Below are 72,089 nucleotides of genomic sequence, written 5' to 3'. Positions count from 1 at the left end.
TGTTAGTGTCACGTTAGTGGTTATGGTTTGTGTTAGTGGTTAAGGTCAGATTTCAGCATCCTCCTGGCTCTGAACCTACAGCAGTGCAGTTGTCTCCCTGATAGATTGAGTTGAGTGTAGAAGGGAGCGTGACTTTCAGGGTTAATCTTTGAATTTCAAACCTAGAAACTCTTTGGGCCAGTGTTTGGGTAGACTTCAGGTATCCCCTTGGCAATTGCATCCTGGCCATGGAATTTTCATGGTGATGTATCAGGTTTTAGCCTCAGTTCTCCTGCACCGCTTTTGGACCCCAGGCACGTGGTGCTCTCATACTTTGGAAATGGTCCCCTCAGGGAGAGTGCTTTAGCTAGGGTTTGTGTTCGGTTCAGGGGCGGAAGCAGCTCTAGTCTCTTGATCTTAATGAAGGCCCATTTGACCGTGCGGGTAAAGTGTAGCATTAGGGTTCGAGATAGGCTTAAAATTCGATTAATTTTTCTGGTTAGGGTTAACGTTAGGGTTAGGGTTAGTTCCCCTTTGTCTCCAGGCACTGACCCCACAGTAGAGGAGTTGTCTCCCCCTAGGTCTCCGTGGAGTAGAGTTATTTTGAAAGTTTGCCTTAGGTTAGGTTAGGGTTAGGGTTACAGTTCTGTTTAGGGTTAAGATTAGTTCCCCGGAGTTTCTATTTCTTGAACATATAGCAGTGCAGTTGTCTCCCCAGCGGTCTGACTGGCGTGTAGAAGGAGGTTACTGCTCAGCATTAGTCTTTGCATTCCAAAGCCAGACATCTATATCCGCACTCTTCAGTGGCCTCAGGATTCCTCCTGTTAATCGGAGCTGTGATTTGGAAATGACTTGGTGATGTTCCACGTTTCACACAGAATTATCTTGCATCGCCTCTCAACCCATTGTGCGTGCTGTTGTCAGACTATGGTATTCGGTCCCCATGTGCAGAAAGCCTTAGCTACTTTTCTGGTTTGGGCCAGGGAAATCTCCAGGGCTGAAGTGACTCCAGTCCTGTGATCTCCCTGTATCAATGATGTGAGGGCACATGCCTGGTGTGAGTCAGGTTTAGGGTGAGTGTTAAAGATGAGGTGAGGTTTAGGTTACGTGTTATACTTGGGTCACCGTTAAGATTAGAGCTTAGTCACAGGAGGCTCTTGACATTATACCCCCAGTAGGGCCGTTGTCTCCTCGCAGGGCTATGTAGAGGGGTCTAAGGAGGGTCCCAGTCAGGCGGAGTTTTGGGTGCCAGTGCCACTCCTCGGTTAGACCTCAAGAAGTCCCCTGTGGTGCTCCTTGTGGTCTTTGGAAATGACATGGTGATGTTCCAGGGTCCATGCCACGTAATCCTCCTCTGCTTCTGGGCCCCATGTCCATCATGTCCTCAGACTTAGGAATTGGGCCCCCATTAGGAGAAAGCTTTTGGCAAGGTTAAGGTTCGTTCCATGGATGTTGCCAAGGCCGAAGGGACACCAGTGCCATGATCACCCTGGAGGGCTGAATGAGAGTCCATGCGCAGGTGCAGGTCATGTGTAGGGTTAGGTTTGAGTTGGGGTGAGGTTTAGTTTGAGCGGTATGTGAGTGTCACAGTTAAGGTTAGGGTTAGGTCCCAGGAAGCTCCAAGCGCTGAAACTCTTGCAGGGTGGTGGTCTCCCCAGAGGATTGAGTGTAGACCTCATCGGAACAAGCTGTTCAGGCTTAGTCTTTGTGTGCCAGGGCCAGCCTTGTGTGTGTGTCATCTTCAGTTGGGCCTCATCAACCCCCTTGTGCAGCTCCATGCGGGCATTGGAAATGTCATGATGATGTTCCATGTTCCATGCTGAGTAATCCTGCACCACTTTGGGCCCTTTGTTTGTGGTGTTCTCAGAGATAGGAATTGGGTCCCTATCCAGAGAGATCCTTAACTAGGGTTAATGTTCTGTCCAGGGACTTCACCAGTGCCGATGTGACCCCATTCCTGTGTGTCGTGTGCATTGGGTTAGGGTTTGGGATTGGGTTTGGTGTTAGGGGTTAGGGCTACTGTAAGGGTTGCTGTTAGGGGTTAGTGTTAGGTTTATGCATTAAGGTTGGGTTTAGGGTTATGGTTAGTGTTTAGGGTTATGGTTAGGTGGTAGGGTTTGGAGTTACAGTTAGGTTTAGGCGTTAGGTTTGGGCTTGGGTTAGGCTTAGGTTTAGGGTTATGGTTTGGGTTTTAGAGTTAGGGTTTTCGGTAGCTGGTAGGGTTAGGGTTAGGTGTTAGTGGTAGTGTTAGGGTTTGCGTTAGGTTTAGGGATAAGGTGAGGTCTAGGTCTAGCACTTTGGTTAGGGTTATGAGTTAAGGGGATTGGATTAGGGGTTACCTTTAGGGTTAGTGTTAGAGTTTTATGGTTAGGGTTAGTGTTAGTTTTAGGTTTTATAATTTTAGGGTTAGCAGGTAGAGTTAGTACCTTAGGGTTAGGGTTTTAGGCTTAGAGTTAAGAGTGTTAGAGGGTTAAGTTCAAGGTTTGGGTTAGTTCGGGTTATGTTTACTTTTACGGTTCTGTAGGGTTAAGGTTGGGTTTGGGCATAGGGATGGGGCAGTGTTTAGTATTACGGTTATGTTCAGGGTTGGCTGTCAGGTTTAGGTGTTGGGATTTGGGTTACTGTTAGGGTCAGGGCTAGGGCAAGAAGGAAGACATGTTTGCATTGCCCCTTGGTGAAGGACGATGTTCATGCGTTGACACTGTCCTCCATCTCGGAGGGTTTTTATTCATTTTATCACCCTTGTCTCTATGCACTGTAGGTTGTTCTCACCTTGCCCCATTCCAGCATAACTCTGGAGTGTTTCATAGCGTCACCCTGCCCTTTCTTGGTATGGTAGGATTCACGTACTGCCTCATTCATCTTCGGTCCGTGTGGTGCATAGTTTTAATCTCTATATCATTTATTTCTCCTCTACCTTGTGGTCGTGGGATTCCCTCTCTCCCTCTATTCCTGCCCCTCTCTTGCATGTGCCCTCTTTCTATCCCTCTCAAAATAAATAAACTTCAAACAAATTTAGTGGCATGGAATACCTTATTTAGACAAGATTTCCTCCCTGAGGGAAATGGCCGGGGTCTATTAGTTAAATTTCCATCACTGACTAGCAAATTCTTTGCTGACTGGTTAAAGGTTACATTCCTGCAGGAATGAAATTAGGTTTAGTGACATGGGTGGGGCCTTAACGTAACTCCATGATGGTCGTTTCAGTTTTCTTAACATTCCAAACCCATATTTTTACACATAGATTTTTTTATTAAAAATATAGCCCTAAATAATATTTTAGCCATCTACTGCCGGCCCGATGATCATATCCTGTAAAACTGTGACCATCTCCTAATCATAGATGAAGATCAACTCTGTGGCTCTAAGATTTTTGTGACTCTACGTTATATTGACGTATGTTCCTAAGGTCTTTGTGAGTCTAGGTTACTGCTGGCCTTCTGAAATCTTTGACCCAGGGTCCCCTAGCCAGGTTGCTGAGCCATCACTTAGGCACAAGAGCACCGTTTCCAAGTGACCTCTTCCTAAAGCGTTGTCTTTCCCTCTGGTACTTCTGGGTCTTACCCTTTTACAGATCACATGCTGTGATGGACATCCCCTCATAAAAACCTGTCAAAGTGGACCAGAGAAAGCTGCTTGCCTGTGACTGACACTTCATGGTCACATCGTATCCCTCTGAAACCCCTTGAACACCCTATTATTCTTCCAGCCTTTGAATATCTCTTTGATTTGGAAATATTTCATTCTCTTGTATTCCTGATAAAAATATGCATGAAAATATTAAAGCAAGGATTCTTTACAATAAGTGAGCCAGTCACAAAGATCCATCTGTCCATGTGTACATGCTTTTTTTTTTTTTGACAATGTTCAAGCATGATGTGAAGTACATCCTGTGAAATCTGAGTATCATTCCTTATCTAGGATAACCACCTTTATGGAAAGCCATTCAATGACATGCTCGTTCAAGATCAGAAAAACACTTAATTTACATACCACATAATACAGTGGTATATACATATGCTATTATCTTAAAGTATGTAAAGTAGATGTTTCTATGAAGTGTATATCATGCATTCAGTTTTCTGTACCATGAGTGCTATTATTTAAATTAAACAATAGTAAGAACAACAAGAATAGGTACATGACCATCACTAGTAACTAATACTAGAACTAGTCATATAATATTACGTGTTGAAAACCTAAAACCATGATTACTAATAATCTTTTCATTTGCGATGGGTTTCTAGTTACCAGAAAAATTGGGAAGGTATTACTGAGTCTCCACATACATCAGACTGTTTTCTGACTATTGATGTCCTATGAGTTGATACGTGATCACAATCAATATCCCAAAGAGATATGGTAATATTAAGTAAAGTTTGTATTTGTATTCAGATTCTTTCGGTTTTAACCTCTTCAGTCCCAGACTCATTCCAGCCGGCACATTACAGTCATCCTGTCTCCTTAGGCTCCACTTGGCCATGACGATTTTTAGATTTTTCCATATTTTTCATAATCTGCAAAGTTTTGAGGGTACGTTTGTAGAATGTATTTTGTAGAATGATCCTTGGTTGGGATATGTCTAACGTTTGTTTTGGAGCAGAAGATCCAGAGGCATAATGCCATCCATAATTATCACTTCACATAAAGGCTGTTTACTCTGAAGATTGGGGTCTTTTGTGGTTCTGTACAAATTTTAGGACTGTTCTAGTTCTATGAAAAATGTTGCTGGTATTGTGATGGCGATTGCATTAATTGTGTCAATTGTTTTGGGAAGTATAGACATTTTCATGAACTTTGTACTTCTGATCCATGAGTATGGACTATCCTTTCATTTCTTTGTGTCATCTTGTAGTTTTTTCATCACTTTTATAGTTTTCGGAGTGTAGGTCGCTCACCACTTTGGTTAGATTTATTCATAGATACCTTATTATTTGGTGTACAGCTGTAAATGGGACTGTTTTCTTAATTTCTCTTTCTACTGCTGCATTATTGTTGTCTAGAATTGCAACAGATTTCTGTACAATGATTTTGTATCCTGTGACATTGCTGAATTCATTTATCAGTTGTAGCAGTTATTGGGTGGACTCTTTAGGTTTTTCTATATATAGTGACATGTAATCTGCAGAGTGTGAAGGTTTCACTTCTCCCAGATTTGGATTTGTTTTTATTTTATTTTATTTTATTTTACTTTGTTTTATTTTATTTTACTTTATTTTAATTAATTTTATTTTACTTTACATTTGTTTTGTTTTGTTTTGTTTTGTTTTGTTTCGTTTCCTTTCCTTTCGTTTATCTGCTGGCTGTGACTTGGACTTCCAGTGCTATGTTTATTGGAAGTGGTGAGAGTAAATATCCTTGTCTTCCTGACCTTACGGGAAAATCTCTCAGATTTTCTCCATTAAGGTTGATTACAGATGCGGGGTTTTCATAGAAAACATTTATTTTATTTTTTTATTTTATTTTTTTTTTTAACATTTTTTATTTATTTTGGGACAGAGAGAGACAGAGCATGAACGGGGGAGGGGCAGAGAGAGAGGGAGACACAGAATCGGAAACAGGCTCCAGGCTCCGAGCCATCAGCCCAGAGCCTGACGCGGGGCTCGAACTCACGGACCGCGAGATCGTGACCTGGCTGAAGTCGGACGCTTAACCGACAGCGCCACCCAGGCGCCCCTTCATAGAAAACATTTATGACATTGATGTATGTTCCCTGTAAACCTACTTTAGGGGGTTATAATCATGAATGGATGTTGAACTATGTCGAATGCTTTTTCTTCATGTATTGAAATGACCGTATGGTTCTTTTCTTTTAAATTTTATTAATTTTGAGAGAGACAGAACGTGAGCATGGGGAGGGGCAGAAAGAGAGTGGGAGACACAGAATTTGATGGAGGCTCTTGGCTCTGAGCTTTCAGCACAGAGTCCGATGTGGGACTTGAAGTCACGAATCATGGGGTCATGAGCTGAACTGATGTCAGACTGTTAAAGGATTGAGCCACCCAGGTGCCCCGATTATATGGTTCTTATCCTTTCTCCTGTTGATATATTGTATCACATTGATTTGCGAATATTGAACCACCCTTGCAGCTTGGGAATAAATCCCACTTAATTATGGGATAAATTTACAGTTGTTATATCTTCTTTTTGGATTGTACCCTTTTCTGGTATATAGTGTCCTCTTCTGTCTCTTGTTATGTACTTTTTTTTAAGTGTATTTTTTCTGATACATGTATTGCTACTCCAGCTTTTGTTTTTTCATCCGTTCTTACACCCTACCCTCCAATGCTAGATTGGAGCATTAATTGCATTTACCTTCAAAGAAATGATTGATATGTATGTATGTATTGCCATTTTATTACCTGTTTTCTTGTGGTTTCTAATGATTGTCTCCAATCCTTTCTTGTCTGTCTTTCATGTTTTGCTTATTTTCTTTAGTGATATGTTTAAATTTCTTTATCTTTATTCTCAGCATATTTGTGACTGGCTTTTGATATATGGTTACTGCTGGTTATATATAACCTCTTCTGCATTTAGCAGTTTGTATTAAGCTGATGGTCATTTACCTTGGAACCCATTATATTCTCCTCCCTAGGTTTTTGGTAGATGTTATTACATTTCAAATCCATTTCTCTGAGTTCCTTAACTGATTTTTTACAGAAATAATCATGTTTTACTTGATTTGTGTCTTTTACCTCTATACTGTCACTTTTGGTCTCTCCTTTCCACTCAAAGAGTCCCTCTTAATATTTCTTGCAGGACTGGTTTAGTGGTACAAACACCTTTAGTTTTTGTTTGGGAAAGTCTGTGTCTCCTTCCATTCTGAATGATAGCCTTGCTGGATAGAATATTCTTGGCTGCTGATTTTTCCATTCAGTATTTGAATATGTGATGTCACTCGCTTATGGCTTGCCAAGTTTCTGTTCAGAAATGTGGTAGCTAGTCTTATGGGTCTTCCCTTCTAAGTGAAGTTCTCCTTGTCTTGCTGCTTTTAAGAGTTTTTCTTTATTGTTACTGTAATTTGCAAGTTTCCTTACAATATGTCTGGGTGTTGGCCTGATTTTGTTGATTTTGATGTGAATTCTCTAGTCTCCCGGATGTGGATGTTTGTTTGCCTCCCCCAATTGGGGAAGTTTTCAGCTATTGTTTCCACAAATAAATTTTCTGCCTCCTTTTCTCTTTCTTCTGGGACTCCTACAATATGAATATTATTATCTTTCCTGTAGTCACTGAGTTTCCTTAGTCTCGTCTCACGTTGCAGAAATCTGTTCTCTCTCTTTGGTTCAGTGGGAGTAATTTCCATTACTCAGTCTTCGAAGTCACTGGTTTGTTCCTCTTCTTCTTCCATCCCTCTGTTCGTTCCAGGAAGCGTGTTCCTCCTTTATTGTGTCCTCAATGTCTACTGCATTATTTCTTATCTTTAGTCAGGGGTCTCACTCTTCTAGTCATTTCGTAACTCTAATGAGTATCCTTTTGATCATTGCTTTAAATTCTCTATCAGGTATGTTATTTATATCTCTTTGGCTTAGATCTCTGGCTGTGGCTTTGACTAGGTGTTTCATTATGGATAAAATTCTCTGTGTGTCCATTTTGTCTGTCTCTCTGGCTCTATTTCTCTGTGTTAAGAAAGTCAGCTGTGCCTTCTGCTCTTGAAACTAATAACATTATTAAGAAGAGGTCCTGGAGACCTCAGTAGTGCACATGTCCATTTATAGGACCTGGACCTTCAGGAGGATATCATATGGGTATTGCTCATGGCCTGCTGTTGTGTCTGGGTTACTTTTCCTTTTAGTGCAGGTGTTTGCACTGATTGCGTGCCTGTTGTGGGCTGTGCTTGCTCTCAGTTGTGTTAGTGGGACCCGGGCAGGTCAGCAGTGGGGTGGTATGCCCGCTGGGTACCTTGGAAGCAGGGCAGGAGTGTTAGCAAAATTGCACAGGGCTACTAGTCCTATGCCAGGTTTCCCAATATCCTTTGGTGGCTGGGGGCTGTGGACCAGCGGTGGAAGCTAGGGGCTTGAGGATATGCACAGAGCATGTCTGTGCCTGGGGACATGTGGCTGGGTGAGACAGATGAGGGTGCCTGGATATGCACATCTGGGTGAGGTTCAGATGTGCACAGCGTGCTGTCGCAGCTATGCATGCAGTTTGTTGGACAGGGTGCCCTTTTAGTTTGAAAAATGTTTGCCCTGAGAGCAGGAGGTTTCGTTTGATGAGTCCCCTAGTGAACCCTTGGGACTGGCACACTGCTAACGGGTTAGGTAACAAGTGTCTGTGCAGCCTCATCCTCTGGTGGGTGCTTCTATGCTTATTCTAGGAAGCTAGGGGAGAAGAATGGTGCCTGTGATCTCCCTCACTGTTGAAGAAGTCCTCCAACACGCGCAGGAATCAGCATGAATACGTCTGTCTCCTGTTGCCTCGGCATTGTGTAAAATGCCAATTTTACATTGCCTCACTACACAGGCAGGGATCTGGCTATCACTCATCCTCCTGGATCACCCAGTGCTGGGTCAGTTGACCTCCAAAGCTCCAGGATCTGAACACAAGGGAATTCAGCCCCTCTGGGTTTTAATATCCAATGTTATGGAGATTAGTCTTCCCTGTGTCAGCTCCCTGGTGTGAGGGATCACTCTTTTCTGCCCCTCCTGCAGGCAGCCAGCCTCCACCTTTCTGGCCTTCCTAACCTTTCTGATGCAGCTTCTCTCTAGGTGTGGAGTTTGTTCTGCCAATCTTTGGATCGCTCTCTGGTTCTTGGACTTGGATGTGGATGCTATGTTGTTGAACACATGGGGTAGGGTGAGCTCAGGGTCCTCTTACTCTGCTCTTATACATTTTTTAAATGTCTTATTATTTTGGATTTTTGAGACATGGGCAGACAGACTCATATCACACATGCACTTCAGGATTAGAAAGGAACTTTCCCACATTTGCTTCTATTATTTTATGTTTTGAAACTCTCTTTAATGAGGTAAAATTACACATAACAACTAGCCTCAAATTAAAGGGTATAATTTGATGAGACATGAGGGTACCGGACCACGGGTACAGCACCATGAAATGATATGGTTTCTCCCTAAACCTCCCATCACGATCCCTTTGTGTCTAACGCTAATGATGCTTTTGAAGTAAGGACTACTTTTTTTCCCGCATGTTTTCAGATATTGCCCGGGTGTCTGAAAGCCTGCACTGGGGTATCTCCTTTGCTGATAGTCTATATTCTCAGAAGTATTGCAGTCGGTCTACCTTTGGACTTTTGCTTCCATTGCGTCTCTTTATGTTCACATACTTCTGTTGCACTACTTTAATGATGAGGTCTTCGTCATTGCTTTAATTTTCACTAATGGTATGAGCTGCAGTTCCACTTATGACAGAATGCACAGGCTTCCTGTGATAGGTATTCAAGAGCAAGGCAGGTATCCTGAGCCCTTGAGCTGAGAATGTCACTCCGTCTTTTTGCCATCCATCTTCCCTTCCCTGCGAGACAAGAATCTCCTTTTGTTCACACAGAAATGCAGGTGAAGTCAGTAGAAAACATTCCCTTCTCTCCTCTCCACTTTATCTCTCAACATCCTTGTCGCTACCTTCTGCCTTTGCCTTTCTCTGACTCAATCCCCCAGGCCCACTGTTCCACTCCAGCCATGATCAGGGTGTCCTCCAGCTGCTGGCCTCTGCCCTGTCCATCCCTCAGTGAGAAATCGGAGTAGGATTATGCAGTTCACAGGACTGATCAAGAAATATGTGATCCTCAGAGCCCTCCTGCACAAGGTTGCTGTCCGTGGAGACATGGCATCCTGTGGGAGGATCTGACTCCATGTGTAGCCTCCTCACTCATCTCCCACAGTCTCTGCTGGTCCCTGATCTTTACCCACCATTAGAAATCAGCCATATGCTAGGGTCAGGTAGCTGTCTATCTGACCCCAAGCACCAGGAGTCAGTGAATATTTCTAAAATAAATGAGCACAAGCACCCATGCATGTAGATATACGAAGTTACCATCACCCCAGAAATCTCCCTCGGGCTCCTCTGCAAAAAGGGCCATCTTGCTACTATCCTTCATTACCGCCATTTCTGCTAGTTTGTTACCTGTGTGTATAGAATCTGCAGTGTGTCTCTTATGTGGATCCTGAGAAACTTAACAGAAACCCATGGGGGAGGGGAAGGAAAAAAAAAAGAGGTTAGAGTGGAAGAGAGCCAAAGCATAAGAGACTCTTAAAAACTGAGAAAAAACTGAGGGTTGATGGGGGGTGGGAGGGAGGGGAGGATGGGTGATGGGTATTGAGGAGGGCACCTTTTGGGATGAGCACTGGGTGTTGTATGGAAACCAATTTGACAATAAACTTCATATATTGAAAAATAAAAAAAGAACCTGCAGTGTGTGCATTCGATGGGGGGTGAGACTAGGTCTTCCTAGAAGCAAACACTGAAAGAGAGACAGAGCAGTGAAAGCAGGTTTAAGGGATACTAAGAAAAACAAAGTGGAGAGCGCAGGGTGGGCAGAGAATGCATAAAGGCAGATCTGACACATTTTAAAGATATATAGTCACCATACACTGTCACCTCACACGGTCCTCTTCAAATTTCAAAATAGTCATATAAGGCAGTGAGATGTATGAGATTTGGGGTTATTTCCCTATAGTCTTATGTTTTCCTACATGCATTCCCTCTTCGGTAGTTAATCTGTGGCCTCAGATGAACACTTAAGTGTGTGGATGCATCTGCGAGTCTATATGTAATGGAAAATGATTGTCTTCAGATATCAGATGTAGAACTCTGATATACACATTCTCGTAATTATCTTTTTCTTTCTTTGTCTGGTAGGGCCTGAATCTTAATAGAATAAGTGTATCTTTGTCTTATTGTTTAAAGTGGCGATCCCCAATCCCTGGGCTGAGTTGTTAACAGTCTTTAATGAACTGCTGTGACCATCTTTTTTTGATGATCATTTGTGTGGAAGTATCTTAATTGAAACTGTGAGAAGCGTGACTGGACATTTCCCATTTTGCAGATGCATTCTGTATTCAACGTATTCTTTTCGTTATGTCCTTAGAAACAAATATAACCCCTGTTTCACAGATAACACAGCTCAGGCTCTGTGTAGGTCCCACTGAGAATTGGTATTCTGGCCGAGACAGCAGGAACACAGGCAAATCCTCAGCATATTGTGAGAGAAGTTTAAGGAGATAGATGCAAAGCTGTAGTCCGGGTCATGTCAAGGGTCCAGCAGGTGTGGCATCTAGTGAGCTCTGAATTGTAGGTTGACTGAGGCTGAAGGCCAATGCAGGCAGTCAGCTGATCTAGATCCTGTCTTCACTTTTAGTGTCACTGAGAGGTATGAACTTAGGCAGACAAGCATTTCCTTAAGACCAAGTTAAATTTCCTGTATATCCAGGGCATTTTTTCACCCATCAATATCCAGAACCTTCAAACAATGCAGGGAGACAAGAACATTTTTAGATGATCACCTAGGTGCACTTTGACAAATATGACATTTCGCAGAGGAACCCTGCATTGTGCACTGAGAGTGATCCCACATAGCAGCTCCGTATGGAACTCATGCTCCCTGCTCAGGCTGTGGTCAGGAATAGCCTGCAACTGCATCTCACTGAACCCAGGACTCTCCCCTCTGCACCTCCTCAAACTCTGCTTACTGTCCTCAAATTCCTTTCTATTCCTGTGTGATTCAAGTTCCCCCACTCCTTCACTGGTGCTTCCATTATGGTGACCACAAGGTCTGTGTCATATAATGCATGTGCTCCATTTCACACAGGACATCTGAAGCACCTACACTTACTGGTGCATCTCGTCCTTCACATAACTCAAAACATTGTGTTTGTAAAATATGCATCAGTACTCTCGATACCTTGGCCTTTGTGTAAAAATCCTCTTTCTTTTTGACCAGAGAAACCTAAAGCTGACTTCATTAAAGGGAAATGACACAGTCCATTGTACATATGTCCTGAGAAACTTGAGATATGTTACAAAGTCCTCAGGCAGTTTTGCAGTTGAATTGCCAAGCCCTAACAATGATCTCTACATTTTTCCCACAAAGTGTTTCATGAAGAAGATGGATATGCTTTACAAATCCCTCATCCAGTTCAGGTTATCTTATCAAATGGAGGAGGTGGAGGAGGAAGGTTGGCTCACAGCCCATGACTGGTGATGAAGGACTGTCCTTGGGGTTAGGGTTAGGGTTAGCGGTTAGGGGTTAGGGTTAAGGTTACGTTTAGATGGTTAGAGTTAGAGGGTTAGGATCATGGTGAAGTTTAAGGTTAGGGTTTAGGGGTTAGGGTTGGGGGGACGGTTAGGGTTAGAGTAGGGCTTAGGGGTTAGGGTTAGGGTCAGGGTTAGCATCAGGGTTAGGATCACGGTCAATTTCAGTCATGTTCAGGGGATAAGGGTTAGCATTTAGGGTTTAGGGTTTTGAGTTTAGGATTTAGTGCTTGGGTTTAGGGGTTAGGTTTCGGGTTACGATTTAGGATGTAATGTAGGGTGATGGTCAGTGTTTGGTTTAGGTTCAGAGTGTAGAGGTTTTGGTTTAGGGGTTAGGTTTATGGTTTATTTTCAGGGTTTATCGTTATAGTTATGATTAGGGTTTGGGTTAGGATTTGCGGATTAGTGTTCAGGGTTACAGTGTAGGAATTAGGGTTCAAAATATTGTTGGATTTGTGGTTTGTTTTATGGTAGGGTAGTGCTATGGTTGGGGTTAGGGATAGTATCAGGGCTATGGTTAGTGTTAGGATTAGGCTTTGGCTTAGTAGTTAGGATTTGGTCCCATGTCATTGCAGGGTCTGAACACACAGCATTGCAGTTGTCTCCCCGAAGGGTTGAGTCGAGGGCCCATGGTCGGATACTGGTCAGGATTAGTATTTGGTTTCCAAAGCCAGACAACTGTATGGGATCTTGATCTAATAAGCCTCAGGAATCAACTCAGGCAGCTGCAGCCGGGCCTGGGGAACGACATGGTGATGTTCCAGGTTCCATGCCAAGTGATCCTCCACCGCCTCTGGACCCCAGGCACGTGGTGCTGTCAGACTTTGGTATTGGGTATCCATGGGGAGAGAGCCTTATTAGGGTTATGGTTTGATGTAGTGATATCTCCAGGGCCGAACCGTCTCCAGTCTCGTGATCTCCCTCGAGGGCTGAAGTGAGATCCCATGAGACGGTGCGGGTCAAGTGTAGGGTTAGGGGCGATATAGTGTTTGGATTCGGTTAAGGGTTTTGCTTCAGGTTAGGGTTAGGATTAGGGTTAAGGTTATGTTCCAGGACACACCATGCGCTGAACCCAGAGCAGTGCAGTTGTCTCCCCGATGAGCTGAGTTGAGGCCACAAAGGAAAGTGCCGGTTAGTGTTTGTCTTTGTGTTCCAAAGCCAGACAAGTGTATGGTCCACTGGTCAGTTAGACCTCCAAAATCCTCTCTGGAGCTTCAGCCTGACTTTCTAAAGGACATAGTGATGTTCCAGGTTCTTTGCCAAGTGACGATGCACCGCTTCTTTTCCCCAGGCACGTGGTGTTGTCATACGTTGGTTTGGGTCCAATGGGGAGGGAGCCTTATCTAGGGTTAGGATTCATTCGGTCTAGGGACGTCGCCAGCTCCAAGAGAATCCAGTCTCATTATCTACCTCGAGGTCCTAATTGAGCTTCAAAACGACTGTGCAGAGCAAGTGTAGGTTTAGAGTTCGAGTTAGGTTTAGGTTTCAGTTGAGGTTTCTGATTAGGCTTCGGGGGAGGGTTCGGAGTTTCTTCCCAGGAGGCTCTAGTCGCTGAATCCACAGCAGTGCAGTTTTCTTCCCGAACGGCTGAGTTGAGGGCACAAAGGAGGGTGCTGTTCAGGATTAGTCTTTGGTTTCCAAGGCCATACAACTGTATTTGTATGGCTTCTCAGGAAGCTGCAGCCCAGCCTTGGAAACCATATGATGTTCCACCTTCTATGCCGAGTGATTCTGCACTGCTTAAGGACCCCAGGCATGTGGTGTTGTCAGACTTTGGTATTGGGTCCCCATGAGGAGAGAGCCTTAGCTAGCATTAGGGTTCGGTCCAAGGACGTTGCCCGGCCAGAAGCAACTCCAGTCTCGTAATCTCCCTTGAGGGATGAAGTGAGGTACCATGCGAAGGTGTGGTTCGAGTGCAGGGTTAGGGTTGGTCATTGGGTGACGTTTCTGTTGAGGGTTCTTGTTAAATTTAGGGTTAGGGTTAGTATTTGCTCCCAGGACGTTCCAGAGGTGAACACACAGCAGTGCAGTTGTCTCCCCAAAGGACTGAGTGTAGATCACAAGGGAGGGTTCCGGTCAGGATTATTCTTTGGGTTCCAAGGCCTGACAAATGTATGGGTCACCTTTCGAGTAGGCCTCAGGAATCCTTTCGTGCAGCTGCATTCATGCTTTGGAAATGACATTGTGATGTTCTAGGTACCATACCCAGTATTTCTGTACCGATTCTCAAATCCGTGTGTCTGCTGTTGTCACACTTTGAAATTGGGTCTCCATGGGGAGAGAGACTTAACTAGGATTAGGGTTCGGTCCATAGACGTCACCAGGGCTGAAGCGACACCACTCTTGTGAATTCCATGGAGGGATTAAGAGAGGGCACATGCGTGACTCGGTTTCTGGTATAGACTTAGTGAGATGGATAGGATTAGGTGAAGGTTGAGGGTAATGGTTAAGGTTACAGGTAGGGTTAGGGTTAAGTCCCAGGATGCTCCATGCACTGACCCCACAGCAGAGCAATTTTTTCCCCAAAGGGCTTAGTGGAGTATACAAGGGAGGGTGCAGAACAGGATTAGTCTTTGGTTCCAAGGCCAAGCATATGTATGGGCCACCCTTGGGGTAGACCTCAGGAATCCTCTCGTGCACCTGCAGTCGCACTTTGGAAATGACATGGCGATGTTCCAGGTTCCATGCCGAGTATTTCTGCACTGATTCTCCAACCCCTGTGCGTGCTGTTGTCTGACTTTGGAATTGGGTCCCCATGGGGAGGAACCTTAGCTACTGTGACAGATCGGACTGGGGATGTCGCCAGGGCTGATGCGACTCCAGTTTCTTATTTTCCCTCAATGGCTGAATTGAGGGCCCATTCGAGGGTACAGGTCAAGTGTAGGGTTAGGGTTAGAGATAGGATTAGGTGTGGGTTACGGGATATGGTTAGGGTTACGGTTAGGGCTAGGGTGAGGTCCCAGGAGGCTGCACACACTAAACCCACAGCAGAGCAGATGTCTCCACGAAAGGCTGAGTGGAGTACACAAGGGAGGGTCCCAATCAGGAGCAGTCTTTGGGTTCCACGTCCAGATAAATGTGTGGGCCACCCTTCGGGTAGACCTCAGGTATCCTCTCATGTGGCTGCAGTCGCGCTTTGGAAATTACCTGGTGCTGTTCCAGGTTGCATGCCGAGTATTTCTGCATCTTTTTTCCAGCCTGTGTGTGTGCTGTTGTCATACTTTAGAATTATGTCATCATTGGGAGACAGTCTTCACGAGGGTGAGGGTTCGTTCCAGGAAAGTCGTCAGGGCCGAAGCGGCTCCAGGGTTTTGATATCCATGAAAGGCTGACATGAGGGCACATGCCCGGCTGTGGTCTGGTGTAGACTTAGTGAGATAGATAGGTTAGGTGTAGATTGAGGGTTATATAGTTTATGGTTACAGTTAGGGTTTGGGTTAGATCGCAGGAGGCTCCATGCCCTGACCCCACAGCAGAGCAATTGTCTCCCTGAAGGGCTGAGTGGAGTAGGCAAAGGAGGATGCCAGGCAGGATTAGTCTTTGTGTTCCAAGTCCAGACTAATGTATGGGCCACCCTTCGTGTAGACCTCAGGAATCCTCTCGTGCACCTGCAGTCACACTTTGGAAATGACATGGTGATGTTCCAGCTTCCATGCCAAGTATCTTTGCACAGATTCTCGACCCCGTGTGTGTGCTGTTGTCATACTTTGGAAATGGGTCCCCAAGGTGACAGAGCCTTAGCTAGGGTTAAGGTTCTATCCAGGGACATTGCTAGGGCTGCAGCAACCCAGTTTCATGATCTCCCTCGAGGGCTGAATTGAGGCCCCATGCGAAAGTGTAGGTCAAATGTAGGGTTAGGTTTCGAGATAGAGTTAGGTGTACATTGCAGGTTATAGTTAGGGTTACAGTTAGTGTTAGGGTTAGGTCCTAGGAGACTCCAGGCCTTGGCCCTAAAACAGAGCAGTTGTCTCCACAAAAGGCTGACTGGAGTACACCAGGGAGGGTGCTTGTCAGGAGTAGTCTTTGGGTTCAAATTTCAGACAAATGTACGGGCTGCCCTTCAGGTAAGCCTCAGGTATCCTCTCATGCAGCTACAGTCGTGCTTTGGAAATGACATGGTGATGTTCCACCTTGCATGCCGAGTATTTCTGCACCAATTCTCCAACCTGTGTGCGTGCTGTTGTCAGAGTTTTTTTATTGGGTTCCCATGGGGAGAGAGCCTTACTTAAGATTAGGAATTGGTCCAGAGACATCACCAGGGTCGATGCGACTCCAGGTTCGTGATCTCCCTCGAGGGCTGATTTGAAGTTCCATGCGAAGGAACAGGTCAAGTATAGGGTTAGGGTTTGAGGTAGGGTTAGGTGTATGTTGAGGGTTATCTATAAGTTTAGGGTTATGGTTATTTCCCATGAGTCTCAAGGCACGTACGCCACAGCAGAGCAGTTGTCTCCCCGAAGTGCTCACTCTATTACACAAGGGAGGGTGCCAGAGAGGATTAGTCGTTGGGTTGCAAGGTCAGATAAATGTATGCGCCATCCTTTGGGTAGACCACAGGAATCCTCTCATGCAGCTGTAGTCGCAGTTTGAATACGACATGGTGATGTTCCAGCTTCCATGCCGAGTATTTCTGCACTGAATCTCGACCACGTGTGCCTGGTGTTTTCACACTTTGGAATTGGGTCCCTATGGGGAGAGACACTTCGCTAGGGTTGGGGTGCGGTCCAGGACGTAGCCTGGGCGGAAGCGACAACAGTGTGGTGCATTCCATGGAGTGCTGAAGTGAGGGCAATTTTGCGGCTGTGGGTCTGGTGTAGACTTAGTGAGGTAGATAGGGTTAGGTGTTGATTGAGGGTTATAGGCTAGGTTTATGGTTAGCGTTAGGGTTAGGTCCTAGAGGCTCCAGGCACTGGACTCACAACAGTGCAGCCCCCGAAGGGCTGAGTGCGGTACACAAGGGAGGGTGCTGGTCAGGATTACTCTTTGGTTTCAAAGGCCAGACAAATGTATGGGTCAACCTTTCGGTAGGCCTCAGGAGTCCTCTCTTGCAGCGCAGTTGCCCTTTGGAAATGACATGGTGATGTTCCAGATTCCATGTCGTGTATTTCTGCACTGATTCTTGGACTTGTTTGTGTGGTTTTGTCACTTTGGTACTGGATACCGATTAGGAAAGAGCCTTACCCAGGGTTAGGGTTCAGTCCAGGGATGTCAGTAGAGCTGAAGCGACATAAGTGTTGTGAATTCCATGGAGGCCTGAAGTGAGGGCACATGCGTGGCTGTGGGTGTCGTGTAGACTTAGTGAGATAGATATGGTACATGTACATTGAAGTTTATGGTTATGGTTAGGGTTAGGGTTATGTCCCAGGAGGCTCCAGACACTGACCCCACAGCCGAGCAGTTGTCTCCAAAAGGGGCTGAGTGGAGTACACAAAGGAGGGTGCCGGTCAGTAGTGTTTGGGTTCCAAGGAAAAACAAATGTGTGGGCCACCCTTCAGGTAGCCTTCAGGAATCCCCTTGTGCAGCTGCAGTCACACTTTGGAAATGACATAATGATGTTCCAGGTTGCATGCCGATTATCTCTGCACCAATTCTCCATCCCGTGTGCGTGCTGTTGGCTGCCTTTGGAATTGAGTCCCCATGGGTAGAGAACCTTAGCTAGGGTGAGAGATAGGTCCAGGAATGTTGCCAGGGCCGACATGACTCCTGTTTCGTAATTACCCTCAAGGGCTGAATTGAGGGCCCTTGTGAGGGTGCAGGTCAAGTGTAGGGTTAGCGTTAGAGATAGGATTAGGTGTATGTTTCGGGATATGGTTAGGGTTACAGTTAGGGTTGGATTAAGTCCCAGGACGCTGCACGCACTGAACCCACAGCAGAGCAGATGTCTCCATGAAAGACTGAGTGGAGTACATGAGGCAGGGTCCCAATCAGGAGTAGTCTTTGAGTTCCAAGTCCAGATAAACGTGTGGGCCACCCTTCGGGTAGACCTCTGGAATCCTCTCATGTAGAGGCAGTTTCGCTTTGGAAATGACATGGTGATGTTCCAGGTTGCATGCCGAGTATCTCTGCACTGATTCTCAAACCCATGTGCGTGCTCAAACCCATAGCTAGGGTTAGGGTTCGGTGCAGGGATGTCGCCGGGGCTGAAGCGAAACCAGTGTTATGAATTCCATGGAAGGCTGAAGTGAGGTCACGTGCGCGGCCATGGTTTGGTGTAGACTTAGTGAGATAGATAGGATAGGTGCAGATTGATGGTTATAGATTAAGGTTATGTTTAGGGTTAGGGTTAGGTTCCAGGAGGCTCTAGGTGCTGATCCCACAGCAGAGCAATTGTCTCCCCGAAGGGCTGAGTGGATTACACAAGGGAGGGTGCTGGTCAGGGTTAGTCTTTGTGTTACAAAACCAGACAAATGTATGGGCCACCCTTCAAGTAGGCCTCAGGAATCCTCTCTTGCAGCTGCCATCGCGCTTTGCAAATGACATGGTTATGTTCCCGCTTCTATGCCGACCATCTGCACCAATTCTCAAACCCGTGTGTGTGCTGTTGTCAGACTTTGGAATTGGGTCCCCAAGGTGACAGAGACTTAGCTAGGGTTAAGCTTCCATCCAGGAACATCTCCAGGGCCGATACTACTCGAGTTTCGTGATCTCCTTCCAGGGCTGAATTGAGGGCCTATGGGTAGGTGCAGGTCAAATGTAAGGTTAGGTTTAGAGAGGTAGTTAGGTGTACATTGTGGGTTATGGTTAGGGTTATGGCTAGGGTTAGCTTTAAGTCTCAGGAGGTTCCAGGCACTGAACCCACAACAGTGCAGTTGTGTCCCCTAAGGGCTGAGTTAAGCATACAAGGGAGGGTGCCAGTTCAGATTAGCCTTTGGGTTCTAACACAAGACAAATGTATGGGTGACCCTTCGTGTAGGCTTCAGGAATCCTCTCATGCAGTTGCATTCGTGCTTTGGAAATGAAATGGTGATGTTCCATGTTCCATGCCCAGTATTTCTGCACTGATTTCCAACCCATGTGCATGTTGTTGTCACACTGTGGAATTGGGTCCCTGTGGGGAGAGAGCCTTAGCTAGGTTTAGGTTTAGGTCCAGGGAAGTTGCCAGGGCTGAAGTGACACCAGTGTTGTGAATTCCATCGAGTGCTGAAGTGAGGACTCATGCACAGCTGTGGGTCTGGTGTAGGCTTAGTGAGATAGGGTTAAATGTAGGTTGAGGGTTATACTTTAGGGTTATGGAGTCCAGGAGACTCCAGGTTCTGAACCCACAGCTGAGCAGTGGTCTCCCCCAACGGCTGAGTGGAGTACACATGGGAGGGTGCCAGTCAAGATTAGTCGTTGGGTTCCAAGGCCCGACAATTATACAGGCCACTCTTCGTTTAGGCCTCAGGAATCCTCTAGTGCAGCTGCAGTCTTGCTTTGCAAATGACATGGTGATGTTCCAAGTTCCATGCTGAGTATTTCTGCACCGATTCTCGAATCCATGTGCGTGCTATTTTCACACTTTGAAATTGGGTCTTCATGGGGAGAGAGCCTTCGCTAGGGTAAGGGTTTGTTCCAAAGACGTCACCATGTCTGAAGCCACACTTTTGTGAATTCCATCGAGGGTTTAAGTGAGGGCATATGGGCAGCCGTTGGTCTAGTGTAGACTTAGTGAGATAGATAGGGTTAGGTTGAGGGTTATAGATAGGGTTACGGTTAGGGTTATGTCCCAGGTGGCTCCAGACACTGACCCCACAGCTGAGCAGTTGTCTTCCCGAAGGGCTGAGTGGAGTACACAAGGGAGGTTTCCAGTCAGGATTAGTCTTTGTGTTCCAAGGCTAGACAAATTTATGGGCCACACTTCGGGTAGGTCTCAGGAATCCTCTCATGCACCTGCAGTCACGCTGTGGAAATGACATGGTGATGTTCCAGCTTCTATGCCGCATATTTCTGCCCCGATTCTCGAACCTGTGTACATGCTGCTGTCACACTTTGGAATTGGGTCTCCATGGGGAGAGGGCCTTACTAGTGTTAGGGATCAGTCCAGGGAAGGCTCCAGTGTTGAAACGACACCAGTGTTATAAATTCCCTTAAGGGCTAAAGTGAGGGCACATGTGCCGCTGTGGGTCTGGTGTATACTTAGTGAGATAGGGTTATGCGTAGGTTGAGGGTTATGGTTAGCGTTAGGGTTAGGTCCCAGGGGGCCCCAGGCACTGACTCTACAGAAAAGCAGTTGTCTCTGTGAAGGGCTGAGTTGAGTACAAAGTGAACGGTGCCGGTCAGGAGTAGTGTTTGGGTTCCAAGGCCAGACCAATGTGTGGACCATCCTTCGGGTAGACCTCAGGAATCCTCTCGTGCAGCTGCAGTGGCACTTTGGAAATGACATGGTGATGTTCAAGGTTCCATGCCGAGTATTTCTGCACCGATTCTCCAACCCGTGTGCCTGCTGTTGTCAGACTTTGGAATTGGGTGCCCATGATGAGAGAGCCTTACCTAGGGTTAGGAATTTGTCCAGGGATGTCGCCAGGACTGATGCGACTCCAGTTTCATGATCGGCCTTGAGGGCTGAATTGAGGGCCCATGTGAGGGTGCATGGTCAAGTGTATGGTTATGGTTCGAGTTATGGTTAGGTGTACATTGAGGGTAATGGACAGGGTTAAGGTTAGGGTTAGGTCCCAGCAGGCTCCAGGACCCGAACTCACAACAGTTCAGTTGTCTCCACAAAGGGCTGAATGGAGTGCATAAGGAAGGGTGCCATTCAGGATTAGTCCTTGGGTTCCAAAGCCAGACAACTTTATGGTATGCTCTTCGATTAGGTCTCAGAAATCCTCTCTTTTAGCTGCAGTCACACTTTCGAAATGACATGGTAATAGTCCATGTTCCCTGCCGATATTTCTGCAAGGATTCTTGAACTCTTGTGTGTGCTGTTGTCAGACTTTGGGATTGTGTCCCCATGGGGAGAGAGCCTTAGCTACGGCTTGGGTTCGGTCCAGGGACTTAGCCAGGGCCTATGGGACACCAGTTTTGTGAATTCCATGGAGGGCTTAAGATTGGGCACATGCGCAGCTGTGGGTCTGGTGTAGAGTTAGTGCAATAGATCGGGTTAGGTGTAGGGTGAGGGGTATGGTTAGGGATATGGGTAGGGTTAAGATTAGGTCTCAGGAGGCTCCAGGCACTGACCCCACAGAAGAGCAGTTGTCTCCATGAAGGTCTCAGTGGAGTACACAAGGGAGGGTGCCAGTCAGGATTAGACTCTGGGTCCAAGGCAAGACACTCTATGGGCCACCCTTCAGGTAGACCTCAGATATCCTCTCCTGTAGCTGCTTTCTTGCTTTGGAAATGACATGGTGATGTTTCACTTTCCTTGCCAAGTAATTCTGCACTGATTCTCAAACGGGTGTTCGTGCTGTCAGACTTTGGAAATGTTCCCCAACTGAAGACAGCCTTAGCTAGGGTTTGGGTTTGGTGCAGGGAAGTCACCTAGGCTGATGTGACTCCAGTCCCATGATATTCCTCAAGGGCTCTGTTGAGGGCCCATGCAAGGGTGGGAGTCAAGCGTAGTGTTAGATTTAGAGAAAAGGTTATGTGTAGGTTCAGGGTTATGGTTAGGGTTACGGTTAGGGTTAGGGTTTCTTCCCAGGAGGCTCCAGGCACTGAACTCACAACAATTCATTTGTCTCCATGAAGGGATGAAGGGAGTGCACAAGGGAGGGTTCCAGTCAGGAATGGTCTTTGGGTCCAAGGCCAGGCAAGTATATTGTACGCTCTTCGGCTAGGCCTCAGAAATCCTCCCCTTTAGCTTCAATCGGCTTTGCAAATGACATGGTGATGTTCCAGGCTCCATGCCAAGTATTTCTTCACCAATTCTCCAACCCGTGGTCGTGCTATTGTCAAAGTTGGCTTTGACTCTTCATGGCGAGTGAGCCTTAGGTAGTGTTAGATTCGGTCCAGGGACTTGCTAGGGCCGACGCACCATCAGTATTGTGAATTCCATGGAGGGCTGACATGAGGACACATGGGCGACTGTGGGTCTCATGTAGAGTTATTGTGATAGGGCTAGGTGTAGGTGGAGGGTTACAGTTAGAGTTACAGTTAGGGTTAGGTTTAGGTCACAGGAGGCTCTATGCACGGAACACAGCAGTGCAGTTTTCTCCACAAAGGGCTGAGTGGAATGCACAAGGTAGGGTGACAGTCAGGATTAGTCCATGGGTTCCAAGGTCAGACAACTCTATGGGACGCTCTTTGGGTAGGCCTCAGAAATCCTCTCTTGTAGCTGCAGTCAAGTGTTGGAAATGACATGGTGATGTTCCATCTCCCATGCCGAATATTTCTGCACCGATTTTTGAACCAGGGTGCATGCTGTTGTCAGATGTTGGAATTGGGTCCCCATGAGGAGAGGGCCTTAGCTAGGTTTATGGTTCGTTCCAGGGACATCGCCAGGGTCAAAGCGACATCAGTGTTGTGAATTGCATGGAAGGCTGAAGTGAGGGCACATGCTCGGATGTGGATCTGTTGTAAAGTTAGTGTGATATATAGGGTTACGTGTAGGGTGAGGGTTCTGGTTAGGGTTACCGTTAGGCTTAGGCTTAGGTCCCAGGAGGCTCCAGGCAGTTACCCCACAGCAGATCAGTTGTCTCCCCAAACGGCTGAGTGGAGTACACAAGGGTGGGTGTCAGGATTATTCTCTGGCTTCCAAGTCTAGACAAATGTATGTGCCACCCTTTGGGGAGGCCTCAGGAATCTTCTCGTACAGCTGCAGTCGTTCTTTGGAAATGACATGGTGCTATCCCACATTCCATGTCGAGTATTTCTTCACCGATTCTCGAACCCAAGTGCATGCTGTTAGAAAATATACAAATGTATATTTTCTGTGGAATGATATCGCCATTGATGTCATTGGGGTGTTAAAGTGTCCTACTATGTTTTTGTGAGTATCAGTTCTTTACTTTAGGTTTTTACAGTTTTGTGTTCGATGATCTCAGGTTAAGCGCATATTTGTTTACATTTGGTCTTTTTTTGTATTATACCTTTTAGTATTATAATGTCTTCCTTTGTCTCTTGTTACAGTTTTATTTTGAAATCTATTTGTCTGACCTGGTATGGCGACTGCAGTTTTCTTTTGTTACTTTAGTTCTATATTTTATTCATCCTATCACCCAGTGCCTTTTATTATGAGGAGAGAGAGCACAGGCACGGGAGGGTGGGGTGGGGGGAATGGGGGAAGATTGAGAGAAAGAGAGAGAATGATAATGAGGATGTATTTTAGGCAAGTTCCATGCTCAGTGCAGAGCCCAACCAGGGCTCAATACCTTGATCCTGGCATCACATCCTGAGCTGAAATCAAGAGTGGAAATCTCAAGCGATTGAGCCATCCAGGTGCCCCTGTCACCCAGTGCCTTTGACTTGAGTGATATAGTGATATAGTGAATACTTTGGCTGATGTTTTACAGATATACTCATTTTTATTGCTTTTGCGCTTCTCACTTTAATACTGTCACTTTAGGTGTTTCTTTTCCACTTAAAGAGTCCCTTTAACATTTCTTGCAGAGGTGGTTTGTTGGTTTTGAGCTCACTTAGTATTTATTTGGGAACCTCTTCATCTCTCCTTCCATCTGAATGATAGTGTTCTGGATAGACTCTTTGGCTGCAGATGTTTTCCATTCATTCACTGATGACAGAAATTGAAGGTGACGGAAAGAGAAAGACATCTGACGCTCATAGATGGGAAGAATACATATTTTGAAAGTGTCTACACTACCCAAAGCAATCTACAGATGTAATGCAATCCCTGTCAACATACCAACAGCATTTGTCACAGAGCTAGACAATCAATCCTAAACGTTGTATAGAACCACAAAGACCTTGAATGGCCAAAGCAATATTGCGAAAGAGGAAAACTGGAGGTATCACAATCTCAGATTTCAAGTTTTATTCCATAGCTGTAGTAATCCAAACACTATGGTGGGTACTGGCGTAAAAAACAGTCACGTAGCTCTTGGAATAGAACTGAAAACACAGAAATAAATCCATAACTGTACGGTCAATTCATCTTCCACAAACAGGAAAGACTATCCAGTGGGGAAAAGGCAGTCTCTTCACCAAATGGTGCTGGGAAGACTGGACAAGCCACATGCCAAAGAATGAACCTGGACCAATTTCTTTACCATACACACAAATAAACTCAAAATGAATTAAAGACCTAAGTGTGAGACCTGAAACCATAAAAAATCCTTGAAGAGACCACAGGCCATCATTTCTCTCAATTTGGCTGTAGCAACATTTTACTCGTTATGTCTCCTGAGCCAAGGTAAATAAAGCAAGAACAAACTAGGGGGACTACATGAAACTACAAAGCTTTTGCACAGTGAAGCAAACCGTAAAACTAAAAGGCAACTTCTGGGATGGGAGAACATATTTGCAAATGTTTTGCAAATCCAGTAAAGGGGTAGTATCCACAATGTATAAAAAATTGATACAAGTCAACATCCCCCCCCCTTCGAAAAAGCCCAGTTTAAAAAAGAGCAGAAGAAATGACCAGACATTTTTCCAAAGACAACATACAGATGGTCAACAGACCCATGAAAAGATGCTCCCCAAAACTACAATGAGAAACCACGTCACACCTGTCAGAATGGCTATACTCCAAGAAAAAAGAAGCAAGTGTTTGCGCGGATGTGGAGACAAAGGAACCCTTTTGCACTGTTGGTGGAAATGCAAATGGGTGCGGCCCCTGTGGAAAACAGTATGGAGGTTCCTCAAAAACTTAAAAACAGAACTCTCCTATGATCCAGTAATTGCACTACTGGATACTACCCAAAAGAATACAAAAACACGAATTCCATAGGACACACGCACCCCTGTGTTTATTGCAGCATTATTTCCAATAGCCGGCACAAGGGTCCATTGACAAATGAGTGAACGAAGAAGTCCTATATGTATGTATGTGTGTGTATATGTATATCCATACACACATGCACACACTGGAATATTACTCAACCATAAAACAATGAAATATTGCCATTTGCAATCACCTGGATGGAGTCTGAGAGTAGTAGGTTAAGAAAAGTCAGGGAAGGGGGCGCCTGGGTGGCGCAGTCGGTTAAGCGTCCGACTTCAGCCAGGTCACGATCTCACGGTCCGTGAGTTCGAGCCCCGCGTCAGGCTCTGGGCCGATGGCTCGGAGCCTGGAGCCTGTTTCCGATTCTGTGTCTCCCTCTCTCTCTGCCCCTCCCCCATTCATGCTCTGTCTCTCTCTGTCCCAAAAATAAATAAAAAATGTTGAAAAAAAAAATTTAAAAAAAAAAAAAAAAAGAAAAGTCAGGGAAAGACAATACCATATGATTTTACTCATGTAGCACGTAAGAAACAACGAATGAGCAAAGGGAGACAAAAGGGAGAGACAAACCAAGAAATAGGCTCTTAACTGCAGAGAACAAACGGACGGTTCCCAGAGAGGAGGTGATTGGTGGGAGGGGTGAAAGAGGTGATGGGGATGAAGGAGTGCCCTTGTCATGATGAGCACGGGGTGACTATGGAGTTGGTGAATCACTATATTGTACAACTTAAACTAATAAGACACTGAATGTTACTATTACTGGAATTAAAAAATGAAAAAACCAGAGGCCAACTTTTAATTATACCAAGAGACTTCTTTGAATAAACAGATAGCTGACCTTTCCCTTAATTTTTGAAATTTTGTTTTTAAATAAATGAACATGTTTTTGTTGTATATTTTTGCTCTAAAGGCTTTCCGACAAACCTGGTCCTGATGATTCATGGCCTACATCAGCTAGCCAAGACTTAGATTTTGGTACCAAGGTAAAGTACCCTCCTGTGAAACTCACTTTCTTGCTCTGAATTTAGTTTTCTCCCTTATTTACTCTGAAAATTTAAGAGTAGCCTGTTCATCATCATTTTATGCATGTAATGGAAATTTAGCAAGAACAAACCCCTTGACAGATATATGACACGTTGAATTTTTTGTTTTCTTTTGTTTTACTTTGGTAATTCCTAGAAGTGAAGGCTGAGGAAAGAATGGTCTGGAAAATATATAATGACCTTCAAATTACATTGGGAAAAGCTTTCCCATAATGGAGGAAATATGATATTTGGTTAAGGATAAAGATTCTTGCTGTGATAGTAACATGACTGATAATATTCATGCCTAAATGAAATTTTATTGGATCCATTTATCTATTGTAGGTTGCCCCCGCCCCGGGCAATTTTTATTTTGAGAGAGAGATACAGGATTTTCCTTTGTCACTATCTTTTGTTCTACATTTAGACTAAAATAATATTAGAAAATGTAGAAACTTAGATGTTTACATTATTTCTCAACATTTACCTTACAAAGGTATTTCCCTGTATTTTTGAAATAACTCCATGAAGAGTAAGTTAGGATTGTGCATCTCCCTGAAGAATACGTATTTTGCTGAGAAGAGTAGCTCTATGAGCAGAGGCTCTTCATTAGCCAAGTTGTCAAATTTCTAATTTCAGAAATCTTTCCTATTCTAGCTTTTAAAAATATCTCCTCCTAGTCCTTGTGTCAGATTCTAAAATTTAAGTTTCAGACATCTGATATTTAGTTAAATATTCATTTCAAAGCCCCTAAATCATTATAAGCTACTGGAGGTTAGGAAACCACTTGTTTGACTCCTGGAGCTCCTAGAATGAAGTCTTGCTTGTAAGAAGCAATGTCATAGTTGTTTAATGTGAATAAATGAGTAGGGAAATGGAATTCCGTAGAATGGAATTTGAAAAGTAATGAAATACGCATGATATATCACAATTATATATGTGAATTTAAAAAGTAAGGTCAGTTTATATTCCGTTTTGGTGTTTCATATGTATAAACGCTCATTTGCGTTTCCATTCTATGGAGGAAATCAGTAGTTACATACGAAAGATTACCGTAAATTTTTAATATCCTCCCATCGCGAGCTTAGAATTGCAGAGAAAATTTTCTCAGCCTTTGTTTTTTCAACCCCATCTCTGTCCCATTATATGCATCCTTTGAAGGTTCACATTTCTTCCTAGAATACTCATTCCCAATTCTTTCTCCATAATGAAAGTTGTTTTAGGAAACTTTCTTTTTCTGTTCTTCTCTTAGTCTAGCAAAAATTTACAGCCTTTAAGAAGCGACAGATGCCAATAATTGAAAAATTTATTTTATAGTGAAAAAACTTAAATTCTTTATAACAGTAAACACAACCAGATAACTGTAGTGATAAAAGTCAGTATTATTAAGGATATACTGTGAATGAAAACCTCTGTTTTACGTATAGATTATATATGTATGTTCAAAAGGTTTAAAAGAGACTATTGTTCATAGAACATTCCCAATCCTACTTATGTACCTGCTGAAAAATGTATGTTGTTTCCACTCACTTATTTTGCTCACATTTTTCCTTTTCTTCCTTGTCTTAAGCTCATGCTTGATTGATTGGTCATTTCTTATTTATTTTTCCTTTTTTTTTCCTTCTCCCCCCATGCTTTTTAGAGTAGTTTTTTTAAGTTTATTTATTTTGGAGAGAGAGAGACAGAGTGCAAGTGGGGTAGGGGCAGAGACAGAGGGAGACACAGAATCCAAAGCAGGCTCCAGGCTCCGAGCTGTCAACAAAGAGCTCTATGTGGGGCTCAAACCCACAGCCGTGAGATCATGACTCATGAGCTGAAGTTGGACGGTGAACTGAATGAGCCACAGACGTGTTCCTCCCCACCATGCTCTTTTTTAATGGTTTACCCCTACCCTAATATTTTCTTGCAGAAAACATTTTTTAGTGTCTGTTCTCTTAGTACATCACTTTCTGTCAACTCCATTGTCAACATACTGGTTATGGAATTCTACTGTGTGTGGTTTTCATCCATGACTCATTGCCCCACAAGGTTTATTCTTTTTTTCTCTTTTTTGGAAGGAGGTGTGCTAAATGTTTTTGTATTGTTTGTATTTCTCTTCGAAAGGGAGGAAGAGAGAGAAAGAATGAGCAAGTGCTCGTTGTTGTGATCTGAAAATATGCAAGGTACGATCTCAGTCCTTTTATATTTGTGGACGGCTGTTTTGTGACCCAAGATGTCACTTATATTGGAGAATGTTTTATGTGCACTTAAGAAGAATGTGCATTTTACTGCTGTTGGATGAAAAGATCTCAATATATCCGTATTGATATCCAGGTATATAAATGTATATATGAAGGTCAATATATTTGTGTATCTGAATACATCTGGTTCAGTGACACATAGGATCTATGTTTCCTTACTGATTTTCTGCCTTAACGATCTGCCTATTGCCATGCGTGGAGTCTTAAAGTCGTCTACAATCATGGTATTTGTATGTATACATTTATTCATGTTTGTGATTCATCGATTCATATATGTGGGCGTTTCACTTTGGGGCATAAACGTTTGCAATTGTTAGGTCCTCTTGATGGATAGACCCCTTAATTATGATAAAAAGCCCTTCTGAATCTGTTACTACCGTCTTTGGTTTAAAATCTAGTCTGTCTGATGGAAGTATGGCGACTCCAGCTTTCTTTTGACTTCTAGTAGCATGATAGGTTGTTCCCCACACCTTCACTTTGAATCTGGAGGTGTCCTGGGGTCTAAAATCAGTGTCTTGTTGACAGCATATAGATGGATCTTGTTCTTTGGTTTTGTTTTGTGTCTTATCCATTCTGATTCCCTGTGTCTTTTGATGGGGGCATTGAGTCCATTGACATTCAGAGTGATTAGTTAAAGATATGGATTTAGTGCCATTGTGTTATCTGAAGGTTTCATGCTTTTGGTGAGGCCTCTGGTCCTTTGTCGTCTCTGCTGCTTTCCACTCACAGAGTCGCCCCTTAGGATCTCCTGCAGGGCTGGTTTAGTGGTCATGAACTCCATGAGGTGTTGTTTGTCTGGGGAAGCCTTTCTCTCTCTTTCTATTCATATGACAGCCTTGCTGGGGAAAGCGTTCTTCGCTGCATATGTTCCCATTCAGCACATTGACTGTTTCCTCCCTCTCCCTTCTCCCCTGCCAAGTTTCATTGGACAGGTCTGCTGCTACCCTTATGTGTCTTCCCTTGCAGATTAAGCCCCGTTTGTCCCTAACTGCTTTCAGAATTCTCTCTTGATCTTTGTATTTTTCCAGTTTCGCTATGACATGTCGTGGTGTTGACCTGGTTTTGTTGATTTGGAAGGGAATTCTCTGTGCCGCCAGGACTTGGATGCCTGTTTCCTTTCCCAGATGAGGGAAGCTCTCAGCTACAAGTTGTTCAAATAAACCTTCTGCAACTTTCTCTCACTCTTCTTCTTCTGGGACCCCTATGATGTGGCTATTATCTCATCTCACTGAATCATTTAGATCTCTAGTACCTGCCTCGTGGTCTAGTAATTTCCTTTCTTTCCTTTCTCTGCTTCATCTTTGTCCATAATTTTATCTTCTGTTTCACTGATTCTGTCTGCTGCTTCTCCCATCCTTGCTGTCACTTCATCCAATTTATTTTGTAACTCATTTACATTTTATTTTCAGCATTCATCGTGACGATTTTTTAGGTCCTTGATCTCTGAAGCCGTAGATTGTCTGCTGTCTTCTATGCTTGTTTTCAAGCCCAGATTTGCGTCTTATGAGTGTTCTTCCCAAAACGTGCTCAGATATATTGTTTCTGTCTCTTTTGTGCACTTCTCTGGCAGTCCTTTCGTCCTGGATTTTTTTTTTTTTTTGAGAATTCTTCAATTTCGTCAATTTGGCCAGATTCCTGCCCTTTATGTGTTTTAATAGCTTGTTCTGTGTCCCACACCTGCGAGTTCTACTATATTAAAAAGAGGTTTTACACGGTCCAGGGCCTGGCAGTTGAACAAATGTTTTTGGAGTGTGTCGTGTGCACTGTTTTGGTGCGTCTTTGGCTGCTTTCCTTGCTACTTGGAGTGGTGGCTTGGGCCTTCCACCAGGTGTGCTTTGATTTGTTTGTTGTAGTAATCCTGGAAAAAAGGAGAAGAGGTTGGTGAAGGATCCTTAGCCCAAACAAAGCGAGAAATGACAGGAGTGGAAAAAAAAGACCAGCCAGTGACTCAAAGGAGCTATAGGGCTTCATGCAGAAAGAGAAGGAGGAAAAGGAAGAAGGAGATCTGGAAAGTTATGGAGAAAATGCCCAATCAAACAATCAGAACTGAGGAACAAAGAGAAAAAAATATATATATAATTAGCTTTGACTGAAAATCAACTCGAGACTACTAGGCTGATTCCAACGGGAGAAGAGGAAAGAGGAGAGTAGAAAGACAAAAAAGGGAAAAAGAGGAGAAAGGGACAGAAAAGGAAAGAAAAGATGGGCGCCTGGGCGGCTCATTTGATGAAGTGTCCGACTCTTGAATTTGGCTCAGGTCATGTTGTCGCTGTTGGTGGGTTCGATACCCCCACCAGCCTCTGCAGTGAGAGCATGGATCCTGCTCGGATTCTGTCTCTCTCTCCCTCTCTCTGTACCTCTCCTGCTTGATCACTCACTCTCTCTCTCAAAATACAGAAATAAACATTAAAAAAGAAAAGATGAAAAGAACAATAATTCAAATGAAAACAAACAAACTCAGATACGAAACCAGAGGAGAGTTGTCTGTTGGTGCCTGGGACTGGTGGCTGTGCTGGTCTAGGGGAGGGGCTGTCTGGTCCCATCGGTGTCAGTCTCACTCCCATAGAGAAGCAGTTACCAGGCACAGAGAGGCAGGGTTTGGTGTAATGGGCCTGCCTCCACTGAGGCTCACTGTCCGTTCCCTGAAGCCCCACGATGTAGGTCATTGGGAGAGAAATGGCGACACCTCAATCTCTCCTGCCCACAAGATGTGTCTCAAAACTTACTGTTTAGGTCCGAGAGAGTGTACTTTGCCTGAGGTCATGAAACCAACTAAATGCAGACCAGGAATACACTTGTGGTCTTACCAAGCCTAGAGATCTATGCCAGTTACTTCCTCATAGTCAGGAAAAATATGTGTATTTTAAGTATAACTCAGAGAAAAGGAATACATAAAACTTTGTCATGTGGCTCAATAATGTTTAGGTATGAAGCCCACAATAGTAGCTCTCTAACTAAATTACAAATTTTAAAGTCAGGAATAAAAATAAAGAAAAGAAATAATGTTAACTCCTTTTGTAGCAGTCAATTTTTAAGCGCAACTTTTTTAAACCACAGGACAGAGAACTTGAGAGAGAAATTCTTTAGGTGAAGCATGTAGTTTCCAATTCTGTTATAAGGACATCAGCCTGCATGAATAAAACACTATAGTTTGGAAGTGGAGTGAAAAGAGTCTAACTCAAAACTGCTATCAAAATTTTTTTTCAGATTTTAAGTAATCTCTATGCCCAGTGTGAGGTTTGAACTCACAATCTCAAGATCAAGAGTAACTGAGCCAGCCCGGCACTCAACTTTTTAAATAAACTCATTTGCAACAAAATTTTACCTTTGTTAGAATGTGGAACCTTAAACAACTCAGAAAATCAAGAGCCAAACTAAAGCCATCAGGTGTTACTGAAATAGATCGTTGCTATCATTATCTTTACTACACAACATTTGCACTTGATTCTATACTTTTATTTTTCTATGAGTTTTTCATATCTATGTTTCATACAATAAGTCCCCTCTTAGGAGAAAGTCTGTTAGCCGTTCCCCCTTCTTACTCCATAACTTTTAAAGAAATTTTAGCAATATCATATTGACTTATGTATGCCCAAGTCAAAAAATACGTCCCAAGATAAGACTCTGAAAATAAGACTCTAATTCATGAATCTAGAAGTAATGATTCTAATGCCACGTCCTCTTTCTGAACAGCAAATGTTTTATGCAAATTTGTACTGCATTCCCAGGAGAAATGATTCTCTGGGATATGTTAAGAAATCACATTTCCCAGTATAAAACTTTAATTGAATGATCCACATACTTTTTTGAGGCTAAAAAAAATTTAATTCAATACTGTTATCTTGTAATCCGTTGTTACTTTCTAGAAAATAAGAGATCATATTAAACAAAAACAACAACATAACTGGCTGGAATTTCAGTGATGCTGAGTTGGGAACGACTTCCATCCATTCTATATGACTGGTAAGACAAGGTGAGTGGATGTGGTGGTTTTATAAATTCGTTGATACTTCTGTGAAAATGCCTCCCCTTAAATATATGCTGGCTTCAGTAACTGGTTTCTAGTGAAGAGAATATGCAGAATTGCTGTGATATTTAAGGCCAGCCTAGAAAATGTGATACAGCTTCCATCTGACTTTCTTTCTCTAGGGAATCTCACCCTTAGAACCCAGCCACCACGTTGTGAGGAATACCAGGCTACCTAGTGAGTCTTCATGTAGACACTCGAGCTGAGACTAGCCAACGTCCTGGCCAAAGGCCAGCCTCAACAGCCAAACACGTGCGTGAACAAGCCTTTAGATGATTCTAGTCTCCAGCTTCCAGTTATGCCAGCTGATGCCAAATGAAGAAGAAATGAGTTGCCCTACTCTGCTTTGCCTAAAATAAGATTGGTGAACAAGAGAAATGCTGTTTTGAACTACTAGGTTTTGAGGAGGCTTAAATTTGAGGCGGCTGTAAATTGCTACCACAGATACTGATACTAAAAATGTGCTGCTATTCAAAAAACCTAAAACTAAACTTCCTTTGAACCAGGAGGTAGGCTGAACCTGGAAAGATGTAGAAAAGCGTAAGAATAAGACCGAAAAAGGGCCTCCCCAAGACTCTTAGTAGAAACCTGATGGCCTGTGAAGAGGCTGACAGCAAGGGTTTCTAAGCAAGTGAAGAAAATGACACTGGAGGAAAGGGAAGTCATGCTACAAAATACCTGAAAGTAAAACGGATAAGAAAGAGAAACTAAAGAAAGACTATGGAACTGAAAGGAACCAGGACTTACGGGGTTCAAGTATCTGTTTCTCGTTTACAGCTTCTCTACATGTTGAACTGTCAAATAATGCTAAAATAAAGAAATGACTTTTGGGTTAAGAGAAAATCCAGGGTGCTACCAGGAAAACAGAAAGATTTAAGGTAAGCCTCCAATTTTTTTAAGGATCTTGAGTATAAGATTTTTTTTAAGTGGGTTCCACACCCAACATGGGGCTTAAACTCAGCACCCAGAGATCAAGTGTCACATGCTCTACCAACTGAGCCAGCAAGGAGCCCCAAGAGTAGACGAATTTTAAAAGCATTGTCATATAAAAGCTTCACAGGAAACCTGAAGCGAAAAGCTTATCACAAAAGGACTTGGGAGGGTCGCTTTGCTAAAACACGGCATGAAATCCAGTAATATTTACAGAAAACTAAAAGAAGCTTTGGGTCTTAGAAGTCCCACAGGGAGGAGGCAGGATGAAAAAAACAGCTGCAAATACAGGTCATTCCTTATGAAAAGGAAGGAACCAAGAGCTCAAAGAGTAAAGAAAAGGAAGAGACATGGACAAAGTATTCCCGTGGTTAGGACTAAGTCCTAACTTAAGAACTGACAGCATGCATCAGGCTATATTTCCAAACTCTTATGGACTAGGGTGCTTCCCATCTTCTTTTTCTGAATGGGAGAGTCTTCAGCAGTTGACTAGAATGTTGCATTTATGAGTGATAAATAACTGTCTCTTTCATTCTCAAGTCCTCATATTGAGAACCCTTGCACTCAAGGGGCTATACTTCAGATACCATAACCCAGGCAGCTTATCCCCCTGCAGCTATGATAGTAAGATCTTGGGACTCAAGCCCTGAACCTGATGCCATGATAACTGAGACTTGCAGGAGGTGTTGGAGGGAGAGGGGAGTGACTGTATTTTTCAGGTGGGAGGAATACAAACATTTGTGGCCAGTGGGTAAAGTATACTGCTTTTTAAAGGTGTCCATAGGTTTTAAATATTAATTCCATTTTTAAAAAGGCCATGGAACAACCTTAGTGACTTGTTCCTAATGAACAGAATATGTGACTAAGATCCTGTGTGTATTCCAAGCCTATGTGACAAAAGGCGATACAGCTTCTGCCTTGCTCTGTATCTCAGGTTGCTTACTTGGAATCTAGCTCCCCATCTAGTGAGGAAGTCTAGGCCACAAAGAGGGTCTAGGTGTGTCAGTTTAAGTGTTTCTGTTGCCTCCTGAACTGAAGTCCAAGGCAACAGCCAGCATCAACCACCAGACGTTAGTGAACAAATCTTCAAGTGGATCCAGCCCCAAACCTTTCAGTTGCCCCACCTGAAGCTGAGCGGGGCAGAGACTAGCTGTCCTGGCCACACTTTTCCTAACAGATTTGTGAACAAAAGAAATCTAACCTTTGGGGAGTTTGTTAAGAAAAAAACAAAGATGATAAATTGCAAAGTGGATAAAAAAAAGAGACGACACCTAAACTTGTATAGGAGAAAATGGTCTCCATTAAAGTAGCATGTAATAAATGTTAAGATTAATTTATTAACAACCAATGGTGCTAAAGAGAAGAAGCAGATAACTAGAAGCAAGATCTAAGAATTTTTTCTCTCAGTTTTTCCCCAGCTAGGATCATATTAGCTGCTCAATTTCCATATATGGCCTTTATTATATTGAGGTATGGTTCCTCTAAGCCTACTTTGTTGAGGTTTGTATCATGAATGGATGTTAGTTTGCCAAATTCTTTTTCTGCATCTATTGCAATGATATGATTTTATGCTTTTTTGAAAATTATGTGATATGAGGTATCACATTCATTGACTTGCAAATATTGAACCACCCCTGCAAACCAGGGATAAATCCCATTTGGTTATAGTGAATGATTTTTTAAAAATATTTATTTATTTTTGAGAAAGAGCACAAGAGGGGAGGGACAGAGAGGGAAAAACAGAATCTGAAATAGGCTGCAGGGTCCAAGCTGTCAACAGAGCCTGACACTGGGATCAAACCGACGGACCATGAGATCGTAACCTGAGCTGAAGGTGGATGCTTACCTGACTAAGCCACCCCGCTGCCCCTGCCCCCGGTGAATGATTATTTAATGTATTGTTGGATTCAGTTTGCTTATTCTGTTGAAGATTTCTGCATGTTCATCAGAGATGCTGGCCTGTAATTCTCTTTGTGGTGTCTTTATCTGGTTTTGGTATCAGGGTAAAGGTGGCATAGAATGAATTGGGAAGTTTCCCTTCCTTTTACGTTTTTCTGGAACAAGTTGAAAAGGACAGGTTAAACTTTCTTTTGCCTTTTTTTTGGATTAGCTCTTTTTTACGTGTTAAATTTTACGTCTGAAGTCATCTTGTCCTAGACTTGTGTTTGTTGAGAGGTTTTTGATTCCTGATTCAGTTTCCTTGCTGGTTATTGATTTTTTTCAAACTTTCTATTTCTTCTTGTTTTAGTTTGTAAGTTTTATATTTCTAGGAATTTTTTCATTTCTTCTAAGTTGTCCAACTTGCTGGCTTACATTTTTTCACAATATTCTCTCATAAATGTTTGTATTTCTGTGGTGTTGGTTCTTATTTCTATTCATATTTGTGGTTTTATTTATTTTGGTATTTTCTATTTTCTTGATTACTCTGGCAACAACTTATCAGTTTTATTAATTTTTGCAAAGAACCAGCTCTAGGTTTCATTGATCTGTTTTAGTTTTATCTTTTTGTTTGTCTATCATTCATTTCTGCTTTAATCTCTTTTTTTAATTTCATGTTGAGAGAGACCATACATGAGTGGGGGGTGGGCAGAAAGAGAGAGAGAGAGAGAGGAAGGGAGGGAGAGAGAGAATCCCAGAGAGGTTCCATGCCGCCAGCAGAGAGCCTAACACGGGGCTCGATCTCACAACTGTGAGATCATGACCTGAGCCAAAATTGAGAGTCAGACACTTAACCAGTTAGGCCACCCAAGGGTCCCCTGCTCTGATCATTACTTGCTTTCTTCTGTTGGCTTCAGGCTTCATTTGTTCTTTTTCTAGCTCCTTTAGGTGTAAGTTTAGGTTTTTTTGAAATTTTTCTTGCTTCTTGAAGTAGGCTTATATTACTATGTACTTCCCTCTTAAGACCACGTTTGAGCATCTCAAAGGTTTCAGAGCAGTGTTTTTTCATTTCCATTTATATACACATATTTTTTAAAATTTCTTCTTGTATTTCCTGCTTAACCCATTCCAGTGTACTAGCACGTTATCTAACCTGCATGTATTGTTTTTAATAATTAAGGCCTGTTTTAATGATCCATTCTTGAGAATATTCCATGTACACTTGAAAACAATGTGTATTCTGTTTTAGGGATGGAACGTTCTGAAAAAATCTAAGTCCAATCTGGTCTGCTCTTTCAAAACCATTGTTTCTTTTTTTTTTAATATATGAAATTTATTGTCAAATTGGTTTCCATACGACACCCAGTGCTCATCCCAACAGGTGCCCTCCTCAATACCTATCACCCACCTTCCACTCCCTCCCATCCCCCATTAGCCCTCAGTTTGTTCTCAGTTTTTAAGAGTGTCTTAGGCTTTGGCTCTCTCCCACTCTAACCTCTTTTTATTTCCTTCCCCTCCCCCATGGGTTCCCGTTATGTTTCTCAGGATCCACATGAGTGAATACTTACGGTATCTGTCTTTCTCTGCATGGCTCAGAGCCACTGTTTCTTTAGTGATTTTCTGTTAAGATGTATTTTTTGGTGATTTTTTTTAAGATCTATTGATGTAAATGGGGTGTTAAAGTACCCTATTACTGTCTTATTATCAATTAGATCCTTTATGTTGGTTTCTTGTTTTATGTACTTGAGTGTTTTCATGGTGGGTGCATATTTACAGTTGTTAGATCTTCTTATTGGATTGTACCCTTTATTATGATATAGTAGCATTCTTTGGCTCTTGCTACAGTCTTTTTTTGGGGTTTTTTATTTATTCTGAGAAAGATTTGGGGAGGGACATAGGGGGAGAGAAAATTTCAAGCAGCCTCCATGCTGTCAGCCTGGAGCCCAACATGGGGCTCAAAGCCACCAGCCATAAGATCATGACCTGAGCCAAGACCTAGTCAGTCGCTCAAATGACTGAGGCACCCAGGTGTCCCACAGTCTTTGTTTTAAGGACTCTTGTCTAACAAAAGTATCGATATTTTTTCTTTTAACGTGATAACTTTTTCTCCATCCCCTTGCTTTCATTTTTTTAAACAGAATTTATTGTCAACTTGGCTAAAATAAAGTGTGAACAGTGTGCTCTTGGTTTTGGGGGTAGATTCCCATGGTTCATCACTTATAGACAACACCAGGGCTCATCCCAACAAGTGCCCTCCTCAATGCCCACCACCCACTTTCCCTTCTCACCCACTGCCCCCGATCAACCCTCTGTTTTCTGCTTTCGAGTCTCCTATGGTTTGCCCCTCTACTCTGTTTATAACTATTTTTCCCCCTTCCCTTCCCCCACGGTCTTCTGTTAAGTTTCTCAAAGTTCCACATAAGAGAAAAACGTATGATATCTGTCTTTCTGTGACTTATTTCATGTAGGCTAATACCTTCCAGTTCCATCCACATTGCAAGAGATAGCACGATTTCACTCTTTCTCCTTGCCAGGTAGTATTCCAGTGTATATATAAACCACATCTCTTTCTCCATTCATCCGTTGATGGGCATTTAGGCTCTTTCCACAATTTGGCTATTGTTGAAAGCACTGCTATAGACATTGGAGTACATGTGCCCCTACGAATCAGCACTCCTGTATCCTTTGCATAAATTCCCAGTAGTGCTATTGAGGGGTTGTAAGTTAGTTCAATTTTCAATTGTTTTGAGGAACCTACGCACTGTTTTCCAGAGCGGCTGCACCAGTTTGCATTACCACCAACAGTGCAAGCATCCCCTCACTTTCAATCTGCAGGTGTCTTTATGTCTAAAATGAGGCATTTATAGGCAGCATACAGATGGGTTTGTTTTAATCCATCCTGTCACCCTAGGTCTTTTGGTTGGAGTGTTTATTCCATTTATATCCAAATTAATTATTGACACGTAAGTATTGTCATTTTACTACTTGTTTTGTGGTTGTTTCTGGAGAGTTTCTCAAATCCTTTATTGTTTTTCTCCGTTTGATGCCTTTCTAATTTGCTTAAATGATATATTTGGATTTCTTTCTCTTTATTCTTTGCATGGTTATTAGTGGGTTTTGCTATATGATAAGCATTAATTTGTATATCACCTCTTCTGCGTGTAGCAGTCTATATTAAGTTGATGGTCACTTAAGTTAGAGCTCATTTTTTTTCTCCTCCCCATGTTTTGATAAACTATTATATTGTATAAAGTTTTTGGGGGGCATTCCTTGACGATTTTTTTTTACAGAAATATAATTTTTTACTGGTTTTACATTTCCTGTCTTTATACTGTCACTTTTGATCTCTCCTTTCCACTCAGAGCCCCTGATAATATTTCTTACAGGCTGAATTAGTGGTCACAAACTCCTTCCATTTTTGTTTGAGAAATTCTTTATCTCTCCTATTATGAATGATAGCTTTACTGGATAGAGTATATTTGGCTGCAGTTTTTTCTCATGCAGCACTTTGAATATATCATGCCATTTCCTTCTGCCTTGCAAAGTTTCTGTTGAAAAATCTCCTGCTAGCCTTGTGGGTTTTCCCTTGGAAGTGAATGACTTGTTTTGCTGCTTTTAAGATTTGTATCAGTGGGGCGCCTGTGTGGCTCAGTCGGTTAAACATGACTTGATCTTAGCTCAAGTCGTGACCTCGCATTTCGTGGGTTTAAGCCCTCCAGTGGGCTCTGGACTGACAGCACAGAGAGTGCTTGGGACTCTCTCTCTCTCTGCCCCTCCCCTGCTTGTGTCTGCGTTCTGTCACAGAAATAAAAAAAAAAGCAAAACCAAAAAACAAAACACTAAAAAAAACGATGTTAGCAGTATATTTTGCAAATTTAATTACAACATGTCTTGGGTGTTGACTGATGGAAGTTCTCTGTGCCTCCTGGATCTGGATGTCCGTTTTCTTCTCCACATTAGGGAATTTTTCAGCTGTGTCTTCAAATCAATTATCTGTCCCCTTCTCTCTGTCTTTTTCTTCTGGGACTCCTATCATATGAATGTTTTTACATTTGACGGAGTCACTGAGTGCCTTAAGTCTATTCTTGCATTGGGTAATTCTTCTTTGTCTTCTTCAGCTTCACTGCTTTCCATTATTTTGTCTTCTAGGTCATTACTTTGTTCCTCTGCTTCTTCCAGCTTGCTGTTCATTTTTACTACACTCTTCATCTCTGATTCTTGAACTCTGTTATGTCTATGGTAAGGGTCCCTCTGATGTCTTCCATTCTTTTCTCAAGTCCAGTGAATAGCCTTATGATCATGGTTTTAAATTCTCTATTAGGCGTGTTATTTACATCTGTCCCATTTAGGTCTCTGGCCATGGCCTTATCCTGTTCTTTCATTTGGGATAAATGCCTCTGTCTTTTCATTTTGTCTAAGTATCTGCCAGCTTCTGTGTGTTAGAGAAGCCGGTTATGTCACCTGCTCCTAGCACTTCAGGGAGTGTCACCAGTGTGTGCTGCATGCGTTCTGCTGTTGTGTTCTGGCTATGCTATCCTTCAGGCCAGTCGTCTGCAGAGGCTCTCCTTGCCTGGGCTGGTGAGTGTTTGGTCCCTGGCCTGAATATAGCGAGTTTTAACTAGGTGTGCTCTGGTCTGCTTAGGAAATTAGAGCTGTCACCACCTCTCCTGGAACTGAGGCCAAGGGAAACTGGTTGGGAGATGTGGTGTGGGCAGGCATTTTTCTTGGTCTGGGGGATGGGTCTGCTGTGCTGGAACTCAAGCAAGAGTGATTGAAAAAGGTAGTTCCACCAGAGTGCAAGGGGGTGGTGCTTGGTGTAAGCAAGTTAGGTACCCAGTGTTAGCAATGCACTGCTTCCTGCAGGTGACTTTATGTTTGTGGTGAGGGGCAGGAGGAGATGGTGCCAGCCAGTGGCTTTTTTCCTACAGACAGGTCTCTCTGAACTTTGCCTCTGAGGGATGTGCTCTGAGAAGAGCAAATAATCTACCCACTGTGTTCCCCAGGCACTATTCAGACCACTGTATCCATGCTGTATGCTCCCCCGTTGTTTGCCTGCCCTCTGCCCAAGAGCAGTGCAGTACCTCAGGGCACTAAATCAGCTAAACCGGATGCCCTTTAAAACTCCAGACTTTAAGCACTACTGGTTGCAAGAACTCACGAAATACAGCCCCTCTTGTTTTCCAAGCCAGTGGGTATGGGGATATGTTCTCTTTGTGCATTCCCCTGTGTGTTCCTCTCTCTCATCCTTACCCACAACCTCGATTCCCTCCCCTCTGCAGCAGCCAGGATATGTTTCTCTTCCAGGCGACACTTCTGCATCAAGGACCTTTTTGATGTGGCCTTTCTCCCTTTTGTTGTGGAGTTTGTTCTGTCAGTCTTCAGGTCGATTTCTGGGGTATTTAGGGTGAGCTGTTTGTTATCTAGCTGTATTCGTGGGATGAGGCAAGCCTAGAGTCCTCCTACTCCTCTGCCATCTTCCTGTCTCTAAGATCTTTTGCTAAGATTCCCTTCACTTTCAACAATTCTTACAAGTAGGCAGGAATGCCTCTTTAGAATTTCCCCCTCAAGTTAAGGTAGAAGCACAGACATATGATTTGAAGCACAATAGTTGAAAAACTAGAAAGAGTCAATTTGATAACCAAAATTGGGCCTTTGATCTGATTTCAATTAAAGGAAATAGGCAGCTTTGAGTATTTTTTAATCCATTGAATACTCAATCTTCATTCTCCTTTCCTCAGTGAGGAAATAAAGAGACTGTTATGGAATCATTTTTCATCTTTTCAGTAGCAAAACAAATGTACTGTCCTTTAGCACTACTTAAATCAACTGCACATTCTCCTTTACCTTACTCCAACCTTGTTTGTGTGGGGAGGTAAGACCATTTCTTCTTTGTTTTGTCCCACAATGCTTCTCCATATCATACAATATCTTCAAAAATTTTTTTGTCATTCAAGTTACCAATCTACTATTTGCTTCTGATAAATCAACTTAATACTACCTCACTTTGTACAGCTGTATTATTTGAATGATGTAATATTTATTCCATTAATTATATGCTGAGCTATAACGTCTAGCTACGCATATCTTTCTATTTAGGTGAAAGAAGGGGATACAGGCTACTGTGTTTTCCAAGAATGTAAGGTCTGTGCCAAGAACAGGATTAAAACCAGTGTTACACACAAGAACCAGGTCAGAAGAGGATCTCATTGTGAACTGCAAGATAATGGATTAGCAAGATTGCTTAACAGGAAAGAGGAATAGCCCAGAGTTAATATTTTCCTTCCTAGATGGTGAAAACTATGGATGAGTCTATGCATTATAATGAGATAATAAAATATAATGAAGTAAACGGTAGACTGAGTCAAGAGATCCTATGGCCAAGATTTGGTGGAAATGAAAGTGGGCAGCACTGACTGAGACACTAAATTTTGCACAGGCGGGGAACCTGGGTGGCTCAGTCAGTTGAGCCTCAACCTCTCAGGTCATGATCCCAGGGTCATGGGATCAAGACCCTTAGCTTCCACACTGTGAAGCCTGCTAAAAATTCTCTCTCCTCTCTCTCTCTCTCTCTCCCCACAAACCCCCTTGTCCTGCTTGTGCATGCTCTAAAAAGATATATAAGTAAATAAGTAAGTAAATAAATAAATAAATAAATAAATAAATAAAAAGTCTGAACACACTAAAGAAAGAGCATTTTATCTTTTTATCCTGACTTCACATTGAGTCATGGGGTCAGCAAAGCATAGGCTGGCGAAATTGTCCTTCAAGAAGCAAAAATCTCTATAGGAGCAAAGTTACGTTCTACTACATTGACTTTATTACACAAGTGACTGGTAATTTGCAAGATAACTAGGAAGAAGTTTTCATAAAATTTGATATGGTACTGGCATAAGGACAGACATATAGATCAATGTATTAACATTGAGAATATAAAAATAAACTCTCACATTATAGTGAACTGATTTTCCACAAGGGTGGCAGACAATTAAATGGAATAAGAGTAGTCTTTGTAGCAAACGGTACTGGGACAAATGGATATCCACGTGCAAAGTAATAAAATCAGACCTCTACCCCATAGCATATTTATAAAATTAACTTAAAATCTAAGAGCTAAAATGATAAAACTCTTAGAAAAAAGCTTACATGTATGTGTTTGTGACTGGATTTGACAACGATTTCTTAGACATGACACCAAAAGACAAAATCAGATTGTTTATTTCATCAAAATTAAAAACTACTATGCTTCAAATATCACCAAGAAAGTGAAAAGGCAAGTGACTAAATAGGAGAAAATACCTGAAAATCCCATATCTGCTAAGGGATTTGCATGTAGGACATTTAAATAACTCTTCCAATAATGAAAAGACAATCCAATATAGAAACGGGCAAAAGAATGGATTAGTTCTTTAAAGACGATAAAGAAATGGATAATAATCACGTTCAAAGGGAGATGTTCGGGGTGCTGGGTAGTTCAGTCAGTTAAGTTTCTGACTTGGGCTCAGGTCACGATCTCATGTTTTTTGGGTTCGAGCCCTGCATCAGGCTCTGTGCTTACAGCTGGGAGCCTGGAACCTGTTTCAGATTCTGTGTCTCCCTCTCTCTCTCTGCCCCTCCCCTGCTCACACTGTCTCTCTCAAAAATAAAAGAGACATGTTCAACATCATTATTTCTAAGAAAATGCAAACCAAAAACCACAAGATGCCACTTCATACCCACTAGAATTGCTATAAAAGCAACAGATAATGCCAAAAATTGGCAAGCATCAGGAAAATGGGAACTCTCAAAAACTGCTGATGAAAATTTAATGTTGCTGCCACTTTGCAAACAGTCTGGCAGTTCCTCAAATGGTTAAACTAGAAAAACAATTGTTCTAAACTTATTTGAGAGAGAGTGCACAAGTGGGGTAGAGGGACAGAGGAGAGGGAGGGAGAGAATCCCAAGCAGGCTCCATTCTCAGAGCAGAGCCCAATGTAGGGCTTGATTCCACAACCCTGAGATCATGACCTGAGCTGAAATCAAGAGCCAGTCATGCACCCGGCTGAGCCACCCAGGTGCCTGCCCCTCTTCAAAAGATTGAAAAAACAAAACAAAAACAAACAAAAAAGGTTTATTTAGCAGAGTTACCATATGAAGCAGCAACTGTATTTATAGGTATATACCCAAGAGAAATCAAAACATGTTCAGATAAAAATTTGTTCATTACACAAAAAATAACCTCACAATGGATGAAAGACCTCATTAGAAGACAGGAAGCTATCAACATCTCAAGGAGAAAGCAGGCAAAACCCTCTTTGATCTTGCCTGCAGCAGCATCTTATTCAAAACGTCTCTGGAGGCAAGGGAAACAAAGGCAAAAATGAACTAGGGGGACCTCATTAAAATAAAAAGCTTGTGCACAGCGAAGGAAACAATCAACAAAACTAAAAGGCAGCTGATAGAATGGGAGAAGGTATTTGCAAATGACATATCCCATAAAGGTTTAGTACCAAAATCTACAAAGAACTTCTCAAACTCAACACCCAGAACTCAAGTCATCCAGTGAAGTAATGGGCAAAAGACATGAATAGACACTGCTCCAAAGAAGACATCCAGATGGCCATACAAATCAAAACAACACTGAGATACCACTTTGCGTCTGTCAGAATGGCTCACATGAACAACTCAGGCAACAACAGATGTTAGTGAGGATGGAGAGAAGAGGATCTCTTTTCCATTGCTGGTGGCAATGCAAGCTGGTGCAGCCACTCTGGAAAACAGTATGGAGTTTCCTCTAAAAACTAAAAATAGACCTACTTTACGACCCAGCAATTGCACTACTAGGCATTTATGCAAGGGATACAGGTGTGCTGTTTCGAAGGGACACATGCACCGCCATGTTTATAGCAGCACTCTCAACAATAGCCACAGTATGCAAAGAGCCCAACTGTCCACCGATGGATGCATGGATAAAGAAGATGTGGTATGGGGTCCTTGGGTGGCTCAGTCGGTTAAGCAGCCAACTTTGGCTCAAGTCATGATCTCGCGGTCTGTGAGTTCGAGCCCCACATCGGGCTGTGCGCTGACAGCTCAGAGCCTGGACCTGTTTCAGATTCTGTGTCTCCCTCTCTCTGACCCTCCCCTGTTCACGCTCTGTCTCTTCCTGTCTCAAAAATGAGTAAAAAGTTAAAAAAATTAAAAAAATAGATGTGATATATATATATATATATACACATATATATGTATATATATGTGTATATATATATATTCATTCCATGGAGTATTACTCGGCCATCAAAAAGAATGAAATCTTGCCATTTGCAACTATGTGGATGGAACTGGAGCATATTATGCTAAGTGAAATTAGTCGGAGAAAGACAAAAATCATATGAATTCCCTCGTATGAGGACTTTAAGAGACAAAACAGATGAACAAAAGGGAAGGGAAACAAAAATAATATAAAAACAGGGAGGAGGACAAACACAGGAGACTCATAAATATGGAGAACTGAGGGTTGCTGGAGGGGTTGTGGGAGAGGGGATGTGCTAAATGGGTAAGGGCATTAAGGAATCTACTTGTGAAATCATTGCTTCACTAAATACTAAATAATTTGGATGCAAATTTTAAAAAATAAAAACTAAAGATACAACAAAAAGAATAACGTCCCGCGCACCACCAAAAAATTTCTCAACCCAGGAAGCCTCTGGTTTGGGGATTCAGGAGATAAGGACCTTGTAGAGAAGTCAGAGCTATGGACTGAGTTGGCTGAAATCTAAGCTTTTCACAGGGAAGACCTTAAAGTGGCAGCTAATTTCATGCTATAACCTTAATTCCTTTCTATAGGGATCTACAGAAAATCCCTCGTCATTCTTTTATAAGCTTCATCAGTTTTAGATATTCTTACAAATTTTAGTTTTTGAGACTTTAATGATTCTTTAGGACATAGTAGCAGGACAACGCTTAGCACTCTCCTTCATAGAAGACTGATCAACAGAGTGTCATGTTACCCGCATGAAAAGTTCCCTAATACAATGTGACTCATTTATAAGAGGTCTAGAAAAGAAAAGATTTGTCAATGTCTCTTCAGCCACAAAAAGTACGAGTCAACAGAATGTTCTAGTTCTCCTGACGGGTATAGCTGTCTAATGAAACTTGCATGTATATTATATAGCTTTTGTGACTGACAGAAACTAGTTGGTCAGTGTATCTACCTCATTGCTCCCACTTAGGATTTACAATGTGAATCCTACAAAGGAGGGTGAGAGTGGGATGACATTAACTTTTCCGCTTGATAAACAGTTGGGGTTTCACTATCAGTAAGTTAGAATCCTGAATGGCACATTAGTCTCTTCTGAGATTGAATTGTGAAATCTCTGAAAGGCTGATGAACTCAAGGGAGTGGAAAAAGAATATGAGTTTCTGAACTTGCAAAGGTAGGAACACTATGTTACTAGGTAAGGCCCTTACTGAGCACACATTTCTACTTTTTTACTGGCATTTCTTTTCCTTTACAAATCTAACAAAAAGTCCATTCCTTTGAAAAGGTCGTTTGCATAAGGACCTGCTAGTCATTCTTGATGAAGACAAAAAATTGCAAACTTGTAATTACAAATTACAACTAATCACCATTAACATAACCCGTTCTCAAACTCTCACTGAAGGGTTGAGACTACAAGAGAAAGTCAAAATTCAAGATGAAATGATCACTCAAAGTGTGCGGAAGTTTGAAACACGCTGAAAAATATTAGCAGGGACTCACACATCTCTATGCCAACGTTCACAGCAGAATTATATACAATAGCCAAAAAGAGGACTAAACCAAATGCTCACTGTGGTATATATAAATTGTTGCTTTTCTTAGATTCTCACAGTATTTTTATTTAAATCTCACTACAAACATCAATGCTTTATGAATTCAGTCAACTTCGTCTATATAGAAGAATTACATCACTAGTAACAATCAGGAACAATATCAACCAAATATTTTGATCAGGGAGATTTTTCCATATGATCAGTGAAATAAAGATTCCTTTCAGTAGGACAGGCATTAAGAGATCGACTTACCATACTTGCCTTTAGCAAGTTGCTCTGAAGATCTTGAATTTGGGCCGCTTGATGTTTGATGGTTTCTTCTTGCCTGACATTTTTAACCTTTAGCCTAAAATGCAGATCTTAAGATAATTATTCTCACACATAGTTTTAAAACAGTACCGTGTAATTTCTGAACAAATGAGGGTATTACAAAAATTATTAAAATTGTATCAAGAGGAAGATTTGGGAATTGTACCAATTTTCTCGTTGTGTTTTGTGGTAATGGTGCAAAATTGAGAGATAAATGCCAAAATTTTGTATTTCAAAATAGCTCAAAGCTGGAACTTGTATCCAGCTTAACAATGATATACTGGCATAACTAATACATTTCTTATAGTACACTGCTTATCTGCGTTATAAATAATCAAGCTATTTTCTGTTAGGTTTAAATTATACTTTAGCACATGATCTTTCATCTTCTCAGCGTATCTTACGGCCTCTGCATGTCGTTCCTGTGCTTCTTGCAACTAAAATAAAGAAAAAAAATAATTTTAAATACCGACAATCTAGTAGAACACCATCACCTGTTTCTGTAACTAAATGTTTTTGTTTTTTGGTTTTTTTTTTACTTGAAAGAGAGACAGAGAGGGAGAGAGCACACACAGGTGGGAAAGGAGTCAGAGGAAGAGACAGAGAAAATGGCAAGCAGGCTGCAAGCTCAGGTTGAAGCTTGATGTGGGGCTCGGTCTCATGACCGGTCTCATGATGTGGCGTTTGGGATCATGACCTGAGTGGAAATTAAGAGACAGGACCCTCAACCAACTAAGCCGCCCAAGCGCCCCTGTAACTAAAATCTTATTGGACCCAGCCACACCCTCCTCTACATGCTGATTGACGGCTACTTTGAGGTCATAACAAAAGAGTTCAGCTTCTACAACAGAGGCTATGGCCTACAAAGCCGAAAACATTTCAATACTGGTACAAAATAGTTTACCAATCTTACTCTCCTACAAAAACATAACGTTGTTAATGTTTTTAAATTACATATGATCAGATAAACATAAAAATATATCTTCTGGTCAAATGGAGGAAATATAGGAATTTACCTTATGGTAAACATTACTGTTTTCATATTCCAAACACCATATCAACTATGATTTTAATTATTTACATAGGTTAACAACATTGCTATTCTTGTGATTATAAAACTAAACATGCTGTTTTCAGTGACTACGAGATATTTCATGGGAGAGTTTGACAAGCAGTATCCTAGTAGGAGCCAGAAAGCCTGGGTTTGAATTCCCAATTCTGCTGGTTATGAGCTGTAAGACCTTGAGCACACTACCTAAAACTTCCGTGTCTCAGTCTCTGCATCTGTAAAATGAAGGTAACAGCACCTACTGGGGTACCTGAGTGGCTCAGTCGGGTCAGCGTCTGGCTCTTGATTTCGGCTCAGGACATGATCTCAGGGTCATGTGATTGAGCCCCACATCAAGCTCTGCGTGGATAGGGAGGAGCCTGCTTGGGATTCTCTCTCCCTCCCTCTCTCTCTCTCTCTCCCTTTTTCTCTCTCTCCCTACATGGCCTTCCCAAAAATCTCTCTCTCTCTCTCTCAAAACAAAGGACCTGTGGACAGGTCCACATTGTCTGTGGGCAATGCTCACAGACTACGCTACAAATAGCACCTCCTTGACTGAGTAGTAGATCCTTTACATGACCATCAGAGGCAAGGGAAAGCCACTGACATGGATATAATTGAGTCTTGCTAAATTTCCTCAATCATTTCACGTCCATACTGTTTACGTTAGGCTGCTTTAGGGTGTACTCCGATGAAGAGATTAAGGCTTTGTGGTAACAGCATATCATAAAAGCTGTCCCCAGATATTTGCAGTTGGTAAAGTGTTCTAAATGTGTAAATCCCAGTCCTGGCTGTGTAATGAAGAAAGACAAATTTAGCGGACTTTATCATAGTGAGAGGGAAACAAGAACTAAACATTTGATTGAACATTTCTCCTCTATTTGATTAAGTGCTTTCATTAATAGTTTTACTTATATAAGTGTTTGTGTGTATAGAGATATACACACATCTTTTTAACGTTTATTTTTTGATACAGAGCACGAGTCTGAGCGGCGCAGAACGTGAGGGACCCAAGGGATCCAACGCAGGCTCTGCTGACAGCAGAAAGCCTGATGCAGGGCTCAATCTCAAGACCGTGGAGATCATGACCTGAGCCAAAGGCAGACTCTGATTGGACTGGAGCCAGCCAGGCACCCCTCAATTTAGTATTTCATTTCTTAGCATAAATTTAGAATAAAAGCTTTGTTATATCAATGTTTCCAAGAAGAATTTATTTTTACGGTATAAAGTACTTAATTTTATCGGAAAAACTGTTAAGTTAAAATATTTTCAATTTATACAAGGATAAGTACCACTCGTATCAAATATTATCCCTTAAATTTATACTTAGGAAGACGAAATTACCTGTCAAGAAAAAAATAAAAACATTGTCAAATAAAGGACTAAATTGTTCTGCACAGGCTAGATGACAAGAGTCAAGAGAGTTAAAGCTAATGGGAGTTAGAACAGTCAGAGTTCATTGGAAAGGAGACTGTGAGCCAAGTCTGAATAACACAGGTTTACTCAAGAGGAACAGAAACTAAAAAGACAGTAAGGACAGCATGAGTAATGGCTGAGAGATGGTGACATCAACCCAATTAACTCAGAGGATAAAATCTGATGGCAGAGACAAAAACGGATGTCCACACAAGAACTACTTGAATGTTCATAAGCAGCAGTATTAATAGGCAAGAAGTGGACACAACCCAAAGGTCCATCAACTGATGAATGAACAAGGGCCTTAGCCCACAATGGAGTACTGTTTGACAATAAAAAGAAATGAAGCTCTGGTATAAGCTGTAACCGACACAAATGAACCCAGAAAACATTAAGTGAAGCTAGCTAGTCCCAAGCGACCACAGGTTGTGTGACTCCATTTATATGAAATATTCACAAGAGGCAACTCCATTGAGAGACCATGTAGTAGCCTGGTGGTTGCCTGAGGCTGGGGGCAATGGGGAAGGGTTTCCTTTCACGGTGAGGAAAACATTCTAATTGATGGCAGTGATGGTTGCACGAGTGTACACAGAGACAGTGAACTGTGCGTGGCAAATGGGTGACTTTCATGGTATGTGTATTGTACCTCAAAAAAGCTTTAAAAAAACCCAACGGCAGGACACAGAGATTGTTCTTAATTCTCGCTTTTGGGCGTCCATACTACACATGATCAGAATATTTCCGTGCTTTGACAGTATGTCTAAAAGGCAAAGAAAATGAAGGAAATGCCTAAGTTCAAGTGGTTTGTTAAGTGATCTTTCTGTACACGTCATCCTGATATCAATACGCATTCTTCCCAAAAGTGAAGATGAGAACAAAGAAAATTATCTGAAACATTCCATTAAACATTATCTTCTGATTTGATCCAGCTCGCCTCATCATGGTAATAGAGATTTCGTTAAAAAACATTGTTTACTAGGGGACAAAAGTCTCCTGGGGCACCTGGGCGGCTACGTCAGTTAAGCATCCAATTCTTGCTTTCAGCTCAGGTCATGATCTCACGGTTCATGAGACTGAGCCTCACATTGGCTCTACAATGACAGCATGGAGCCTGCTTGGCATTTTCACTCTCTCCTCTCTCTGCCCCTCTCCTGTTAACATGCACACACACACTCTCTCTCACTCTTTCTCTCTCAAAGTAAATTAAAAAACTGAAAAAAATTTTAAAGAATGAAAGAAGTCTCTCAATTTCCGTGAGGAAGGATACAAAAGCCTCAACTTTCCTAAAAGTATTATAAGAAAACAATATAACACGAATAGTAGAAGGGAAGGCAGAATTTACGAAATAAACGCATTGTAAAGATACTAACATCATAATAAATTAATTATAATGAAAATACCAAAGAAAGCGGTCCATGGACATTAGTATCCTAAAACACTTTATATTATTTAACCAGGTATAAGTTAGCTGTTGACAGGTTACATTTACTACATACCTGACTTCTGATTTGACCTAATTTCTTCTTGAGATCCCGTGTTTCATCTTCCAGATGAAGATGGGACGTAACCTCTGGGGAAGCCTCTGACATAGACTGTTTCTTCAGAGTATCAGCCAGTTCTTGTTGAAGTTGTCTCGCAACTACCTAATAAGATATATCTGTTACTGATTTTCTAAATCATCTTCTTATTAAATTATGTTAATAATAGACAACTTTCATATACGTACTTTGAGAAGTAGCAACACATACATCAATTCACTGTCTTTTTGTAACACAAACATTCCTGTTCACTGAATTCAGTTAAAGACACAAAAGGTGTTATCTCCCTGCCTAGTTCTGATTTTTTAAGGTGTCTCTTTCCAGTCTTAGCATGACAATTTCATCCTGCAACATGTGGTTTTTATGCAAACGATCTTGTGTTTTCTCATGATTATCAGAAAGCTAAGTAAAATAAAGCACATTTTCAGATAGCACTCAATAAAATGGCATGATCATGATTTTCTCTGAAATGAAACTATAATCTATGTTTGAACAATGAAAAGTTTCCCTTTATCAGGGAATGATCTCACATTCTGTGGGTTCAAGCCCCGCATCAGGCTCTGTGCTGACAGGAGCCTGCTCAGGATTCTTGCTCTCCCTCTCCCTGCCCCTTCCCTGCTTGCCTTCTCTCTCTCTCTCTCTAATGAATAAAGAAACATAAAAAGAAAGAAAGGTAGGAAGGATTGTTACAGTAAGTGAATATCCAACTGGAAAAAATACAGTTGGCTCCAAATCTCACATTTTATACAAGTATAAGTTCCCAAAAGTTCAGAACTTTAACTGAAGATAATGAAGGCATGAAATTAAAAAAGAATTTGTGAGAAAAGTGTTCAGAATCTCAGAAATGGAAAAGCCTTTCTCTTATTTACAACAAACCCAAAGGTCTGAAATAAAAGATTAATAAATCTGACTACACATAAAAATTGAGTTTAGAGTAGATATCGAACACAGCTACCTCACAGTAAAATCCTTAGCTCTGCATATACTCGGACAGATTAAATTTCCTAAAATTCTTCTTTCCTGAGAATATTTCATATATATCTACTTTGCTACCATTTCTTTAGTCAGTGATAAGAATTTTATCTATTGATAACTGACAAATCTAGGCACTGTACTATAATAGAAACACTTCTACATACATCGATGAACTCATTTGGTTATCACAATTCTAGAATGGAGAGATTAAAACGGTGAGCTGCAGGACTCTCCCCAGGTCTTCTCACTCCACAACTAGTGCTCTTGCACCAACCACTGCCACTTGTCTAGTGTAAATACACAAGTACGAAAGAAGTCTTGTATTTCAAAACATTGATAGGAAATAAGGTGAGATTTATACATCTCTTAGAAAATCATGAGATTATTTACTGCTGCAATAACTTGTATTTCCTCTTCATGTTGAAAACAGTAATAAATATAAAAGAAGGGAAGTACACTCAACTATTTCATTAGGAATAAAATACCTATCAATAAATTATCATTAAGTATATACCACAGCATACCATTGTTATCAAATGTTCTTTGTAATGAAATAAGATGGTACTTGAAGCAAAATTACTTTTCTCAAAAGTAGGAGACTTGATGCTGAAAATATGATCAGTGAACTGGCTACACTCGTTCAAAACCAAAACACATGTTGCTAGTAGCAATAGTTTTGAGATTAGGGAAAGCTCATCGATTCCTACAGAAAGTAATAAAAGCCTCTCCTTTGGATGAGGACATTATGAATGTCACTAGTTGTTGCAGACAAATGCATTTAATCAAGAATATTATTTTATCCAGCGAAGCAGAAATGCCACCGTCCCCCATGCCACTCCGCAAAATATATGTGCTTTTAAAATCCTCTATAGTTTCCATGATGAACAGAGTTCAGTTTCATATATACATATAGACACACACACACACGGAGATAAAAATAACTAAAAAATAGAATGTATACAAATACATACACACATGTACTTCAAAATAACTAAAGAAGATACCTTAGAATTAGTTTTCTTATGAGCCATTTCTAGCTCCTTTTGCTTGCAAAGGTGATTGTTTAGACTTCCATCTTGTAAGACTCTGGCCTTCTGTTCTGGAGAAAGTTGCCACTGTCACTGCACTCTTCTACAACCTGGAGAAACATTTCATTATGATTCTGGCCTCATCCCATAAAAAAAAAAAGGTCAAAAGCTGAGGACGAGAACTTTTAAAAAATGTTCAAAGGAATATGATCCCATGTTTTAATTTATTTTAAACCTAAAAAATATATATTGAGTCATAGGCATACTATAAAATATATATGTATAATATACCAAACTATGTAATATTGATGGAAATACAGTTTTTATCAAAAACTAATTTACCTGATTTTTTGCAGCCTTCAATTCCATGTTTAGTGTTCTCAGAGCGAGTTCAACTTGTTTTGTTTCAACTTCTTTCTTATATTCGTTTTCTTTTCTTAAATTTTCCCTATTTTTTTCATATAACATATCAGCAACTCTTTCTTCTTCTTCTTGTTTTAAGGTACATCTGCAATTACATGTGCTTCTTTTAAAATTTGCTTTGTTAGGGGGCGCCTGGGTGGCGCAGTCGGTTAAGCGTCCGACTTCAGCCAGGTCACGATCTCGCGGTCCGTGAGTTCGAGCCCCGCGTCAGGCTCTGGGCTGATGGCTCGGAGCCTGGAGCCTGTTTCCGATTCTGTGTCTCCCTCTCTCTCTGCCCCTCCCCCGTTCATGCTCTGTCTCTCTCTGTCCCAAAAATAAATAAAAAAAAAAACGTTGAAAAAAAAATAAAATTTGCTTTGTTAGACATAAAAAGTTCATTTTATGATCTGGTTCCACATAAGTTTGCTTATTATCCAAATGAAAAATTTCTATGTTCTCCAACTGTTTTCCTTGTAGGGCTCATGTTTTTAATTTCTCAGTTCAATCTCTTCCACACCATATATACAGTTGAAAAGAAGCCAGGAGGGGCGCCTGGGGTGGCTCAGTCGGTTAAGCATCCGACTTCGGCTCAGGTCACGATCTCACGGTATGTGAGTTCGAGCCCCGCATCGGGCTCTGTGCTGACTGCTCAGAGCCTGGAGCCCGTTTCAGATTCTGTGTCTCCCTCTCTCTCTGACCCTCCCCCGTTCATGCTCTGTCTCACTCTATCTCAAAAATAAATAAATGTTAAAAAAAAATTTTTTAAAAAAGAAAAGAAGCCAGGAGAAAGAATTATGCAACTTAGTTTTAGTCAGTAAAAACTCTGATAGATGTTGTAGGAAAGGAAGTTTGAAATTATTCAGGAAAGTTAGAGTTGAAAATTACCCTTTTTCCCACAGGTATAATTATTCCTCCTTAGGACAGATAATTCACTCATAAAAAAGAGAAGTTGCTGTCTACAATCAAGTTTATCAATTCACTGGAAATAAAATTTCCACTTGACGAAACCTTACAGGTACCTCTAAAAATGATGTGCAGTGAAAGCATTTGTGGATGTTGTTTCCACAACATACACGTGCAGATTACTGTCATCCAAGACTAGGTTGACGAGTCTAATATCTTTTGCCTATGTTTTTTATTTCTTTTTCCACAACACTTGCAACTTACCTTGATGATTACCTACTTTAGTAATCGCTTAAACATCCCTTCTAGAACAATACAGGATACGTTTTAAGTAAACAATAAAGAGTAATATGACCTTTAAACGTACAATTTTGAAATAATTTTATCTACCTATGACAGAGATGTTGAAAAAACTTATCAGTAATCACATTCCGTATTAATTTTTTTAATGTTTATTCATTTTTGAGAGAGAAAGGGAGAGCCCATGCAAACAAAGGGGCAGAGAGAGAGAGAGAGGAAGACAGAAAATCCGAAGTGGGCTCTGCACTGACAACACACAGCTCGATGTGGGGCTCGAACTCACGAACCCTGAGATCATGACCTGAGCCAAAGTCGGACGCTTGACTGACTGAGCCACCAAGGCACCCCCATTTTACTTTGTTTAAATTTTTTATTGAGACAGAGATGATGCAAGTGAGCGAGGGCGGAGAGAGAGCAAGAGAGACAGAATCCCACGAGGGGCCGACAGACAGGGAGAGACAGAGTGTGAGAAGAAGAGTCCACCCGAAGGGGGGCTCGTGCTCACCCAAAGCAGGGCTCGAGCCCACCCAAAGCAAGGCTCAAACTCATGAGATCATCACCTAAGCCGAAGCCAGATGCTTAACCAACTGAGCCACCCAGGCACCCCCACTTTACCTTTTAAGCCCTGCATGTTAAGAAGCAAAAGGAATCAATTTTGGGGAATTTTACTGTCTTGAGAAAAATGACCATTTTATACTCTGTTGGTAGGTACAGAAAGTAATATAAAGTTTCCTGAGAACAATTTTAAAATATGGATTAAAGACCTTTTGTAAAATTTTTATACTTTAACCAGATTATATTATATTGAAGAATTGATTCCAAGTAAGTAACCAGACATGTAGAAACAGATTTATATAAAAGACTTTCCCGACAGCATTAATTACAATACAGAAAGATGAAAAACAAACATAATTCAATCTCTTCAATAATGTTTCTTGGACTATGGTGGACTTTTATAGGGCCATTAAAATTGTGATGTGGAATATGCATAAAATTATTAGAAGTATTCACTAAGAACTTGCTGTGTTATTTCCAAGAATCGCACACCTCACAACACTAAACAAGTATTCTTTCCGGGAAAATCCCATAAGGTAAGTCAGCAATTGCAAAACTGCCCCTACACATCTGTAGTATAAAAGGAAACAGTTGAAACATTTCCGTAAAGCCAAGAGGCTATACCTCAAACGGCAGAATTCACGTTCCCATTCCACTTTTTGATGCTCTAACCGTGGTATCATGTCTTTGGCTTCTCGTAGCTCGTTTTGTGGTGCACTAACCATTTTTTCCATTTTTGTCATTTTTCCCATAAGAAATTTACAGTGATTTTGTTAAATTTCCGTAATTTCTCATAGGAAACAATTATATCTTGGATTTTCATGAAGCCAGCAGAATCTGCATCAGAGAAGAAACAAATAAAATATTTGAGGACTTTTTGCATATACAGGCCTGTGCATCTTCAATTCACTCATTCTCACATTGAATAAATATATACCTTCAATGAAAAATGTTATACTCAGCTCTACAGATACAATAGAGAAAACCCTTGGCTCTCGATTAGCCTAAAGTCTAGTGAAGGAGAAAGACAACTCAAATGGTAATTCTAAATTCAGATAGTTCCTATTAGAAGACAGAGTTCTGTGATCATAACTTGATCTAGATTGGGCCCAAGGAAGATAGATGTCCCTGAGGAAGAGATAACTATACTGAGGAATGAAGGATGACCAGGAGACAATTAAGCAAAAGAGGAAGACAAGCACTCTCGACAGTCTAGAGCATGTGCCGAAGTTCCACTGTAATCTGCTTCTGGCCAAGGTGGGGTAACACGTACTGATTGATCTTCCTACCTGAAGCAAGCAAAAACAAAACAGGTAAGATACAATTTTAACATGATTTTCAAGACGCAGAACTTCAGACAATGAAGGACAATGATCCCTGAAAACAAAACACGTTAGCCTAACATATATGCCCAAGTTCACTGTCTTGAGAGAGTTTTCAGGCTACGACACAGGAGACATAAATTATTTAAATAGATTTCACCAGACTCCTTGATTCGAGGAAGCAAAACTGAGAGTCTGGTGAAGTCAAGGCAGATAGAGATGATAGGTCAGCACCGAGGAGAGGAGAAAGCAGAACACAGAAAGTACCCTGGGCATCTGCACAGGGTCCCCTTTGGCTATTCAGCAGAATAACAACCAGTGCATACATGGAAGGAAGTCATCAAGGGAAAAAAATCTGAAAAGAGTAGAGGAAACACTGCTTAGTGCTCCCACAGCATGAGGGACAGTATCTATTCACATTAGCTAAGATAGAAAAACTCATAATTTGCCTTAGGCTGATCACCACTCTGGATTCATCCAACAATTCATAAGAGCAAGACTAAAGGATCCAACTGTTTGTAAGTAACTATATCTCCAAACAAAGCATGAAGAGATAACTAGAGGCATAGAAGCTATTGTTTTCAAAACCAAATAGCACTTACAGAGACGTAAATTATGTTAGTCATGAACAATACGATGGGTAGGAATAAACACAGACATCACAAAACAAAAGACTGAAGTTTAACATTGGAAACCTGGGAGAAAACTTCAAGTGGGAAATACACACTTGCCCAAAGAGGCAGGGGAAAGGGACAGGAAAATTATGGCCCAAATATTCCTAAACTTCATGAAAACTATAATCCCACCGACCAAGGAAGGATCTGTCTAGGAAAGAAGAAATGGAAGTCAACTTTTGTAATTTTCCTAAACTATATACGATGTGGTATTGACATTACTGGAAGGGAGACTGTGATGCTGAAGCCATAGACTATAAACCCTAAACCAACCATTAAAGCAGCAAAACTGAAAAGTTCTAGCTAGGAAGCCTAAATAAAGTGAATAAATGAATCAATGAATAAATATATTAAATAAAACTGAATAAATAAAGCTGCTTTCACAGGAAGGAAGGACCAAATGAGGTAAACAAGTAAATAGGGCTATAGGCTGTAGGCTGCAGAGTGAAGATGCCCAGAGGGGAGTAATTAGCAAAAGAAAAGTGCCTTATGGATCCTGAGGTAGCATCTGTCTTCTCCCCTAGACTAGTTAAGATAAACAGAGAATGTGCCTCAGGTCAGCTGTTAACAACCATTTGCCAGGGGCCAGGATTTTGTTTTATATTGACCCAAACCCCTAACACCCTATATCTTCAAACCCCCTTTCCCTCATGCCCACGAGTTCATGTTCACAGACTGTCTCTTTGGGCACGTCCATCACCATGTTTGGAAGCCTTCTGATCCTAATTAAAACAGAGCAAGGACCCTTAATCTTGCCTCGTGTGTTCTCCGGGACATTAGCTGTCTCTCCCATTGTAATCCTGCATCTCGCTGCCGTCTTGCTAGACAAGCAAGAAACCTAGACCCAGAGTCTACAGACACATACAGAAGCAATACATAGATTGCTTTAGCTAGGAACATTTGTTTATATTCCTTCTCTTAGTTATTGCTTCCCATTTTATTGTTTATGGAAATGCAATTTATATTTAAGTTAATATATTTTTAAGAAACCTGGAGATTATTGTTTTTTGAGCAGTTTCCTTATGGTTATTCTGGTTCATGAGGTCACATGGTACTTATATAGCTAAGTTAGTTTCCCAGTTCATATACATAAGAATCATTCATAAGAATGCTTTCCTGAACTCCTATTTGTTAGATAGCAGACATAATCTATTTCCAGACACAATTACTTATTTAGACAAATCTATTTTATACAACTCATGTTCTCTTGAGTGGAAAATCAGAATGGATCAGATAATTGCTAAAGAGAAAAAACAAGAGTAACAGCAAGGCAGACCTCTATCTCTTTTGGAAGTTGAACTTTCTTTCCAAAGACAGGAACTCTACTTGAGACATGCCTATCTCATTCTTAAACATTTGCATATCTTGATGTAATTCTTCACTTAGATATACTTCAGATGCTGGAAAACTAGATGCTGAAGAAGAACTCACAATTTCTAATTCAGAATCAATAATTTTATAGTTAGGAGTACTGTCATTATCTGCATATAAAGGCTTCTGGAAAAAAGTCTTGTACTGGTTTTGTTTTCTCGTGTTTGTGACAGCAGAAATATCATGACTTTTTGTTTGAACCATGTGTTTCATCACATCGCAGCAGGCAAGCCAAAAATGAAAAAGGCTCTCTGAATCACTAGACTGAGGTTTAATTTACAATCGGTGGTATTTTGGTCCATATTTTTTGCCATTTGCATGTCAAACTCCTGGCCTTCTTTCACTTTAAGTGTAACTAGTGGTTTCCTTGCTTTTTTATTTTCTATATCATTTTAAAAATCCACATTGTTGTTAAAAAGATGCTCAATGTCTGGTTTGTTCTCATTTTCATAGTCTGATTTACTTTCTTTCTTTAGTATGAAATTGATTGTCAAATTGGTTTCCATACAACACCCAGTGTTCATCCCAACAGGTGCCTTCCTCAGTGCCCATCACCCAGCCTCCCTTCCCTCCCATCCCCCATCAATCCTCAATTTATTCTGTTTGTGAGAGTCTCTTATGGTTTCCCTCTCTCCCTAAGGTTTTTTTGTTTTGTTTTGTTTTGTTTTCACTTCCCCTCCCCATGGTCTTCTGTTAAGTTTCTCAGGATCCACAAAAGAGTGAAACCCTATGGTATCTGTCTTTCTCTGTGTGACTTCTTTCACTTAGCATCACACTCTCCAGTTCCATCCACGTTGCTACAAAAGGCCATATTTCATTCTTTTTCACGGCCAAGTAGTATTCCGTTGTGTATATAAAACACAATTTCTTTATCCATTTTTCAGGTGATGGACATTTAGACTCTTTCCATAAATTTGGCGATTGTTGAAAGTGCTGCTATAAACATTGGGGTACAAGTTCCCCTACGCATCAGCACTCCTGTATCCCTTGGGTAAATTCCTAGCAGTGCTATTGCTGGGTCAAAGGGTAGATCTATTTTTCATGTTTTGAGGAACCTCCACACTATTCTCCAGAGTGGCTGCACCAGTTTGCATTCCCACCAACAGTGCAAGAGGGTTCTTGTTTCTCCACATCCTCGCCAGGATCCATAGTCTCCCGATTTGTTCATTTACACACTCTTGACTGTTGTGAGGTGATATCTCAGTGTGGTTTTGATTAATATGCCCCTGATGATTTGCTTTCTTTTAAAGAAAGCTTAGAAGATGACTGACAAGTACATTCTGGAGACCCAGAGTATGAATAAGAGAGAATGACATTTTCAAGACTAGGGTCTTTTTGTTCAGGAAATGCCTGAAATACTACCGAGACAGACGCTCTAAATGCATCTTCTTCCTCACAATCAAGTACAGAATTTGTCCAATTCGAAGGTATTTCCTTTCAGTTGGTTCCTCCTGAGAGTGACCCCATGGTGGTTCTTCTTCAAGATGAGTAGGAATGCTGTATTGTTAACAAATTTCACCAAACTTCAACTTTCACTCACTGGTGATGAGTTTTAAGCTATCTTTCCAGTCTAATATGCCTTATTTGGTACACATTTCCTCAAAGTTTTGCATTGAAGCATGTCTTAAATATACAGATATATCATGCTCCCTATCACATTCCTTATTCATTGCTTGTTCTTGAGTCATTTTTTGCAGTTGCAAAAACGGATGGTTAATTTCCTTGTTTTGATTTTCACATGTCTTTTCTGCAAGGATACATGTTTGTAAAAACACCTTATCCTTAAGTAATCAAGTATGGACAAAGAAAAATGAGAAAATAATTAAAATTTAACTGTTAACTTTCTTAACCTATGTTTAGCTGTTCCAAAGTCACTGGATTGTAAACTCCTGTAAGAAGTGAAAACTTGCCTAAGCCTAAGGCAGAAGAAAATATGACTCATAAACTTAACCTTCTCACTTTTTGGAACTAAAAAATTCATTACGTGTTAAATCGACCAAAAAAGAATTTAGATGATTTTTAATGGCACAAACCTAAAAAATGTTTAGTTTACCATCCCTTATAAAGAGCACTAAAGTGCATTTGAGTACTTTTTAAAGATGAATAACTAGAGAATTGGAAAACTTTAAACTAGTAGCAGCCAAATCAATATCAAAGAGAAAGAAATGCGCTGGCAGTGTGAATCGGCTTAAGATTCTCTCTCTCCCCTACCCTCACCGACCCACGTGCTCTGTCCTCCCTCAGTTAAAAGAAATAATTAAAAGGGAAAGAAATCATAAGGAACAGAAAATGCATTTACAGGATAGTACTCTATTTATTGAAAAATATCTGTGTGTAAGTGGACTCCCACGGTCCAAACCCACCTAGTTCAAGGGTCAACTGTATACCTGTATGATGTCTCCACTAAGAGATTACCGGAACTTAACATAGCGCCAAATTAGAAAATCAAAACCCCGTTCCTACTTTCCCATTCTTTTCTGGACACTATGGCCATTTTATTGGCCTTCAGACATCTTCACATTTAAAACAAGTATTTTCTTGGGGGGCCTGGGTGACTTAGTCGATTAGGCGCCCAACTTTGGTTCAGGTCATGTTCTCAATTTCATGAGTTCGAGTCTTGCATTGGGCTCCTTGCTCTCAGTGCAGAGCCTGCTTCGGATGTTCTGTCCCCCCACCCCCCTCTCAACAATAAACAAACATTCACCAAAGTATCCTCAATATATAGTAAGTCACTAAAAGCCACTGTGATCATTTTGTCTTCTATTTCTATAGCACGCTTTACAGTTTACAAAACGTTGCCACATTTGTTCATTCCACATAACCAAGAGGTGGGTATTAGTGCCATTTTTAGGAACGAGGTCATTGACATTCAAGCAAGTTTTTCCAAGATCCCACAGCTAGGAAGTGACGGAACCAAGATGCTAGCATGTCTTTTGATTTCAAATACAGTGCTTTGGGGCGCCTGGGTGGCGCAGTCGGTTAAGCGTCCGACTTCAGCCAGGTCACGATCTCGCGGTCCATGAGTTCGAGCCCCGCCGTCAGGCTCTGGGCTGATGGCTCGGAGCTTGGAGCCCGTTTCCGATTCTGTGTCTCCCTCTCTGCCCCTCCCCCGTTCATGCTCTGTCTCTCTCTGTCCCAAAAAAAAAAAAAAAAACAGTGCTTGTAGCATTGTGCAGCAGCTGCCTGAGCCTAAGAGATCAGGACCTTTTCACCTCCTTCCCTAGTTGTCACCTTAGAATAGGTCATCATTACTTTATATTACTACAAGTAGGACTGCGAAGTTATTTTAATTATCCAAAATGGGTTTTACTTATTGAAGCACCACTAAACCAAACTGTGGTCATCATAATCCCAATGTTCCTTGTAGATCTACTTGACAATCCCAATATATTATTATCAAGTCCCAGGCCTTATCTTTGGAAGGTTCAAGTGGTAAACACCATAATCCAAACTCTTTCTGGATGTCAGTAGGAGTTTGACACATCCGTATACACCACAGGATCATACACTTGGCCATAGGTTGACCTAGAGTAATTCTTTAGTGTTTCAGATAACTTAACTCCAAAACCCAAACTCATTCCCTCCAAGCCTTCGTTTTCTGCACTAATACTACACAACTTTCATTATGTCTGCAAATTGGCAGAACTCTACTATGTTGTGTGGTCATAACACATAATTATTTTATCACATATAGGAAAACATACAAGGAAATCGTTTCTGTGGGCAAATGCAGAGATGAGAGAGTGAAGTCAAAGCATCTCTTGGACGTTTTAACATCACTCCATGCTTATACTTAAAAATAAGAAGAAGACAGTACCTCAGGAAGAGAAGGTGATTCTACATCTTCCTCTTCTCCTAATTCTAATGCTGACATCGTATCTAGAGAATACGGTCACAGATAAATTAATGAAAACATGTGTTACTATGAATTTTAAACACATACACAAGTCTATCTCCATTCATGAATATTTCAATAAAATAAAAGCAATAGCAGAAAAGATGTTCAGGGGGTTCAAGATTTTCCAGAAGTAAAAGGGGGTCGTACTTGGGATACTTATAAAGAAAGATAGCAAGAGAAAAATATCTTCGCGAATAAAGGATAATATATTTGGATCTACATACTTTCAGATTTTTCTCGTACTAGCATTTAATCATAGGAAAACAACTCACAGAGATTCACTAGCTTACCACTTCTGTCATTTTTATGCACTCCACCAGCAGAAGTCAAACTGCCATTAACTGTTTGCTCTGGTGGCACATTTTCAATAATACCAACACCATCTTCCTTTGCTTCCGTTGCTGACTTTGCTGTTCCTTCCTAGAAAAACAGCACAAAACAAAAACCCAACTTCAGAAAAATATCACATTAATTCATTTGGTCACACACTCACCCACTCAGAAAGACAGGCACATCCTGTATCTGTCAAGTCATAGCCACGATCCGGGGCAGAGCTGGAAACAGAAATAAAAGACAGAGTCTCTTCTATATGCTAGTAGCGGTAGAGATGCATGAAAACAGGTAAGGACAGAAAAATACCATCCACTAGTTCTGCAAGGGAAGTGAATAACGTACAGTGAAGGCACAAAGGAGGAAACACTTACATTTGGGAAGCTCAGCAAACACTGGGAAGATAGGGCTGTATCTTAAAAGACACACAAAGTGCACAGGGAGGGTGTGAAGGGCATTCTAGAAGGAGCAAAAGGATCAAGTATGAAATAACATAGTAAGTGACAACACCTATGCGATATGGCAAAACTGGAACAGAGTTCTTGGCAATGGGATAGATAGAGATTACTGGAACATGAGGACGAAACAAAAAAAAAAGGGGGGGGAGCAGTGTTATGCTAGAACATGAATTTTCTCCTTCAGATAATGGGGATCCATTGAATAAGCAGAAGAATGACATTGTCACAAGTATATTTTAGAAAGGTCACTCTGGAAGCAATGTAGGAGGAATGTCAAGGAAGCAAAACCAGAAGAGTACTGCAAAATTATAGGTGAGAGACTGAATTACAGGACTAACATATGAAAAATGGTAAGCAGGTACAAACTATCGAATGTGGTGAGTGACAGCATGCGGTCATTTCAGGGAAGTTCGGAGTCCAGGACTTTTCCTGTTTCAGGGATGCTATTTATCAGACTAGGGAACACAAATGACAGAGCAGATTACAAAGAGTCAGGAAAGAGGAAAGGGAAAGCACGAGAAACAATGTCTTTAAACTAGGGCGTATTAAATTTAAAGTACCCAGGGGACGTAGGAAGAACATGTTAGGGCCGCCTGAATGCCTCAGTCAGTTAGCACCTGACTCTTGATTTTGGCTCTGGGCATGATCTCACAGTTCATGGGTTCAAGCCCCCCATCTGGTTCTGCGCTGACAGTGCAGGGTCTGCTTGGGATTTTCTCTCTCTCCCTCTGTCTCTCTGCCCCTCCCCACTGGTGCTCTCTCTGTCTCTCTCTCCAATTAATAAATGAATAAACTTTAAGAAAAGAAAAAGACAGAAAATTCAGATCAATACAGTCCAAGTAAGAAAAAAGCCCATCATAAATATCTATAAAACATATTAAACTGATATAATGCAAACCTACACAGAACTCTGAAGTTGTGAAAAGGAAAGTAAAAGGAGGCGGGAGGAGTTAAGATGGCAGAGGAGGGGGATCAGAATTTCCCTTGTCCCTCAAACACAGCAGTATTGAGGTCACAACACTCGGAATACCAGGAGTACAGGCTGCAGAGGGACAGAAAAATCTCCACAGGTGCAAACAGACAGCTTGGCGGGAGGACAGAAGGGTGTGTATGCGAATTGGGAGAAATAAAATGGGCAGCACAGGCATGGAGTGGGGGAAGCCCTTTGGTGGAGAAACCAAAGGAAGATAGAGAGAGGGGCTGCGGGAAGTGCATTTGGATATGAGAAAGCCTGTCTGGACCACAGACCAAGGAGAGGTCCAGAGAGCCAGTTTCTACTTTGCAAAACAGCCTTAGAGGCTAAAAAACAGAATTTTCAAGGTTGCCAGACTTTCTCTAGAAAAGAGCTACCACCTCCCATGCCTGGTGGGGAGGGAGCCGCCCCTAGGCTTGGTAGCAATCTCAGGGCTACCCTGGGAGAGAACACCTTGAGTATGGTGGAAAGGGGAGGTATTGCCCTGCCCAAGGGAAAAAGACCCTGCAGGCACGAGCCAGAGGCCCTCTGTCCACTGCACAGAGTGGCGCTACTCCAGAACCAGGTCCGAGCAAAGCGGGATCCTACAGGGTTTTGAATCCCAACTCAGTGCTCAGGGAGCACAGGAGACTGTGCAGCAAGGCAAGCCGGCCCCCCAGGCTATTCCGTGAGGACGGCCTGAACAGTGAGTTTTGAGACACCTCGTGTGGGCAGGAGAGATTGGGGTGTCGCCATTTCTCTCCCCATGACCTACATCGTGGGGCTTCAGGGAACGGACAGTGAGCCTCAGTGGAGGCAGGCCCATTACACCAAACCCTGCCTCTCTGTGCCTGGTAACTGCTTCTCTATGGGAGTGACACTGACACTGATGGGACCAGACAGCCCCTCCCCTACACCAGCACAGCCACCAGTCCCAGGCACCAACAGACAACTCTCCTCTGGTTTCGTATCTGAGTTTGTTTGTTTTCATTTGAATTATTGTTCTTTTCATCTTTTCTTTTTTAATGTTTATTTCTGTATTTTGAGAGAGAGAGTGAGTGATCAAGCAGGAGAGGTACAGAGAGAGGGAGAGAGAGACAGAATCCGAGCAGGATCCATGCTCTCACTGCAGAGGCTGGTGGGGGTATCGAACCCACCAACAGCGACATGACCTGAGCCAAATTCAAGAGTCGGACACTTCATCAAATGAGCCGCCCAGGCGCCCATCTTTTCTTTCCTTTTCTGTCCCTTTCTCCTCTTTTTCCCTTTTTTGTCTTTCTACTCTCCTCTTTCCTCTTCTCCCGTTGGAATCAGCCTAGTAGTCTCGAGTTGATTTTCAGTCAAAGCTAATTATATATATATTTTTTTCTCTTTGTTCCTCTGTTCTGATTGTTTGTTTGTTTGATCGGGCATTTTCTCTATACCTTTCCAGATCTCCTTCTTCCTTTTCCTCCTTCTCTTTCTGCATGAAGCCCTAGAGCTCCTTTGAGTCACTGCCTGGTCTTTTTTTCCACTCCTGTCATTTCTCGCTTTGTTTGGGCTAAGGATTCTTCACCACCCTCTTCTCCTTTTTCCCAAGATTACATCAACAAACAAATCAAAGCACACCGGGTGGAAGGCCCAAACTACCACTCCAAGTAGTGTGAGAAGCAAGCAAAGATGCACCAAAAGAGTGCACACAACACACTCCAAAAACACTCGTTCGACCGCCAGGTCCTGGACAGTGTATGACCCCTTTTTATTATAGTAGTACTCACAGGTGTGGGACACAGAACAAGCTATTACAACACATAAAGGACAAGAAACTAGCCAAAACGACAAAACGGAAGAATTCTCCTCAAAAACAATTCCAGGAAGAAAGGACAGCCAGAGAAGGGCTCAAAAGAGACAGAAACAATATATCTGATCAAGTTTTTGGAACTGTCACGTTGAATGCTGAAAACGAAATGTTGTCAAGGAGATACAAAATAAACGGGATGCAGTGACAGCAAGGATGGGAGAAGCAGAAGAGAGAATCGGTGAAACAGAAGATACAATTGTGGACAAAGATGAAGCAGAGAAAGAAAGAAAGGAAATTACTAGACCACGAGGCAGGTACTAGAGATCTAATTGACTCGGTGAGATGAAATAACAGCCACATCATAGGGGTCCCAGAAGAAGAAGAGTGAGAGAAAGGGGCAGAAGGTTTATCTGAACAACTTGTAGCTGAGAGCTTCCCTCATCTGGGGAAGGAAACAGGCATCCAAGTCCTGGCGGCACAGAGAATTCCCTTCCAAATCAACAAAACCAGGTCAACACCACGATGTGTCATAGTGAAACTGGAAAAATACAAAGATCAAGAGAGAATTCTGAAAGCAGCTAGGGACAAATGGGGCTTAATCTGCAAGGGAAGACACATAAGGGTAGCAGCAGACCTGTCCAATGAAACTTGGCAGGGCAGAAGGGAGGGGTAGGAAACAGTCAATGTGTTGAACGGGAACATATGCAGCGAAGAACGCTTTCCCCAGCAAGGCTGTCATATGAATAGAAAGAGAGAGAAAGGCTTCCCCAGACAAACAACACCTCATGGAGTTCATGACCACTAAACCAGCCCTGCAGGAGATCCTAAGGGGCGACTCTGTGAGTGGAAAGCAGCAGAGACGACAAAGGACCAGAGGCCTCACCAAAAGCATGAAACCTTCAGATAACACAATGGCACTAAATCCATATCTTTAACTAATCACTCTGAATGTCAATGGACTCAATGCCCCCATCAAAAGACACAGGGAATCAGAATGGATAAGACACAAAACAAAACCAAAGAACAAGATCCATCTATATGCTGTCAACAAGACACTGATTTTAGACCCCAGGACACCTCCAGATTCAAAGTGAAGGTGTGGGGAACAACCTATCATGCTACTAGAAGTCAAAAGAAAGCTGGAGTCGCCATACTTCCATCAGACAGACTAGATTTTAAACCAAAGACGGTAGTAACAGATTCAGAAGGGCTTTTTATCATAATTAAGGGGTCTATCCATCAAGAGGACCTAACAATTGCAAACGTTTATGCCCCAAAGTGAAACGCCCACATATATGAATCGATGAATCACAAACATGAATAAATGTATACATACAAATACCATGATTGTAGACGACTTTAAGACTCCACGCATGGCAATAGGCAGATCGTTAAGGCAGAAAATCAGTAAGGAAACATAGATCCTATGTGTCACTGAACCAGATGTATTCAGATACACAAATATATTGACCTTCATATATACATTTATATACCTGGATATCAATACGGATATATTGAGATCTTTTCATCCAACAGCAGTAAAATGCACATTCTTCTTAAGTGCACATAAAACATTCTCCAATATAAGTGACATCTTGGGTCACAAAACAGCCGTCCACAAATATAAAAGGACTGAGATCGTACCTTGCATATTTTCAGATCACAACAACGAGCACTTGCTCATTCTTTCTCTCTCTTCCTCCCTTTCGAAGAGAAATACAAACAATACAAAAACATTTAGCACACCTCCTTCCAAAAAAGAGAAAAAAAGAATAAACCTTGTGGGGCAATGAGTCATGGATGAAAACCACACACAGTAGAATTCCATAACCAGTATGTTGACAATGGAGTTGACAGAAAGTGATGTACTAAGAGAACAGACACTAAAAAATGTTTTCTGCAAGAAAATATTAGGGTAGGGGTAAACCATTAAAAAAGAGCATGGTGGGGAGGAACACGTCTGTGGCTCATTCAGTTCACCGTCCAACTTCAGCTCATGAGTCATGATCTCACGGCTGTGGGTTTGAGCCCCACATAGAGCTCTTTGTTGACAGCTCGGAGCCTGGAGCCTGCTTTGGATTCTGTGTCTCCCTCTGTCTCTGCCCCTACCCCACTTGCACTCTGTCTCTCTCTCTCCAAAATAAATAAACTTAAAAAAACTACTCTAAAAAGCATGGGGGGAGAAGGAAAAAAAAAGGAAAAATAAATAAGAAATGACCAATCAATCAAGCATGAGCTTAAGACAAGGAAGAAAAGGAAAAATGTGAGCAAAATAAGTGAGTGGAAACAACATACATTTTTCAGCAGGTACATAAGTAGGATTGGGAATGTTCTATGAACAATAGTCTCTTTTAAACCTTTTGAACATACATATATAATCTATACGTAAAACAGAGGTTTTCATTCACAGTATATCCTTAATAATACTGACTTTTATCACTACAGTTATCTGGTTGTGTTTACTGTTATAAAGAATTTAAGTTTTTTCACTATAAAATAAATTTTTCAATTATTGGCATCTGTCGCTTCTTAAAGGCTGTAAATTTTTGCTAGACTAAGAGAAGAACAGAAAAAGAAAGTTTCCTAAAACAACTTTCATTATGGAGAAAGAATTGGGAATGAGTATTCTAGGAAGAAATGTGAACCTTCAAAGGATGCATATAATGGGACAGAGATGGGGTTGAAAAAACAAAGGCTGAGAAAATTTTCTCTGCAATTCTAAGCTCGCGATGGGAGGATATTAAAAATTTACGGTAATCTTTCGTATGTAACTACTGATTTCCTCCATAGAATGGAAACGCAAATGAGCGTTTATACATATGAAACACCAAAACGGAATATAAACTGACCTTACTTTTTAAATTCACATATATAATTGTGATATATCATGCGTATTTCATTACTTTTCAAATTCCATTCTACGGAATTCCATTTCCCTACTCATTTATTCACATTAAACAACTATGACATTGCTTCTTACAAGCAAGACTTCATTCTAGGAGCTCCAGGAGTCAAACAAGTGGTTTCCTAACCTCCAGTAGCTTATAATGATTTAGGGGCTTTGAAATGAATATTTAACTAAATATCAGATGTCTGAAACTTAAATTTTAGAATCTGACACAAGGACTAGGAGGAGATATTTTTAAAAGCTAGAATAGGAAAGATTTCTGAAATTAGAAATTTGACAACTTGGCTAATGAAGAGCCTCTGCTCATAGAGCTACTCTTCTCAGCAAAATACGTATTCTTCAGGGAGATGCACAATCCTAACTTACTCTTCATGGAGTTATTTCAAAAATACAGGGAAATACCTTTGTAAGGTAAATGTTGAGAAATAATGTAAACATCTAAGTTTCTACATTTTCTAATATTATTTTAGTCTAAATGTAGAACAAAAGATAGTGACAAAGGAAAATCCTGTATCTCTCTCTCAAAATAAAAATTGCCCGGGGCGGGGGCAACCTACAATAGATAAATGGATCCAATAAAATTTCATTTAGGCATGAATATTATCAGTCATGTTACTATCACAGCAAGAATCTTTATCCTTAACCAAATATCATATTTCCTCCATTATGGGAAAGCTTTTCCCAATGTAATTTGAAGGTCATTATATATTTTCCAGACCATTCTTTCCTCAGCCTTCACTTCTAGGAATTACCAAAGTAAAACAAAAGAAAACAAAAAATTCAACGTGTCATATATCTGTCAAGGGGTTTGTTCTTGCTAAATTTCCATTACATGCATAAAATGATGATGAACAGGCTACTCTTAAATTTTCAGAGTAAATAAGGGAGAAAACTAAATTCAGAGCAAGAAAGTGAGTTTCACAGGAGGGTACTTTACCTTGGTACCAAAATCTAAGTCTTGGCTAGCTGATGTAGGCCATGAATCATCAGGACCAGGTTTGTCGGAAAGCCTTTAGAGCAAAAATATACAACAAAAACATGTTCATTTATTTAAAAACAAAATTTCAAAAATTAAGGGAAAGGTCAGCTATCTGTTTATTCAAAGAAGTCTCTTGGTATAATTAAAAGTTGGCCTCTGGTTTTTTCATTTTTTAATTCCAGTAATAGTAACATTCAGTGTCTTATTAGTTTAAGTTGTACAATATAGTGATTCACCAACTCCATAGTCACCCCGTGCTCATCATGACAAGGGCACTCCTTCATCCCCATCACCTCTTTCACCCCTCCCACCAATCACCTCCTCTCTGGGAACCGTCCGTTTGTTCTCTGCAGTTAAGAGCCTATTTCTTGGTTTGTCTCTCCCTTTTGTCTCCCTTTGCTCATTCGTTGTTTCTTACGTGCTACATGAGTAAAATCATATGGTATTGTCTTTCCCTGACTTTTCTTTTTTTTTTTTTTTTTAAATTTTTTTTTTCAACATTTTTTATTTATTTTTGGGACAGAGAGAGACAGAGCATGAATGGGGGAGGGGCAGAGAGAGAGGGAGACACAGAATCGGAAACAGGCTCCAGGCTCCGAGCCATCGGCCCAGAGCCTGACGCGGGGCTCGAACTCACGGACCGTGAGATCGTGACCTGGCTGAAGTCGGACGCTTAACCGACTGCGCCACCCAGGCGCCCCCTTCCCTGACTTTTCTTAACCTACTACTCTCAGACTCCATCCAGGTGATTGCAAATGGCAATATTTCATTGTTTTATGGTTGAGTAATATTCCAGTGTGTGCATGTGTGTATGGATATACATATACACACACATACATACATATAGGACTTCTTCGTTCACTCATTTGTCAATGGACCCTTGTGCCGGCTATTGGAAATAATGCTGCAATAAACACAGGGGTGCGTGTGTCCTATGGAATTCGTGTTTTTGTATTCTTTTGGGTAGTATCCAGTAGTGCAATTACTGGATCATAGGAGAGTTCTGTTTTTAAGTTTTTGAGGAACCTCCATACTGTTTTCCACAGGGGCCGCACCCATTTGCATTTCCACCAACAGTGCAAAAGGGTTCCTTTGTCTCCACATCCGCGCAAACACTTGCTTCTTTTTTCTTGGAGTATAGCCATTCTGACAGGTGTGACGTGGTTTCTCATTGTAGTTTTGGGGAGCATCTTTTCATGGGTCTGTTGACCATCTGTATGTTGTCTTTGGAAAAATGTCTGGTCATTTCTTCTGCTCTTTTTTAAACTGGGCTTTTTCGAAGGGGGGGGGATGTTGACTTGTATCAATTTTTTATACATTGTGGATACTACCCCTTTACTGGATTTGCAAAACATTTGCAAATATGTTCTCCCATCCCAGAAGTTGCCTTTTAGTTTTACGGTTTGCTTCACTGTGCAAAAGCTTTGTAGTTTCATGTAGTCCCCCTAGTTTGTTCTTGCTTTATTTACCTTGGCTCAGGAGACATAACGAGTAAAATGTTGCTACAGCCAAATTGAGAGAAATGATGGCCTGTGGTCTCTTCAAGGATTTTTTATGGTTTCAGGTCTCACACTTAGGTCTTTAATTCATTTTGAGTTTATTTGTGTGTATGGTAAAGAAATTGGTCCAGGTTCATTCTTTGGCATGTGGCTTGTCCAGTCTTCCCAGCACCATTTGGTGAAGAGACTGCCTTTTCCCCACTGGATAGTCTTTCCTGTTTGTGGAAGATGAATTGACCGTACAGTTATGGATTTATTTCTGTGTTTTCAGTTCTATTCCAAGAGCTACGTGACTGTTTTTTACGCCAGTACCCACCATAGTGTTTGGATTACTACAGCTATGGAATAAAACTTGAAATCTGAGATTGTGATACCTCCAGTTTTCCTCTTTCGCAATATTGCTTTGGCCATTCAAGGTCTTTGTGGTTCTATACAACGTTTAGGATTGATTGTCTAGCTCTGTGACAAATGCTGTTGGTATGTTGACAGGGATTGCATTACATCTGTAGATTGCTTTGGGTAGTGTAGACACTTTCAAAATATGTATTCTTCCCATCTATGAGCGTCAGATGTCTTTCTCTTTCCGTCACCTTCAATTTCTGTCATCAGTGAATGAATGGAAAACATCTGCAGCCAAAGAGTCTATCCAGAACACTATCATTCAGATGGAAGGAGAGATGAAGAGGTTCCCAAATAAATACTAAGTGAGCTCAAAACCAACAAACCACCTCTGCAAGAAATGTTAAAGGGACTCTTTAAGTGGAAAAGAAACACCTAAAGTGACAGTATTAAAGTGAGAAGCGCAAAAGCAATAAAAATGAGTATATCTGTAAAACATCAGCCAAAGTATTCACTATATCACTATATCACTCAAGTCAAAGGCACTGGGTGACAGGGGCACCTGGATGGCTCAATCGCTTGAGATTTCCACTCTTGATTTCAGCTCAGGATGTGATGCCAGGATCAAGGTATTGAGCCCTGGTTGGGCTCTGCACTGAGCATGGAACTTGCCTAAAATACATCCTCATTATCATTCTCTCTCTTTCTCTCAATCTTCCCCCATTCCCCCCACCCCACCCTCCCGTGCCTGTGCTCTCTCTCCTCATAATAAAAGGCACTGGGTGATAGGATGAATAAAATATAGAACTAAAGTAACAAAAGAAAACTGCAGTCGCCATACCAGGTCAGACAAATAGATTTCAAAATAAAACTGTAACAAGAGACAAAGGAAGACATTATAATACTAAAAGGTATAATACAAAAAAAGACCAAATGTAAACAAATATGCGCTTAACCTGAGATCATCGAACACAAAACTGTAAAAACCTAAAGTAAAGAACTGATACTCACAAAAACATAGTAGGACACTTTAACACCCCAATGACATCAATGGCGATATCATTCCACAGAAAATATACATTTGTATATTTTCTAACAGCATGCACTTGGGTTCGAGAATCGGTGAAGAAATACTCGACATGGAATGTGGGATAGCACCATGTCATTTCCAAAGAACGACTGCAGCTGTACGAGAAGATTCCTGAGGCCTCCCCAAAGGGTGGCAC

At 41.6% G+C, this 72,089-nt stretch overlaps 1 protein-coding gene and 2 long non-coding RNA genes across 4 annotated transcripts; 1 reads left to right on the top strand and 2 right to left on the bottom strand.

Annotated features, from left to right (window-relative positions):
• The first annotated feature begins 33,687 nt into the window (after positions 1-33,687).
• Positions 33,688-48,426, top strand: LOC131495993 (uncharacterized). The gene is made up of 2 exons (XR_009254248.1): positions 33,688-33,896; positions 48,213-48,426. It is a non-coding gene; the product is annotated as an uncharacterized LOC131495993 (long non-coding RNA).
• LOC131495913 (ankyrin repeat domain-containing protein 26-like) lies at positions 46,025-52,653 on the bottom strand. 2 transcript variants are annotated; one of them, XM_058701093.1, is made up of 3 exons: positions 52,536-52,653; positions 50,149-50,295; positions 46,025-46,625 (listed from the first exon to the last, which is right to left on the bottom strand). In XM_058701093.1, exons 1-3 carry the CDS (start codon positions 52,560-52,562, stop codon positions 46,455-46,457), a joined length of 345 nt encoding a protein of 114 aa, XP_058557076.1. In that variant the 5' UTR covers positions 52,563-52,653; the 3' UTR covers positions 46,025-46,454. The 2 variants fall into 2 exon arrangements, with proteins under 2 accessions (XP_058557076.1, XP_058557075.1); XM_058701092.1 differs by lacking the exon at positions 52,536-52,653 and adding an exon at positions 52,170-52,277 and having other exon boundaries at positions 46,149-46,625.
• Positions 52,654-61,479: 8,826 nt separating this feature from the next.
• Positions 61,480-69,122, bottom strand: LOC131495954 (uncharacterized). The gene is made up of 2 exons (XR_009254201.1): positions 68,984-69,122; positions 61,480-62,038 (listed from the first exon to the last, which is right to left on the bottom strand). It is a non-coding gene; the product is annotated as an uncharacterized LOC131495954 (long non-coding RNA).
• Positions 69,123-72,089: the final 2,967 nt, after the last annotated feature.

The sequence above is a fragment of the Neofelis nebulosa genome, chromosome 15, assembly GCF_028018385.1.
Source record: "Neofelis nebulosa isolate mNeoNeb1 chromosome 15, mNeoNeb1.pri, whole genome shotgun sequence".
Classification (NCBI taxonomy): Eukaryota; Metazoa; Chordata; class Mammalia; order Carnivora; family Felidae; genus Neofelis; species Neofelis nebulosa.
Note: the sequence above shows the minus strand (reverse complement) of the source record. Positions and strands in the feature narration are given on the sequence as shown.

Coding starts and splice junctions, on each gene's coding strand:
- LOC131495913 (XM_058701093.1), bottom strand. CDS start 52,562: ATGGAATTGAAGGCTGCAAAAAATCAG. Junction 50,296..52,535: donor TGAAGGCTGCAAAAAATCAG/GTAAATTAGTTT, acceptor ATATCTTATTAG/GTAGTTGCGAGACAACTTCA. Junction 46,626..50,148: donor TAGGTCAAATCAGAAGTCAG/GTATGTAGTAAA, acceptor TCTTTATTTTAG/TTGCAAGAAGCACAGGAACG.